This window comes from Watersipora subatra, chromosome 5 (assembly GCF_963576615.1).
Source record: "Watersipora subatra chromosome 5, tzWatSuba1.1, whole genome shotgun sequence".
Lineage (NCBI taxonomy): Eukaryota > Metazoa > Bryozoa > Gymnolaemata > Cheilostomatida > Watersiporidae > Watersipora > Watersipora subatra.
This window is the reverse complement of record NC_088712.1, coordinates 41,247,260-41,319,348: the sequence shown is the minus strand read 5'-3', so window position 1 is coordinate 41,319,348 and position 72,089 is coordinate 41,247,260. Positions and strand designations below refer to the sequence as shown.

General features: G+C 38.2%; 1 protein-coding gene across 1 annotated transcript; it reads right to left on the bottom strand.

The window, feature by feature from the left end:
- Positions 1 to 16,006: 16,006 nt before the first annotated feature.
- LOC137397368 (uncharacterized) lies at positions 16,007 to 43,604 on the bottom strand. Its single transcript, XM_068083659.1, has 5 exons — positions 43,495 to 43,604; positions 29,615 to 29,836; positions 19,186 to 19,277; positions 17,319 to 17,437; positions 16,007 to 16,552 (listed from the first exon to the last, which is right to left on the bottom strand). Exons 1-5 carry the CDS (start codon positions 43,602 to 43,604, stop codon positions 16,007 to 16,009), a joined length of 1,089 nt encoding a protein of 362 aa, XP_067939760.1.
- Between the last annotated feature and the right edge of the window lie 28,485 nt (positions 43,605 to 72,089).

Below are 72,089 nucleotides of genomic sequence, written 5' to 3'. Positions count from 1 at the left end.
AAAATCATTCATATAGTGTAATTAACCACTTGAAAGTGATTGCAGTTTAAAAAAAACAACGTTTCTAAATAAATATGGCCCAATAAAGGTTTCAATCAAGGTGGGCCATTATTAAGAGTATGACACCGGGGAAAGGTTTTAAAAGGGGTAAAAAGTTCAGCCTATTTTTGCCAATTTTACAAATTCCAAGATTAACATTCAGAAGGCAGTATAGCTTTATTCTCATCTTAAAAGGTTGTTGTGTATGACGATATCCAGCTCTAAGTAGTCAAAGTTTTATTCCCTGTTTCCTTCTTCCTGCACTAAAAGTTCTAAAATATGCAGTGGTTTTTACTTCAGCGTTGATTAACCTTAATCTAAAAACTTTGATAATACTTTGAATTAAACAAGAGTTGGGCAGCTTAGCACCTTCAGGAGAAAGGCTACTGTGCTTATTTCAATTAGGTAATATTGTAGTATATTATATTAAAAACTCATCCAATTTACACTCTACTGAGAAATTATTACAAACTACTATTGGATACTTACAAGAAATAGACTCGTATTGATGCAACAAGCAAGAATAAACCAAGATACAGATTTTCTAAAAATGTTTTAGCTAATCTCTATAAGAGGCTGCACTAGGTTAATAGTAATTAGTAATTGTTCAATCAAGTTGTAAAGCCATCAATCATCTAACTAATCCAAGCGATCATTGATCTAAAAATTCAACAGTCCAACTCAATCAGATTTTAGGTTTGAGTTTGTAAGTTAAGCTAGAGGCAAAATATTCCCACGACCAAACAAACGGGAGCGAAGTTTGAGAGTTTTTATGATAAATGCATGTGCACACAACTTACGAAAATTATTCATCAACAACGTCCCAAACCCTTGTCTTGAAATCTCATCAACAAATTTAACCATCGTTTTGTAGAGTCATTAAAGTATAATAACGATACCAAACCAAGTCTTTATAAACCAATACAATACCAATACAATACAATACCAAGTCTTTGTAAACCGTTGATAGTATCTTAAAACTGACCCATCTGATCGGATTATACACAAATAGACAGATTAATTTGGCCAAAAATTGTCACAAAATGCTTGAAAAGCTTGGTTTAATAAAAGTTAAGACCGGAAATGAAACGCCGAGCGACAGGGAATAGAACCATTAAGTCATGCGCATTTCACGAAAAAGTAACGTGCACATTTCACCAGTCTATAGCATTGTCGAATTGCCGAAGGTTTCTGTAATTGACGTAGAAGCACAGAAATCGTTTCCTTTTTGCCGATTTCAAAGTAACTGACATTTTGAAAACTTTTGTGTACTTTGGTATTTTAACTGATGTCCAACGCAGTGTAAGTAAAGGAAATGACGATGATATTTTTTTTAACGATTCTTATGAGATTATTACAATATTTAATTATAAGTTTGGATGACTACAGAACAATGACTATGTAGTACAGATTTTTTTAAATCTATATAAATATCGCAACTTCTTGATATTGTTAGCTATGACTTTTTGAAATGTAAACAAAACTGTGCATTGGTTTTATATTATTACTATGTTAATAATATTGGTTATTCTAATAATATCATTGCATTTTACTTCTAATATTGACCAATATTGCATTTCTCCTATTGCAGGGGGAGAGATATAAACATATAATCTTTTCTTTTCACTATTTCTATTTGTTGTATATTATAACACCTACACCCAGGACAATACGGCCACCATTGCAGTTATCCTATTGCACTGCAGTGCCATTTGACTGCTAATATTGCATTTCTCAACCATCAGTACCCTTTCTTTTTTCCAATATCTTTTTGGTTGTGGGCTGCATGGCAGTGGAATTTTAGTATACTGTATTGTACAAGGTACTGTACAAGGTACTGTACAAGGTATACTGTAATGTCTTTTGTTTTACAACGAAATTAGGCAACTCTCAATTTCATTTTATTAGACCAGAAAAGCTGTTTCAACACATTCATTCAATTGAAAGCAAATTATTTATGTACTTTAGCTTTTCTCAACATTCTCTTATTTACTAATATTTTTCACACAATATGATTTAAGATAATTGTGGTTATTGTCATAAGGTGAAGGGCTCGGCAAATAATGTCAAACACTGCAATAATTTACATAAATTTATTTCAGCTACAAGTCTTCATTATAAACTTGTTAAGTGTTTTTAGAAGGTGATTGAACTTTGAGTCTCAATTAATTTAATCTCATTAAACTCTAGAAACAACACTCAACTTTTTATTTCACATTTACATACCATTTTTGAACTACTACATAATAATTTAAAAAAGCTACTAAGTATCTTGTAACATGTTTATAAGACATGCGAGTTGTTTATTTCTTGCAACATGAACTTGATCTTAACAATACTTAACATTTTGTTTAATTGACAATTGGCTACGTTTTGCTCAAACACTTGAATCAACAAGAAATAATTTTAGTCTCGGAGCTTATTCATGAGCTGATTGAGAGATAAACCTGAGTAAATTTTTAATTTATAGTTACTTTATACTTTACTAGAATTAGTCTAATAGTTTGATAAGTAATAGTCATTATTGGTACCTGCTAGAGGTTCTCCGGAGTCATCAAAGATTTGTTTCTTGTCTCCTTCTTCTTGAATGGGGAACGCTAAAACATAAACATGCTAATAAGTTTCTTGTAACTTGTGTATAAGACATGCAAGCTGTTTATTTCTTAGAACATAAACTTCTTCTAAACAAAACCTAACTTTTTTTTCAATTGACAATTGGCTACTTTTTGCTCAACTACTTAAACTAACAAAGAGTTGTTTTATTTGAGTGCAAGTCAATTTAGTCTCAAAGTTTGTTAATTAATAGTCATTCTAGCTGAAAGGGTACCTGCTAGAGGTTCACCTGAGCCATTAAAGATTGGCTCCTGATTGCCTTCTTATTTTATAGAAAATGCTAAAATATAAATATGTGATAGTTTTTTGTTTTACATTGCTTTCTTCAGTTATAATTATTCTTGACATAAAATATTTATCTTTTTTTTTGAAGTCATACCATTTTAGGGTCTATAAAAAAGGAAAACAATGGTGAGACAACTGATCATAACTTTACTCAAGGCAAGTTTGATTAAGTTTATTTACTTGGCAAACTTTGTTGCTGAATTGCACAAAAAGAACAGATACACTTTCACCAGAAGTAATATTACAGGCATGATTGACAGAAAACCTTCAAAAGTATCTTAATTCCAGCTATTACCTATGCAGCATAAAACGAATATTCCAAATAAATGTACCATTGATAGAGTGTAAAGAGTTTTATTGGTAGAGGCAACCAAGTCCCAACTCAAAAAGTTGCATAATTGCTTTCCTGCCCAGAACTAATTGATATACTTTGCGCTGTCATAGTATTCTTCTAGGTGGCAGCATACCATAATTTTTTTGTCAAATGACCAAAAGGAAAAACCTGACACCATCCAACTATACTTTTTTATTTAAAAAAAACACGCATTCTTCAACTTTTTATTAAGCTGTTTCAAGTTTCTATTTTTTCTGTTAATAACTGTGTAGTAAAGCAAAACACATAAATATCATGTTTTTTATAGCTAATATTTCTTATATTAACTTTTACGCAAAAGACAATTGAAATATTACTTTAAGGTATGTTTCTAGATTGGTGCTTATGATGAGTAGTAAACTTAAATAAGCAATTGTCTTACCATGTTGTAATGGTAGACAACTTCTGAGAACTTAGAACATTCATTAAAGCACATAAATTACATAATTTTTTATTATATATTTCAATACATCAGAGTCTTGGCTTTTGAATGAGCTTATATTCAATACGCAAAGAATAATAAAACTATGAAAAACAGAGTGTCAAAAATATGTCCTACAAAAAAAAACACTTGGTTCAGGTTCTCAAAATGTGATGTCACAATTATTATTTAGCCTTAGGTATAGTCGATCCCTTTCGCTGCCATTGAGGCTGCACTTTTCTGTGACAATTGGTGTTGTTAAACCCAGAGAATCAGGTATAATGGCAGTGGCTCAAAACCTGGTCAGTTTCTGAGTCGTTTTGTAGGGGTGGAGCTCAATCCGAAAATGCAAATGCTTTAAAGTTAGTCGTAACGAGCCATGAGGTTTTGAGCCACTACAAACATTTGTTGAGAAATTGAGTTGTAATATTTTTGTTTAATGAAATATCACAAAAGCATATTTTTAGGCAAATCTTTAATTACAAATATGAGTTCTTTTAGCAAAATAACATAACGTATTTACATAGCTGTTTATCATAGTATTTTTGTGTTAAGAATAAATGGTAACATGCTCACGAAACGGAAAAAATCTTCTCAAAAATACATCATTAATTATTCTGCATTCGTTTGCATTTGAAAAATAGTTTTATATATTTTAATATGAATACACTTTTGTAAAGCGGTATTACATGAAGTATTGAAAAGTTACGATTATGTTCTGAACAAATAAAATGCACATAAAAACGGTTGGCTACTTTGTTACCATTCTGAGAGCTTGAAATGATTATATTTCATTTCACTGTAAATATTAATGCTAGCATCTCGTTAGACATCTATTGTAAAAATGAAGGCAACAGAAGATATGAATATATCTTATCTTTACTGCAATTGCTGCAAGCACACTTTTTTAACAACCAACTTTATACTACTACTAAGTCTCAACTGTAGCACCTTTTGAAACAACGACAGTATGTAGCTACCTAAAGAACAACCATTTAATTGTGTATCTCAAATTTTATTTGGACTTGTTACTACAATAGTGCGTTGTCAGTAACACTGCCAGGCCTAGGCTGTATCTCATCTGTTTGGTTTACAAGAAGTGTGGGAGAGGAGGCAAGGTAAAGCAAATTTTTGTAGTCTCTTGCAATGCAGGGCAGTAATATTTTCAAACGAGACAGCCTGCCTGTGGTCAGTACTCCTCAGTAGTCAGAGTCGCTTACTGCTTGCAATTTGTCTTAAAAAATTAATTGAAATCCACTACATATTCATATTGCTTCAACCCTAAAAGAAGACCTCAGTGGGTCATCATGTATTCATAACTGACTTTTTGTATTCGTCGTTTCATCCTCTATATAGGCCTACCTATTGTCAGGCCTCCCATGCCTGTGGTCAGCAATCGTGTTGGTAGGTTATCAAAGACTCGATAGCTGAATGACATGATTGCTGACAACAGTCAACTTCTACGAGGAGCCTGAGGGCTTACCAAATATATATTTTTAATTGCAGTACATTTAAGCGTTATGCCACTCGTTCTTGTCTCATCGTTAGACGAGGCTGAGCAAGCCATCAAAGCCCATGAAATTGAACATGACAACAAGTTTTACACATACCATGAGGACGGCATATTTAACAAGCATGAAATACTTTTTGAAGGTAATCTCATATCCTTAAGGCACTTGTTGTCCACTGCCTGATTTGTGATCTTCTGTTGAAAATGAACATTTTAGACCTCGAATATTTTAGTGTAACCTTGATTGTGAAGTGTAACCTTGATTGAAAAATGTAGGACTATGCTTGGCTGTTGTGCAATAGAAGTACATCTCAATACTAGCTTATATGTTTTATGCTACAGTTTTACAAGGCCCTTGTTAGTTTGTTTTTGTTCCATGGAATCTATGATGTCACAGGCCCTACTTGAGGCAGAGTTGACACATTTTTCATCAGTTCATTAGCAACTCACACTGGATACACATCTATCTCTCGGCAATAAAGAATTACTCTCTATGGACACTCAACTCTTAAGCTTGATTTAATGAAGTGGATATTCATGTATATTCAGACATGCAGTGGATTACTATCAAACTTACAGCGCAGCCTTGATTCGAAGATATACATGGGCTTCTTCAATGTACAAGCATTGGCATGCAATTGAAATGACATTAAGAACCATTGTATCTTAGTTACTACAATCAAGCAAGCAATAAATGTATCGATCAACATATACATGCAGCAGTTAGTTCTCAATTGAGTGTTAGCAATCGAGTAAGGCTAAAAACCTACAACGTCTTCAGCTAATGAAATCAAAAATTCTGTTTTATGTTTCTTAATTTTTAATTTTTATCTGCTCTAATTCATCAAGATGAAGATATTTTGAGAGGTAATAAGGTCATTCATGACAGTCAAGGCTATTTATATATGTATGGCAGAAAAAAGCATATGACTGAATGTACGGCCCTGAAAGACATCAAACCCAGAAGAAAAAGTACAAAGAACAGCGGAGAGTAAGTTACCAGTACACCAAGAATATTTCACTCAGCCTATTGTAAGGGATACTTTTGGACAGCAAAGCTCGGTCAGGGTATGTCTAATATATTTAGACAAGGCTATCCTTTCATGTCTTTGCAAATGCACAGCATGGTCGAAACTTGCCCGACACAAAGGTTTGTCTCTGTTCATCCGTCTCCTGCATACAGGTGGACAAACTATTTTTCAGAAAAAATGGCAAAGCTTTCAGTACATGTACCTAAATCTGAGTGTTTGGAGGCCTCCACTGTTGCAAAGCTCTGTATCACCCGGGGTTTTGTTTTATACACATGTATATGAATGGATGCAGATAAATTTCCACAAATGACACAGGCTCCAGAATGTTGACTGAGTGCTAGATGGAAACCAGCAGATGATGTTGATTTGTAGGCAAATTCACTCCAGCTTCTTTGTGTTACTTCTAACAATAAAATTTTGATTCATTTGATTTTGATACAAATTTGAATGTAGAAAATATGGCATGGTTATTACATCATTAGAATAAGACTGAGCTTTAAACATTATTAGCTTTCCACCCTGTACTTGTATGTCATGTTCCACACATTTAATTATTGTAGAACAAACAAACAGGTGATCATAATTTCACAATAGCAACAAAGACGAACTACCAGCCTACTATCAAAGCTGATTGTCCAGCTAAAGTTAAAATTAGAAAATTGTACAGATTTCCTGCTTTCCAGGTATTTTACATACACTTCTGGAATGACATAAACCTCTTGCAAGCACTAGTTGTTTGCATTGATTTTTTTCAGTCTCAGACATCCAATAACTTGATGAAAAATGTTAAAATTTTGGACTAATGTGCATGATATTGAGATATCATTGTAAGATTGGGACAATTGATCAATGAGATTATGTCATAGGTGATATTTAACAGATATGCATTATAGCAAAATCACAACTGTGACAAAATTTAATCTTCATATCTCAAAATCGCACTGTGATCGCCCAATCTCTGCACTTATTTCACATTTTTCAATCAGATTTAAACCTTTTTTTATACTAAAGCTCATGGCTCTAATTAGTCTTCATTTTTCCTTGATTTTGGGAAAAAAAACTTCTGCAGACCTCACTATAGGAGTTAGTAATGTAAACCTTCACAGCTGTGGATATGGTTACAAAGCTCAATAAGACCAACCCGAAGCTGGAATTTCCCACATCGAAATATATCGAAAAGATATGTGATATATCGTAGACCATTGCAGACATCACATCACAATATTTTCAATATCATGCATCCCTATTTTTGACCCCTCACCGCATAGTTTTTCAACCCACACTGCGCTAGAAAACCATCCTCATTAGCTCGGAACTCCTAAAAGCAGTAGATAAGACAATGAGATGGCATTTTGGGTATCATCCTATCACAGTTCTGATCAACATCAAATTCCTCATATGACACCGTGTATGAAGTGTCCTTACCCGATGTCTCGGTCCATGTAAAACACCTTCTGAGAGAGGTATGTTGTGATACGATAATCGATGTTCTCTCAATTCCTACCATATATTGGTATGGCGCCTGTTGCCTATGGAACCCAAAAGAACTCACATGTTGTATCTCTCCCACACCTATTTGGATGTAGAGCAGTCATCTGACAGTTCATTATCAGGTGGAGGATGTTTCCAGCCCTTCATGCTCAGTAGTCATAATGTATATGACATGTTTTGTTTTAGGCCGCTGAACTTGTAGCACCAGTGGATCAGTGCGTAAAAGAAAAAATTTATCAATTAGTAAACCAAGGCGTTTATACACTGCCAGAGATAGGAAGCATCTCTGTGACTATGCATCAACTAATTTCCCTTTAGCATCCAGCATGAACAAGCGCTTCTATCCTGATGACCGCACCATGAAGAAACACATTCAAATAGCCTTTTCAGAAACAATGTGAGTGCCTCAATCTTCTTTTGCATACATGATGTTGGCATGCACTGTTGAATCACCCAGCAAACTCATTCTAATATGTTGTGTATGTTTAATTTGTAACTTCAAACTTTAGGAAACACTAACAGAAGAATCACCAAGGTTATTAGCATTTCAATTAATGTTTTGTTTTGTCAAAACAAAATATAAGCCTTTTTCAACAAGGAGAGACCCAACAGCAAACATTTGGGGTTTGCTGTTGAGGTCAATGTTTACAAAATAAAACATTGTTTAACAAAATAAAACAAACGTTTTATTTATTTTAAATTTTTTTTAAACAAAATAAAACTACTAACGACTATCGGTGTCACAATTTTTTCACCGACTCAACATTTGCACTTCTGGATTAAGCCTCATCCCTGCAAAAATGACCCAGCAACAGGCGAGATTTTGAGCCGCTGCCATTGTACCCTGACCCTCCTTCTGTTCAGGAATGTTTTGTTACTCATCAATACAATTTTATTTTGGCCATCATCTAGTTAAAAGGCACAGACTGATGGGAGCGTTGTTTGAGAGGTGTACACAAAGATCAGTTTATACTCTAAAACTAGCCACCAGCACACTTCAAAATGTTTGCGCAGAGTCGTCATAATTTTTTGAACTGTTCTGTTTTCCCATCAAATATAGATATTCATCTTCTGACCAAGAAAATCTCCAGCTCACTATAGAAAATGATTGGCAGGACCAAAGTACAGCTGAATTTTACTTTCAAAAGTCCTAAAATTCCGATAGCTTTCTCTTCGTTACTGAGACCCATCATCAAAAGCGAATACTTTCCAAATATGACGGCGAACCATCAAACCACCAAGTGTGCTCTGCCTCTTTTCTTTGTGGTGGTGAAGACTAAATAATATTGATTATTGGGTAAGCCATGTATGTGTAAAAATTTTCAGCCTAGCACTAAATATGCAAAGGCAATTTCCTTAGAACAATTGTGCTCCTACCCTGTCTTTCCAGCATACTATTAATATGTAGGAAGCTTTTAACAGTCAGCCTTACCAACACACATCTTTGGTCTGTGATCAATCACTTTCCATTTTGCCAGTCTGCATTTCCTGGAAAGTATGGTAAAGGTAATGACCATTGCTGTATTGCCTTATGGCGAAGTGATGGAAGGAAGCAAGTTCTTTATTGGTACTTGTACTGATGACATGTGCACTATGTTTGTTATAACAGGTGGTGGCAACATTTATTCTGGAGTAGGAAATGAAGAAGCATATATGTATGGCTCTGAATAAAATAAAGGGATGGAATCCATTGTGGAAGCCAAAGTTTTTCATGATGGACTACTCACAGGTCGAAATAGCCGCACTAGAGAAATCTTTTCTCGGTAGAAACATTATTTTCTTCTATTCTAATTATACAATCAACAAAGCAACATCAACTGTGTAAGGTTAGCATTTTTGCTTTACTATTGGAAGAGTGCAAGTGATATGTAAGCTGGCGTAACCCTGCATTTTGAGACAATCGTTTTGTAGCAAATCATAAAGATATTTAATTTGTCTGACCCTGGGATACATTGCGTTCATAATTGTACATACGCTTTGCTTAGCTTATGAGTGTAAAACTATTTTTCAAGTGATTCATTCTTAGTAGTAGATGGTTGAATCTTAGTAGCATTCCCTAGCTTGAGATCGTACCTACATACCTACATGTACACGGGATTTCTGCTGCAAGTTCATCCACATTAACCTTTTCTTCAATTGCCTTTTGATATGCAGCGTGTTTCTCTTCATTTCAACATACAAGTAGCTTTAATTGATAAATACTTATTTGAAAAGAAAACTTTCATAACATTCCGTAACAGATTAACCGTACAACCTGAAAGGTCTGTCTCGGGTTTTCTTGTCCATGTGCAAATTCCAAATAATGCAAACTCCCACAACCTGACTTCACATTCAGCTCACCGTCAGTTTTCATATTTACTATCTCATCTTCAAATTTCTTTACACTTGCTTTCTTAGGGAGCGAGCATTAATCTTCTGATGTGAAGTCATGTCGTGCGGTTATCATTGCCATTATTCTCTTGCATTATGGACCATTGCAATCATTTATGACCAATCACTAGTCACCACTCCACCACTTCCCCCTTCCTCTTTGTTTTTTGGTTCTGCATAGCCAGGCCCCCAGATGGCTGCTCATGTAAGCATAGGCTGATACAACAAGGATCCGCATAAACTAAACTATTACCATCCTTCATCCATTCATTATTTTGTACGCACTGCCACACAGCATTCTCTTCAGCTGCTATTAAAGTCAAATGGTCCTGCTATGTAGAATCACCCAAGGGGTATATTCAAAGCGAGATGCGGATGTAACTTAACCAGTAGAACAAGGAATTGAATATTCATGATTTCTCAGAGTCTCTCAGCGTACTGGACTTTGTCATTTCTTTGTGAATTGATGCTTTTGAATTCCTCTCGTGACAATGAAACATGTATTATACTTATGTCAAGTCATTGCGCTTTACAGCACTTCTGAAGTTCAGATGAAAGTTATACAGGCACTGCAAGAGCACAAAGGTTGGGCTGGCGAAAAGCACAGGGAACTTAGGGAGTATATATGCAATGTTTGGCTTGATAAGAATATAATCAAGGTACTGGTTTCTATTCTATATGTACTCAAAGTGGTGCTGTTTTTTTGCAATTTTCTGAGCTTGGGCATGCTTTATAAGCCAAAAAATGTTCTTATTATCGAAATAAATATATTTGTACAACAAATATTGGAGAGTTCTATTGACACATTTTAGTGGACCAATTGTAGTTCTGCAAACGAATTGAAAGGCTTTCATTGGAAATACTTACATTTATATTCAGTTACAGGAGAACGTTTAGCTTACTGTGTGTAAAACATTAGTTTTGATTTTTCAGAAATGGACAGCTGTTATCGAAAAAATTGAGTGCTTAGAGAGAAGTCCACAAACAATGGTGTGGAGCGATTGAACGGAGTTTTCAAGAACAGCTTCCTGAAAAATCACACTACAAATACACTGTCTATGACAGTTCGGATTCTTGTGGAAAAGTTATTTCTGTTCTTACATAAATTGTAAGTGCTGCATGTGTTTGCTGTATTAAATAATGTCTTTGCAAATAAACTCTTAGTTGCGTCCAACAATGGAAAAAATTTTAAACAGGCAAAACAATGTTTTGCATTTGAAGGTACCATAGCCGATTGTGGCACTATGAGGACTCCTCTAACATTTTTATTTCCTGTCTGGTGCTGCATCTAAAAAATTAGGCAACTCTGCATTGTCTATGTTATTAAATATATGTTCTGTTTCTGATAATTTGCTGGAAGATTAATGCTACATTATGTTGATTTAGGTAATACATTGTTTAAATCAATGTTGAGAAAATAACAAAATGAATAGTACAAATGTTTATGTTGGCAAAACGTATCATTGCGATGTATCGTTTTTGTTTATATTGAAATATTTTCACCTGGTGTGTGAATTTACCAGAAGTGGATTAAATTTCCCATCGCATAACTTTACATTAAATTATCTTATATTTTAGCCAACAATGGGTAAGTGGCGATCATCTAATCCTTAGATGCAATGCACTATAATCAATGAATAACCAAGCTTGTCTCTTCTCTTCCATAAACCTTGTTTTGTCTCTTCGCTTGCACTAACTAGTAGCGGCAACCCCAGAGTAGACTGGAACAATGTAAATATGCGCCTCAATCTGAGAATTAGTTTCTCTCACAAATCAATTGGCACATTTATGCTGGCTAATATTTCCTCTTGAAATGGTGTATTTTTCCCTCGAGATATTTCTCCTATCGAATTTGGTATATAAGTGTGATGATGGGTTGACATTCCTGCATATGGCATATGGATAATTGGAATGCGTGTATCTTGGGACCCCACAACACCCATGAGTGCTGTCATACATTGCCCATGCAAGGCTCTATACAAGCTCCTGTTTTGCCAATACATCACTCGTACAAGGCTCTTATGTATGGATTGCGCTCCTATTGGATGAGCGTTTTTTGGCACCTTGTATAGGCCTCGCAGGGGACAGTATCACCATGACAAATTTTGTATTTCTAAGGCCTATGAAAGTGCCAGTAATTTCAGGCAACTGTGGTAAATGACTGAGTAGTTGAAAGGAATTATTGTAAGGATATGATGTATGCTCTGAAAACCCAGATATGCTACTCACCAGTAAAAAATCATACTCAAACTAGAGAGATGTGACTTTAAAATTAAATATCTCCCACCTATTATCACAGGAAGTGACTTATAGATGTAACGCAGACACCTGATATTACTTTCATACCCAACAGTCCAGTGAGTGGGGTAATATTCAGTAACTCATTTTGAAAATTAGAACCACGTTGCATGATGCTTTCGTGTGACTTTAGTATAAGTGCTCAGTGTCTGAATTGAAGAGAGTTGTGCAGAGATACTCCCAAATCTCTGATTTCAGATTTGTAAAGGATATCAAATCGCTGGTATGCCATTTGCTCCAAATCAAATCACTTGGAAGAGTAACTGCTCAGCTTTCAAATAAAATGAAATTAAAATCATCATCCACTATGTAATTGATGGTTTTAATTTGATGTAATTTACAAGCTGGGTAATCCATTTTCATGGTGCTTTGATGCCAATCTCATGATTGGTGATTTTATTTGATTTGAAAATCTCTAATCAGGACTTGAGAGCATCTCTGGAGTTGTTATCAACACTTTGAAAAGTTGATAACAAAGTGCCACAACACCATCCGATTTGTAGACTGAGTACTTGGACTAATGTCGCTGTCATCTTCTACAAATCAATTCTTTGGGCTAAGTCGGTTGAGCAATGTAGGATCAGAGAAGATATATGAAGCCAGGAAATAATTGTGAAATAAAACTACTATAAAAATGGTAATAAAGTCAAGAACTAACAAAAGCAGATTTGCCCGGTGCATTGAGATCGCCAAACTAACGTCTAGCTAATCACAATGTCTAGTGTAACTTTCCGATCTAATTCATTAAATTAACAAATAATATTCCAGTCAAAGTCAAAAAACGTCACAACTAATGCCACTTGGATACTGCATTCACAGTACTTTACAAGTTTATGGAGATGTAAATACACATGCTATTATTGTTTTTATTTTAGATCAAGGATCTTCAAGAGGAGTTTGAAGGGAGTAAGAAATGACAGAGCAGAAATTCTTCCTGAGGCTTTATAATACATGCAATATCTAGATAGGCATAGAACAAGTTGGTTCCTTATAGCTATGGGTGAACTGGCAATGAGAGGAGGGCACGCCAGAGGGCATCTGGCGTGCCCTTCACCTTATTGCCAGTTCATCTGCAGCCATAGAGAACAAACCTGTTCTAGATAGGTATACTTTTATATGCAAAAACTCGAACTGTTTCAGCTTGGTAGTGTGCTCAATTTTGAGTGAACATATTGATCAAATCAAAACATACCTGCATACCTCCATACCTACAACATTCAGGATTTTCAACTCTGATTTTTTTTTAAATAACCCAGGCGTATATTCACTTATTTTCACATATCTACATGTAGTATATGTGGCCCTTTCTACTGTGTTATTCTGTTCTCATTTGTGCTTGTTAAAGGCTTTTATGGCTTTGATGCTGATGTGGTAGTAATTAAGTTATGTGCAATGTTTTTTTTATATCAAATAAAATAAAATTATTAAACTTAACAGTTTATCATGATAGATTCGTCTGATGACTGAAACAACCTACTTCCTATCATTTTTCCAGTTGTCCATCACCACACATTTTGTCATTGCGCATCGACTTTTTAAACGATGTATGTTGTATAACGTCAGCAATGCCAATAGACATACACCATGCTAAAGGTTTTGTGTGTGCTGCCCTCTGATTTTCCAGAATTGGCTACATTGTGCTTGTGGAGGTAGAGGGAGAGCTGCTAGCAATGATGCACAACAATCGCCAAATGCATTATTTATATTGGAGCAAGAAAATACATCATCATGCCAACAGCAAGAAAATATGTTTTGCTCAACAAATCAAAAAAAATTTCTTGGTCACACATTGTTGTACATAAATAATAAATACATGTATATAAACAAAGAGACAAATGAATACCTACATAGTGCGGGCATGTTCAAAATCTAAATAAAGTTGATTGTTGGAAAAGTCTGTGTTTGCAGTAAAGGTAAGATAGACTAATGTCTTTGGTCGCCTTTTCACAATCTTTGGCTCACCATACGCTAACATAAATAGTTACACTAACATGAAATAGAATCTTCTTTAGCTCTCAGAATGGTAGCGAAGTAAACAATTGTTTCAATGTGCATTTCATTTGGTTAGAACATAATCGCAAATATTCAATAACTTATGTAATACTGTGTTACATACATGTAAGTGCAATCATATTACAATGTATGTAGGATATTTTTCATATACACTGTATAAACGAATACAGAATAATTAATGATGTATTTTTGAGAAGATTATTTTCCGTTTCGCGAGCATGTTACTGTTTCGTCTTAACACGACAAAACTACAATAAATAGTTATGTAAATACGATATGTTAGTTTGTTGAAAGATCTCAGATTTTTAATTAAATTTTGCTTAAAAAAATATTTATGCTTTTTTGTTAAACAAAACGAAAAAATTACAGATTCAGTTTCTAACCAACTAAACATTTGCATTGGCTTAAAACCTCGTCGCTTAGTGCCAATAAACCATTTGTATTTGCGGATTAAGCTCTATCCCTAAATAACGACCCAGAAACTTGCCAGGTTTTGAGCCACTGCCATTTTACCTGACCAACCCAGAGAGCGCTAATAATAAACTAGGATTCTAGATAACCAATAGTGCTCGGGATTGTGCTAACGCCTGACCATTACAAACACATGTTTTGGGTTAATAAATTATGCTTCAATAAATGTACTGTCGTTGGTAAAGGTAATGGAATCACATCGATTAAATAGACCTTTTTCCTCACATAAATTTCCCCCCTTGCTATATTGGAGTTGTTTTTTCAAAAGGGTATATTCTGTTAGCAATGAATTGAAGAATATGATATAACAGTTTGTAACAATCAGTCTAGTATTCAGATGCTCTCAATGCTGCAACTGACCGTATAACTTTTGGTTGTGGAAAATATGCACAAATATTATTGAGCACTAGATTTTGCATTGTTGGAATATTCAGCAAAATATTTGCAAAAATGCCCTGGCCTAGCTGCATATATCAACTGAAAGAAAAATCAACAACTCAGCCATCAAAGAAAACACATCAGGCTCACAAGCTCATCTAGTACAGATAGCACATCAAAGGGTGCGCTGCACTGGGTAACCAACTAAGAAATAACCACTGTGTGGTATTTGGTACTATCGTTCAGACATCCAACATTGTTAGCACTTGCTAATTCAGCCTGTTATGTGATTATTGTCTCTTGATGTACCACATACACTAATTGGAAGAAAAGTCGAAAAATTAACTTCTGGCCGAAATGCACCAGTTCACTCTTTCCTTCAGTACTAGTTTACCTTGTTTATATGTGGTTAATGAAGTAAACATTTATAACATAAGTGCACTAATAAACCTAAACAAATAGTTTGACATGGACATGTCAAACTGTCTTCAATAGTCCAATGGCTATTCACATAGCACAAAGTTTCTAATCGGAGTGTTTTCGTTTTTTTGCTGAGCTAATGATCATCTGAGGTGACATGTAATGTTAAAAAAACAGCTGAATATTCGAAAGCATATCCATACAAAACTTTTCATCAAAATCTATGGCTTCAAACATACTTGAGCCGTCTTCTTTAAAAAACAAAAAAGTATGATTTTTTATGTCTGTCACCATCATTTGTCCCTGAACCTGGCCATAATACACACTTTTACCGCACTTTTATGTTTTAGCCTTGCAGCTCCATTAACTATGTGCAGGTAAGGGAGGCAATTAACGTCTCTAGCTGGACATTTTATTTCCACAAGTCTAGTCTCACAGCAATCGCTAGAACAAATGCCATCTGTACTAGCTCTGATAAATTGCAGTTTGTTATGAATAAAAAGACCACAAGAATTAATTTTTACATTTTTGCGTCCTTCTTGCAGTAGCAGTAGTTTCAAGTTTTCTAAAGCTAATGGCTCTATTTTGGCTCCTTCTAATATTTGAGACAAATGTAGCCATTTAGAAGGATTGATGATGCTTTCTACTAATTTTGAGCAATCTGTTGATGGACCGCATTTTAGTGACTCCATTTTTGTGTGAATTTTGTAAAAATTCGATGCTGTCACTCGACCTCTCTTCAGTCTTCTCCAATTTTCATTTTCAGATTGTCCTCTGGTAAAAACTTCGATATCAGAAATTTGTTGATCGCTCAAAACACATTTAGTTAATGAGTTTATCTACAGTAGCTACAGTCTTGGCTGTATCAGCACTACTGCGAATGGAACTGATCCAAATGTCTGGAGAGTCATTGTCATTAGGCAGTATAGTGTCATCATCAATGGGCTGAGACGCACTGGTTTTGAGTTTCCCTGTAAACAAAGACAAAAATGTCATACACATAAGATTTTCATTGTCATGATTATTCCAGTCAAAAGCAGACTAATTAAACACCTGAATGTATTCTGTTGTGATTAGTAGTCAAATTATGTAATTTTGATAAGCTTGTGGTGGGAAGAGAAGAAAGATGCAAACAAGTGTACTAGATGATTTCACAATTGCGGGGAGGGAGGGTTGGATGCAGATTAAGCTCGAAAAGTGTTGATTGTATGTCTTTCATTACATAAGGTTCTAGTTGGGTGTATCACTGCGGGTACTTTGCAAAATTATTAACCAGTGAAATTTGTATATAAAGTATTGCAAGTATAGTTTTTGTTAAAAAATTCAAAACTTTAATTATAAGTATTTTTTCACGGATTTTGTGAATCATACATGGCCCAACTATAGGATGGCAGCAGCTAGTCCAGATAAATAAGTTCTGCAGCTGTAATGCCATTTTTTTCACTACAATTGGAAATTTCATATAACACTTAATTGTCGTTTGCAGTACCGGTTTGCAGTTATTGTATTTTGCTCCAGAGTCATATAATTTTCTGAACCAACTAGGCTAAAAATCATGACAATAAGTGGTGTACAACTGGCAAAAAACAGCAGTGCTGTCGGTACTGCTGACCGCAATGATTCTACAAAATCTTTGAAATGGCATGTGACACCTGGCTCATTGAGTGTCTCCCCAAACTTTACCCTGCTAGTTGTAGACTTTTTGATCGATTTTTCCTTGCCACCTGAAATGATATCAACAATTAGACATTTACAAAGATGAGTAGAGCAGTTTACTGCCTAATCCAAAAATCTGCAGTCTGTAGTTAGCAATCAATGCTTGCATAGTGAGAGAATGATACAGATTATCATGCCATTTCTCCACTTATAGCAGTCAGTAGCCTTGATGCTACAGTTTGCGACTACATAATTGAAAACTAAAATATTTAAACACAAAAAGATGTTGTGTAGAACATGCTGACCTGCTGTACATTTATTGTTTGTGATTATCTATGAATATAGTGATTTAGCAGCTGATTAAAATCTTTGTTAAGCATTCTTTCGAATGTTCTATGGCCATTATATAGCAAGTGCTGAGACAATATTTTAATACAACTTTCAATGATTACATAGCTTGAATTTTGTTAGTACTAACCTTTGCCAGATTTGTGGCTTGGTTTCTTAAAACTCATATCAGCTACTTTCATAAAGACAGTCTTTCTTGAAGATGGTCCTTTCCAGGCACAGGCAGTATTTGTGCAGGCTGAATTTGATATACCCTAGGACACTTATGTATTCGCGGCATCTAACTTTCGCGTTTTCGCGGTGTAATCCTCTCACGAAAATTTAATGAGCGAAACTAAACTATCATAACGAACGAGCGAAAACGCGAAGTTAAATAGCTTTGTTCGTTGATATCCACAATAAAATCGTAATATTAGAAATGCAGGCAACTTTCGTCTGTGGTTAGGATAAATGGGAAATTGCTGGTAAACTCATTATAGCTAATACACCAACTGAGCAGCATGGCAAAGCAATATCAGTTTGGTCACCGAATTTGTAACTGATGAGGATGAAAGTCTGGTAGGTGAATTCGTAAAATTGAAGAATAATTATTGCAGTGATGAATTTTATTACTATCCAAAAACAATATCAACCCTCATCAGGTCCAACCACATTATCTCTTTCACTGCCAATCATGTACAAATTCGTTACCGGCCTAGTGCCAGCCATTTTACCGAAATTGCCGATATTGCTTCATGATATGTATACAGTATTTTTCAAGTTCTACTTTAATTATCTGTATAATCACGAAAATACAAATTGTCTGTTATGTCATCAACAACTAATTACCTGTTTTATGACTCACGCGAGGTAGTTAATGAACTCACAGAAAAATGTTCGTTTTTAGATTAGAAATTCTCAAACAAAAGTTTAAAATTGCTTCGTTGTTTTAGGCTGATTTTATAGAGAAATCTTCGGACAACACAGTCAATTTCATAAAACACTTAAAGACCGTGGGTTATGTGGTCAACAAATAATAAAATCAGGTTACCAGACAATTGCTGAGAAAGTCAGAAAATGCGTTTATGTCAGTGGCCCCTAGAAAACGCATAAATGCGTTTATGGCAGCGTAAGGGTTATACAGTTTTGGTTGTGAAGTTGGTTGTTACCTATCTATTTTCTTCTTCTTGGGATTCTAGTGTGAAAGTCACGGCGGGAGGGACCTAGACGTCATTGATAGTCTAAGAAACAAATGGCAGCAAGTGATCAAATTGAATTGTCGTTCTCATCCACACATTTCAACCTGTGGTTTACAAATACGAACTATTCCCAAATTGAATTTTTTTCTTACTAGTGAACTGGACCTGAGGAATGTAATGTTTTTTCCACTGAATTTATTTTCACACCACTATATTTTCGCACTCATCAGAGCCGCGAAATTAAGTTGCAGTGAAATTTTACTCTGTGTGCTACTCACGAAACTAAATACTAGCGAAATATAAGTGTCCTAGGGTATCGAGCCTGAATGCACTCTCAATTTTAAACATGAGGGCTGCTATATGGTTGCATGTCTGGCTCAGACTAAAATTGTAAACATCATGATATTGCAGTTGCTAGTTATTATACTGCAATGCATTATTTGTTACACATTTTTGCTAACTATTTACAAATCTAATATTCTAACTATTTTTTTAACTTAACAGTTTCAATAAATTAATAGAGCCATATCTTTGAGTTATGTTTATTGTTTTGAATGTGCCATCGTTATTTTTAAAATATTTTACCGTTTAAATATCAGAAGGTTAGAATAAACAGTTACTTTATATAAGAACAACAGTAATCGACATAAACATCACACATGCTATAATTCAGTTGCACTAACTTTTGTGTTTATACTATATAAAAGATTTAGAACTACACTGATTGTACATAAAAATCAATGAGTTAAGTCCAAACTTGATACATTTTGCGAAAGATTTTGGCATTAAAAATCATCTAGACGCTAAAACCAAATAAACTTGACAGACATGGCAATACCAAACCCATGCACAATCTAGAAACTCAGTTTTCTAACATCTGCACAATACTGCGCCAAATTTTGCTTATTTGGCCAGGATATCTTTGTTTGGCTCCAAAGAGAGTAATAATAGTATAGCTTGGTTATAGATGGTCAGTGGAGTATCATTTTAATATAGACAATAAAATGTATTATAATAATAGATAACCAAAGCTCTTCAATTAACCTTCACACTATCAACATAATACTGTGGAGGACCGGGACATACATGTATATCATTTACTGCACTTATATATATATATATCCGCACTAGCACTTACCCGAACCTCCCGAACTTCCTTTATGTTATATAATCGCATACTTGAACTGCCTTTTTATTATATAACCATATTCCTGAACTGCCCTTTTTGTTATATAACCATACGTTTATCTTGTACTAATCCTGTTATATCTTGCATATCCTTTGTGCTATAAATAGATCGATAGGCGGAGCTAGACTATAGGTGCTGGCTATATAAGCCAGCGCAGTAAGTAGGCAAGGTGTGCTTGATTCCACTCATACTTGTGAACACTTGTGTTGAAGATATCATTAATAAACTACTATATACTCGTACGAACTGTTTCTATTGACGCCTGCCTGGTTGGCTCACCGATTGTACAAGCAGGCTCATTGCAACCATCAGACGGAACTGCCAGGGTGACTTTAAGAAGGCTAGGGGGCGATCCATGGCTTTGTCTAGACTCGATCGGGTGTGCCATAGCACAAGAGATCCAGTTCTAAAACCAGCCACTAGCGGATCCAGACTAGCCTGAGATAGAGATCCAGAAGGCAGGCCGGGGGTTTGGTTTCGGAGCAGGCCTGACTACTGGGTTCTTGTCTTGGACTGACTTGACCGCCACGGGCAAGTCAATCAGGCCTCGGACAAGGCCGGCCAGTAGCCCAGGTTGCGACTCCCTTGTTAGGAAGTAAAGCTGACTCAGCTACCGGAGTCAGATCCTTTACACTGGTGGCAGCAGTGGGATATGCTGAACCCACAACAGGACAACTAACAGGGACTAAAGACGACGCAGGTATGGCCAGACGGACTCGCAGCGCAAAAAGATCGGAAGCCCTCCGAATGGAGGGACTAGGAGGTCTAGAGCGACTGACAGGCGTCTTGAAAAGACTGCTCGTCAACCAGGGAACACAGGGACCCCCTGCACCCAGAGAAACATTCAGAGCCCCTGAATATGACAGAAATAGCGATGTAGAGGCCTTCATCAGACAGTTCGACGATGTAGCCGTTGCAAATGACTGGGGGCCAGGGTCCACGCTGCTACACATCGGAGAGAGACTGCGAGGGCAGGCTAAGGACTGTGGGCACGGGCAGACCATACACGCCGTATTTAACAACCTCCGGGCCAGGTTTGGACTGACGCCCAAAGAAGCCAGAGCCAAACTGCAGGGCCTGAAAAAGGACCAGCACGCCACACTATTCGAGCACGCCACCCAAATAAAGAAGCTGACCGACATCGCATTTAGGGAAATGTCGGATCGCCTGAAAGAAGAGATGGCCGTGGACACGTTCTGTGGTTCGCTGGGGAATGTTTATTTACAGAGACATCTGCTAGCGGTGCCTACCCCTACGTTAGAGGCAGCCGTGAGAGCAGGGAACAAGTACTTACAGGTTCGACCTAGTATAGCATCTCACCAAGCCCAACCCTTCAGGTCGGACGTCCGGGCAGTCCAGCCGGATGAGACAGGGCAGGGCGAAGGAGAACGGGCCTTCGAAGAGCCGGCTGTAGTGGCCAGGACCACCCCGAATACCCTCGAGCTGTTGTTGACCTCAGTGACAGACCTAGCCAAAGAAGTGGCCAAGTTAAAGCTGTACATCCATCGACCGCAGCCTATTCCAGAAAGCGGGGCCAAGAGAAAGGAGATGGCTAGATGCTGGGGGTGTAACCAGGAAGGCCACCAGAGGAGAAGTTGTCCGCAGAGACAAGAAAATCAGGGGACGCCCTATAAGCAGGAACTGGGAAACGCCTACGGCCCGCAGCAGTAGGTCTACCTGCTGGCTGCAATAGGGCACCCGGACACGAAAAACGCAGACAACTTAGCAAAACAAGTCGAAGGGAATCTGGGGTTGACCCGGAAGGTTGGCAACATCCGGCTAGAACGGCCGGCACCGGTCGAGAGACCCCCAGCAGAGATGATTCTCGTCTACAACCCATACCAAAGTCTATGGGATCTGGACGAGAGGGGGGGAATGTGAGGCGAGCCCCCGGGACTCGCCGCAGACGGCCAAACAGGCGCAGCGGCAGTACCTCCACCAGATCCAGAGACAGGGCAAGAGACGAAGAGTTTATGGACATACCGGAGAACCAGAGAGGCCAACCGGAGGTCGGGAAAGGCCAGGGCGGAAGGGAGGTCCGACTAGGGCCAAGCACCCCGAGAGATCTGGACAGCAAGGGTCAGGACAGAGAGCGGATTCAGTGATAACTGAAGCTCTCGAGAGACCAACGCTGTACGGATCAGGAAGGGGGGAGCTTGCGACCCAGATGGAACCCCGCCTTGAACCTAGAAAGGCTAGGTCGGAGAGAGATGACCCCACCGGCGCTGATCCGTTCAAGAGATCCGTATCAACCGGATCGGGATGGAACGAGGACCCAGCAATGGCGGAGCATCTCCAGAGACCGGAGTATCACAGACCCAGAGGTGAAGGGGGCTGGAACAAAGCCGACCCCACCAGGGGGCCTGTACCCAAAGAGGGACGGGAACCGACTCGAGGCGGCCATCTCCGAGAGTGGAATCTAGGTCAACACATGAATCCGGTGTCGGGTCCGACAGGCCGGTACGGGGAGAGCACAAGACCAGCTACTCCCGAGGAAAGCCTGAAGGACCAGCTCAAAAAGAGTCCACCACCGGACAAGCCTAGGGGATGTCCGAGGAGGAAAAAATCGGAAGAGTTGCGCGATACCGCCGCGGCGGAGGAAGGGTTGCCAAGGGTTGGGGCCTTGGAAAAACCCCATAAGTCAAGCTACTTCTTACCTAGAAAGGTAGAGAGGCAAGACTTACTGTTTCGCATAGACACCGACTGCAACACTAACCTGCTCTCCAAAAAGGTGTTCGACAGAATGCCGGAGCGGGTGAAGGTGCAGCTGGAAGAGAATGACCGGTACGGACTCATGGCCGATGGTAGCAAGCTCCAGTTTTATGGACTGATAAGGCTAGCCGGAAGGATCAGGGACGTGGCTATAGAAGAGAACTTCCTTGTAAGCCAGATCAGCGAAGATGCTATTCTGGGCATGCCTTTCCTGATCTCCCACAAGTGTCAGATTGAATTTGGCCGACCAGTCATTTCCTTAGGGGATAGGCAACTTACTTGCACCGACAAGTACGGGAGGATAATGGTGTCCAACGTTCACGCCTGGAAGAAGGTTACTATCCTTCCCTTGTCGGAAGTAAGAGTGGCAGGGAAGATTTCCGCCAAAAATTATGTTCCGGTGAACCTGATAGAGGGCTCTGATCCGCACATACCCGTAGCCTGTAGCCTGAACCGACCTGGAGAGAGGGGTGATGTCACCATATGATGCCTGAACCCCGGACGTCAACCTATAGAGTTGGGCGCCGGGCACGTCATTGGCTCATACACGGCTGTTGAAGAAGAGGACATACAGACGGATCTCTGGTCTGGGCCGGAACCAGAGAGCCTCGACGAATCAGGAGTGGGGTGTGCCGCTATACGGACGGGGGAAGCCGTCCCAGGTCACCTGGTTGAGTTGTATCGGCAGGCTCTTTCAGGATGCCGGCACGAAAGAGAGAGGCAGAGCTTGGCCTATCTTCTGACCAGGTACCAGGACGTGTTCAGCAAGTATGATGGCGACGTAGGAAGGACCGACTGGATAGCACACAGCATACCCCTGATGGAAGGTGCCAGGCCGGTCAGACAACAACCCCCCCCCCCCCGGTTAGGACCCCTCAAAGAGGCAGAAGCGGATAAGCAAGTACAGGAACTGCTGGAAAAGGGTTTGATCGAGCTTGCCAATGGAGCATGGAGTTCCTCGGTCGTCATGGTGAGAAAGAAGGATGGCGGGTGGAGATTTTGTATTGACTATCGACAACTGAATGCTGTCACCCAACAGGATGCGTACCCCATTCCAAGGATCGACGAGAGCCTGGATGCCCTGGTGGGAAGCCGATTTTTCAGTACGTTAGATCTGACCAGTGGTACTGGCAAGTACCGTTAGATCCGGACGCCCAAAAGAAATCCGCCTTTGCCACGAGAAGCGGGTTGTGGAAGTGGAAGGTACTGCCCTTCGGATTGACGTCGGCCCCTGCCACCTTCCAAAGACTGATGGAGTCTGTACTCCACGGGCTCCATTGGAAAACCCTCTTGTTATACTTAGACGACATCATCGTCATAGCTCCGGACTTCGAGACCCACTTGGCCCGTTTGGGAGAAGTCTTCCAGAGACTCGCTGCCACTCAGCTGAAACTGAAGCCCTCTAAATGCGAGCTCCTCCAGAAGAAAGTGAGGTATCTTGGCCATGTGGTGAGCCCGGAAGGAGTGTCCACGGACCCAGAAAAGGTAATAGAAGTGGCCGAATGGCAGACTCCGCGAAACATAAAGGAACTGCAGGCTTTCCTGGGGACCACAGGGTACTACCGGCAGTACCTGAGAGATTACGCCACTAATGCCAAACCACTCACGGTCTTGACCAGCAAAGGGAAGCCATGGAAGTGGGGAGAAGAAGAACAGCAGGCATTCGAGACCCTCCGACGAGGCCTGATCTCGGCACCCGTGTTGGGATATCCCAACCCAAAGAGTCAATATACTCTGGACACCGATGCCAGTAATGTGGGAGTGGGGGCCGTCCTGTCTCAGAACCAAGGAGGTAGGGAGATCGTGGTGGCATACTACAGCAAGACTCTCAGCCCAGCAGAACAAAACTACTGTGTGACGCGCCGGGAGCTCCTGGCAGTAGTAAAAGCCGTCAAACACTTCCGGCCCTACTTGTATGGACAACAGTTCGTGCTCCGCACGGACCATGCCTCCCTGAGTTGGTTGTGTAGGAGGAGGGAGCCGTCAGCTCAAGTGGCTTGGTGGCTGGAGATTCTGTCAGAATTCTCGTACCTACTAGAACACCGATCAGGGGCCAAGCACGGGAATGCCGACGGCCTGAGTCGACAGGTCTGCCCAAACGACTGTCGACAATGTATCCGAATAGAGGAACGAGACGGGGGCCCTAGCAAACAGGCATTGCTGGAAGGAGAGTCTGACACCATGGCCGCAATTAAGTTACCAGGGGACCGAAATTTCCGACAGCTGGTGCAGAGTCAAGTAGAAGGGACACAAGCCGTGGCTAGGATGTACTGGACAATAAAAAATGACCAAGAACTACCGGAGGAGGAGATAACTCTAGGGAGTAATGAGCTCCGGATCCTACATAAAAGACGGGAAGCCATGAGGTTGTCCGCTAACGGTGTCCTGGAGGTCAGACTAGCGACAGACGACCACCCCAGATGGTGTACCCTATGTCCCCGGGCGGATTGGAACTGGGTGATGTGGGACACGCACAGACTTGCCCACGCCGGGGTTCACAAGACCGTAAAGAGGTTACTGCTCAATTGGTACTAGCCGGGACTGAATGCCGACGTGAGACGACTCATCAAGACATGTGAGATCTGTCAGGTAGCAAAGACCGGTGGGAATCACGCGACCAAGAGCAGACACCGATTATACGCCGGGCGACCGTGGCAGAAGTTAGCGGTCGACCTGGTGGGACCAATGCCAGTGACTAACCGGGGGAATAAGTGGATCCTAGTGATTAGCGACCACTTCTCCAGATGGCAGGATGCAATAGCGATTCCGGACGCGACTGCCCCGGTGGTGGCCACGACCCTGGATGAAAGGGTGTTCTGTTATTTTGGCCTACCCGAGGAATTACACTCCGACCAAGGGGCCCAATTTGAGTCTAAACTCATGGGAGAATTATGTAGCCTATGGAACATAGACAAAACACGGACTACACCATACCACCCCCAGGGGAATGACGTTGTAGAAAGAAATAATCGGAGCCTAGGAGACTCCTTAAGAGCCTTGCTCCTGCGCCGTGGACCTACGGAGTGGGACTTGTTGCTACCGCAGATAATGAGGGCCTTCCGAGGCACTCCCACTCCGCCACGGGAGAAACCGCGAATTACATGATGATGGGCAGGGAACTGCGATTGCCGGACCAGCTCTCAGAACCCGTTGCAGTCACTGGTCAGGCGATACAACCCTACGTACTGAGACTAGCCAGCCGACTGGAGGAAACTTATGAAATCCTCCGGGAACGTCAGATGAAGATCCGAGTGGAGGATGAAGAGGAGCCCCCGTTGTTTGAGGCAGGCGACTTAGTACTGCTAGTCAACAAGAGACGTCAGCGAGGAGAAAACCCCAAATTACAGCCCAAATATGTGGGACCCTATACAGTCACTAGGTGTAATCCTAACCATACTTACCAAGTGGAAAGACAAGGGCAAATATCCGTACAAAACGAGGAGAGACTAAAACCATACTATGCATGCCCGGAAGCGGATGGGAGGGCCCCGGCCACCAAGGAACCCACCAGGAGGCCAAACATCAGAGGTGCCACTAGATGGAGAGAGAGGAGGCTGGAACAAGAGAGGATGGAACCGCCCCCGGATATGGACAGTGACACGTTCAGGAGACGACTTCTGGAGGTCCTGGCCAGAGAAAGAGGACCTGCCTCAGGCAGTCACGATCCTACCGGGGGGGTTAAAGAAGCAACAGAGCGACCCGGTGTATCCAACACAGAACCAGAGGAATCGAGTCTCGGGCCCTGTCCCGAAACCCTGGTGGAGCCTTCCGGGCAGGACCTGACAGAAGGGGAGGCAGACAACACCCCAGTCGATGAGACCTCCAACTCCGGGTCCACAGGGCAAAGGGATCTGCTCCAACCCGACGTTTCTATACCAGCACCAGCTGAAGAAGAGGTGCGAATAAACCCAGAACCAAGGGGAGCAGAAAATAGTATGGGAGGAAGACGAGACGGGGACCCCAGCGAATGGTGGGACCTCCCATCAGATACGGCCAGACCGTGTGCCACCAAATCAACCCTGAAGACGAAAGATCGGAAGCCGGAGAAAGACAGGCCGAACTCAGGGAACGGTACCAGTCTACCAAAGTTATGGTGGAAAAACTGGAAACCTTAATAGAGAGGGAAGGCCTGAGGACGAATCTAGAACTGATGTCTCAATACGAAATTTTAAAAGAGTCAATTGCCGAGCTAGAAGAGATGATGGCCTCGAGCCAACACGTGGAAGAGCAACCAGAATCAATCATGTCTGACCGAAACATCTTGGAAAAGGGGGCGGAGACGGAGGCAGACGAAGAAAATCAAGGAGGAGAGGAACCGTCCGGCAATGAAAGCTTTCGACAGCAGACTCCGGACGGCCGAAATTTTCAGGAACAAGAGCACGACGGGACCGGAAAGTGGCCATCTTCTGAAGTTGATACTGTCTCCAGTCACTTCAACCGCTGTACGCTGACAGATAACCAGCTCCCTCCACAAACTTATATCGCGAAATTAAATATGAGACCGACTTCAGATGAAACCGGAGCCATCGAGGATCAGGAACTGCAGGAATTATTGACAGAACTGGATGAGATCCTGGAAGAAACCGAGGTCGATCAAGCAAAATTACCTGGGAATAACGTAGCCAAGGGAAATATTGCACCCATTGCATATAAGGGAGAGAGGCCGGTAGAATCGGAGATAAACCAATACCAGAATGGTGCGATTGGTAGGAAACAGGACGCCCCAGGACAAAGCCAAGTCAAAGCAAGCCCGGCAAAATTCTGAGGGCCAGAGTTTTCGAGTCAGGAGCAGAGGTGAACCACTCCAGGATGGCCCTCCGCTAGAGACTAGCCAGAGGCGCCAGTTGCATACTCCACTACTACCAGACCACAGCAGACCAGGACCAATGCAAGCCTGCTCGGTAAATCTACCAACGATTCCTGTCAACCAGACAAAAGAGAACGAACTGTCCAAGAGAAGGAGAAACCGGGAAACCGTCGAAGGAGTAGCTGAGGATATCTGGTACTCCCCCACTTCCTACGAAAGGATGGAGGTCGCAGAAGACCGCCAGAAGGGGGAATGCAGACTCTGTGGCTTTCGAAACAAGGACAGTAGGGTAGTGAGGAGACACATACGGCAACACTTCTGGCGCTACTGGTGCAAATGTCAGAAAAACTCATCATCGTTCTTTAGTATATACAAGCACCAAAAGAAAGCCAAGGATCCCCGACTACACCCTAGCATTGTATACCAGGTAGATCAAGAGTGGTATACCGATTTTTGTACAAACATGAAATGGGCAGAGTGCCCCCCGTTTGGAACCTGCCTTCCCATAAAAGATGGGAACAGATGGGTACGAGGTAGAAGGACAGGACAAAAACGGCTAAGGACAGATTCACCAGAAGAAAAGGGGTGTACTGAGCGGGAGAACCGCCAAGAAGACGGGAGGAACGGACAAGCCGACCTCCGCGTCCACCTAAACCGATGCCGAACCGCCGAAGGAAGGGAGGAGCGGGTCCACAAGCCCTTCCCCCAAAAGTATGTAATTCCAAGGGTAAATCAGAGGAAATCGATACTCATCAGTCAGGAGATAAACACATCGCCTAAGGGAGCTGGGATGGAGGTAGCAGGAGAGGGCGAGACCGCCCTGGAGATACACGTCAGTGCGGACGATATCGCTGGAGTATATGCCGGAACCGGTGCCAAGACCCAGGAACCTGTCAGCAGCAAGGTAGCCAGGGCCAACGAGAACACACGGCCCCGGCAGGGAGAGTACAACCATAGAGCAGAAAGAGAAGAAGAACGATACCAACGTTACATCCGGATGGCCGAGGAATGCCGTATAGAAGCTCAGAGATTGAGAGCACGAGCTCGACGTTTCCGCTGAAAACACTCCCTTAATTGTTCACCCTTGGCCAAACAATTGGGGGGGAGAGTGTGGAGGACCGGGACATACATGTATATCATTTACTGCACTTATATATATATCCGCACTAGCACTTACCCGAACCTCCCGAACTTCCTTTATGTTATATAATCGCATACTTGAACTGCCTCTTTATTATATAACCATATTCCTGAACTGCTCTTTTTGTTATATAACCATACGTTTATCTTGTACTAATCCTGTTATATCTTGCATATCCTTTGTGCTATAAATAGATCGATAGGCGGAGCTAGACTATAGGCGCTGGCTATATAAGCCAGCGCAGTAAGTAGGCAAGGTGTGCTTGATTCCACTCATACTTGTGAACACTTGTGTTGAAGATATCATTAATAAACTACTATATACTCGTACGAACTGTTTCTATTGACGCCTGCCTGGTTGGCTCACCGATTGTACAAGCAGGCTCATTGCAACCATCAGACGGAACTGCCAGGGTGACTCTAAGAAGGCTAGGGGGCGATCCACGGCTTTGTCTAGACTCGATCGGGTGTGCCATGGCACAAGAGATCCAGTCCTAAGACCAGCCACTAGCGGATCCAGACTAGCCTGAGATAGAGATCCAGAAGGCAGGCCGGGGGTTTGGTTTCGGAGCAGGCCTGACTACTGGGTTCTTGTCTTGGACTGACTTGACCGCCATGGGCAAGTCAATCAGGCCTCTGACAAGGCCGGCCAGTAGCTCAGGTTGTGACTCCCTTGTTAGGAAGTAAAGCTGACTCAGCTACCGGAGTCAGATCTTTTACAATACTTGAATTTCTAAGCAATGTTGAAATGTAATTTCATATTTGATATACATGTAGATGGAGCAATATACTTTAAATAGCTTCTTTCATCATTAATGGCACACACATGCAATGTAAGGTAAAAAACTCAGTATATTTTTATATGGCTTACCCAGCAACACAGGAGCAAAATGCTGATTGCACCACTCCACTACTTTTCAGAACCTTAATCCACTGAGAATGAGGAATGTCATTCACTCGTTGACTTGGTGTACAAGTGCTTTTTAAATAACAGGCATCTGTATCTCTGATGTCATAGAAAAACACTTCCTGGATCCAGTCATTGAAGAAATAGCTGTATGCTTTTCCGGTTTTATAGCTCTTTAGAGCATTACTTAAAAGGGAATGCCGATTTTTTAGAACAAATCACACTATTTCATTGTAACAAAGAGGTGGCCATTTTTTCATACTCTCCTGTTCCCCAATCCAAGTTTTCAATTCATTCGGATCACCAGCTTTACTCCTACTTGCAGTAACGCCTTGTAATCTAATTTTTACATGTCTCTCGCTGTTTTAATGTTGGTTTTTCAGAGACATCAGTATTATACAAGAAATATACCCTTGAACAAAGCTCAAGACGAGTGCCCGAGATGCCGCATGCGCGTTTTTGACAGTACTCCTTTAGAGTATCAGTTGTCCATGTCTGTACTTCTTCAAGACTTATTAGTTGAGTTTCAAACAAAGTCGAATTGTAGTCGATGTCATATTTGGTGACGAAATGCCAAAGAATGGGAAAATACTAAATTGAATCAGGTATTATAGCAAAGTTTCAATGAGAAAATGAAATTAGTGTCCATTTCAAACTATTTGTTTAGGTTTATTAGTGCACTTATGTAATAAATGTTTACCTCATTAACCACATATAAACAAGGTAAACTAGTACTGAAAGAAATAGTGAACTGGTGCATTTCGGCCAGAAGTTAATTTTTCGACTTTTCTTTTAATTGGTATGGGTTACATTACGAGACAATAATCACATAACAGGCTGAATTAGCAGGTGCTAACAATGTTGGATGTCTGAACGATAGTACCAGATACCACATAGTGGTTATTTCTTAGTTGGTTACCCAGTGCAGGGCACCCATTGATGCACTATTTATACTAAAGGAAATTGTGAGCCTGATGTGCTTTCTTTGATGGCTAAGTTGCTGATTTTTCTTTCAGCTGGTACATGCAGCTAGGCCAGGGCATTTTTGCAAATATTTTGTTGAATATTCTAACAATGCAAAATCCAGCGTTCAATATTATTTGTACATATTTTCCACAACCAAAAGTTATACGGTCTGTTGCAGCATTAAGAACATCTGAATACTTGGTTACAAGCTGTTATATATCATATTCTTCAATTCATTGCTAACAGAATATACCCTTTTGAAGAAGACAACTCCAATATAGCAATGGAGGAAATTTATGTGAGGAAAAAGGTCTATTGTGACCTGTGGGTCGCGTGGCCCTAGGGCTATATGTCAATCGCACTTTCGCAAGTTCACGCAATGCTTGAAACTAATGAGTCTCGGTTACGACCCTCAGTATCACAATGAAATGAGAGAGCTAGTGCATAATATCATCGGGAAAACATAGTATGGTGCTTGGAATCTGAGTTATTTATCATAGAAATAATCTCTACATGGAGAACTAATGACACTGATTCCTTTGTCACCTTCATTATTTCTCATGAGTTGTCCTATCTTCGGCTGACGCTAGCGTCATTATCGTAGTTGATGAATATAAGCGGTAAGCAATAAAATAGGCGGTAAGAGCACATAACACTGCATATGAAAATTGTGAAGTCACAATTTCCGAGCCTATGCCAGTAAACATTTCTGTGGTAGGGCTCTCGGGAAATCCTATAAACCAACCAATGTCTGTCTCACCATGACAAACAATAGCTCATTCGAAAGCCAAGACTCTGATGTATTGAAATATACAATAAAAAATTATGTAATTTATTTGCTTTAACTATGAGTGGTGTTTTCACAGGTGATAATGTGCTGTAAATAGATAGGATATATGCAATCATATATAGTCGCCTTTTAAAAGCACAACCATGTTTTACAGTGCAATAGACCTTTTTCCTCACATAAATTTCCCCAATTGCTATATTGGAGTTGTCTTCTTCAAAAGGGTATATTCTGTTAGCAATGAATTGAAGAATATGATATAACAGCTTGTAACCATCAGTCTAGTATTCAGATGCTCTTAATGCTGCAACAGACCATATAGCTTTTGGTTGTGGAACATATGCACAAATATTATTGAACTCTAGATTTTGCATTGTTACAATATTCAGCAAAATATTTGCAAAAATGCCCTGGCTTAGCCGCATATATCGACTGAAAGAAAAATCAACAACTTAGCCATCAAAGAAAACACATCAGGCTCACAAGCTCATCTAGTACAGATAGCACATCAAAGGGTGCGCTGCACTGGGTAACCAACTAAGAAATAACCACTGTGTGGCATTTGGTACTATCGTTCAGACCAGTGTTTTTCAACCTTTTTTGAGTCAAGGCACATTTTTACATTGGAAAATTTTTGTGGCACACCACTAACCAAAAATTTTATAAAATGACACTCTGAACAGTATATTTAATCACAATAAAATTCATCAATTTATTGATACTCAGTCAGTGTGAAACCTGGGCCTGTTTAGATAAACATAATGCCAATATCCTGGCAGGAATAAAAGAAAGACACGAAGCTCTTCTTCAACAGCTCTCAGTCTCACTCTGCTTTTAGTTTTTATAGAAGTTAGGCTTGAAAAGCTCAGCTCACACAGATATGTGGTAAAAAATGGGAGCAATGTGAGAATAGCTTTGTTGGTCAGAATGGGGAACTCCTTGGCAGCAGTCAACCAAAAACTGTCCAAAGGAGGATCAGCAAATCTTAGTTTTAAACCCGATCCTGTTTCAGTTCAGTTAGGGGCTGTATATCATTGATTTGAGCGACACTTTGACATTCATCACACTAGTTAGTAATCAGAGGTGCCTAACTAGGCATATTGTACTAAACGACGCTTTCGATGGACTTATTGTACTACACAACGCTTTCGATGGACTTTGAGTTTTGTGGGCCGATATTAAATGCATTGACTATGCATCAAACACTAAAGTACAGATGCACCTAGATCATGGTGCCTGGATATTTAGCCTACTACATCAAGGCCTTGGCATTCAAATACAACACTCCTACCGCATAAGTTGCCTCAGAGCCTGAGGAACCTGTATTTAAAAAGGGACCTTGGATAATTTCTCACGGCACACCTGAGGATCTCTCACGGCACACTAGTGTGCCGCGGCACAGTGGTTGAAATTCACTGGTTCAGACATCCAACATTGTTAGCACTTGCTAATTCAGCCTGTTATGTGATTATTGTCTCTTGATGTACCACATACCAATTGAAAGAAGAGTCGAAAAATTAACTTCCGGCCGAAATGCACCAGTTCAATATTTCTTTCAGTACTAATTTACCTTGTTTATATGTGGTTAATGAGGTAAACATTTATTACATAAGTGCACTAATAAACCTAAACTATTTTCTCGTTGAAACTTTGCTATAATATCTATTCAATTTTGTACAGTGCACTCTATGTTTGGCAGCTGCTATAGTATTTTGTTATCTGCCAGTCATCCAAAATTATTAGCACCCGCTAGTTAGTTTGTTTGTGATCATTGTCACTCCATGTACCATTAGTGCAACAACAAAAAACATGCCAAAAGAATCTTGTGCTGTGTACAAATGTACAAACAACACGACAAAGCTATTGCAACACAAAAAAGAAATCTGTAGAGTTCATCAAACATTGCAAGGTGTGTATGTAGTATTTCCAGCTATTTTTTAATATTCTACTTGTAATCAAAATTTCAATATTGTCGAGAAATTGTTTACATAACATGGTATATATTTTTATATTATTAATTGTCAACTTTTAGCTTAATTTTAAATTTAATTTCGATAAATAGATAGTGCCAGAGTTATGAAATATCCCTTATCTTTTGTTGATTAGTTAGTGCATATGAGAGTGTGACAGTGCCCTGTAAAGGTGCCATTCAATCATGTTAAGCATTTTTGTCATTAAGCTGTTCAGCCTTTAGAGTTAATATATGTGTATTTTTTACATTCCATCAATGTAGCATTGTCATGACTAGCATGGGATATCAACACATACATGTAGCATATGGTTGACCTTTTTTATTTAGAGTATCAAACGAAACAACTATAATAAAAAAATAACTACTTCAAACCTTTTGGCAGCGTATGTCATCATTGTTTGACAAGTTGTTATGCCAAAAAGCTTTTTAAATGAACTAGAATAGGTAAATGTACTTAACCTTGTTAAATCTTATACCTAATGCTGCGGGACCTAGCCAAATGTTATGCATAACAGACAATTTGTACAGTTTCATCTTCAGTAAAAGTTTAAATCACGCTCGCTGTCAAGTCTTCGTAATAATTCATCTCTTTAGCAGTTATGATGTTAACTAACGATGTTATGAAAACGGTCTATATTTTTAATTAGTTAGATTTAGAGTTAGTTTACGTTTTTGGTCACTGAAACAACGAAATAAAATAGGTTATATAACTATTTGAAAAAACATTTAAAATTAGACTGATAAGTTTTAAGTGTTTTGGGATGCTTATTGTGCAGTAAGTAAAAATTCTTCTCTGATATTACATGTAGGTTCGCATATGCTGTATAAGTCAGTACTTATTGCATATTGTACATATTTTGCTTACTCTGTACTTTATGTTTATCATATTTTTTTTTCTTTTGTACAGGTTCATGTGGGTGTCCTTTACCGTTTACTCATTTTAAATTTCCTGTCGACTGTAAAAGACGAGCACAATGGAAATCCTTAGTCAATCGAAAGACATCTTCTAAAAAAGTCTGGTCTCCTTCAAAATATTCTGTTATCTGCAGTAAACATTTCATTGATGGTGCCCCAACAATAATGAATCCATTACCTACACTACACATGGGCTATTCTCTGTGCAGTATTCCACTGCAAGGCAGAGTCCCAAATGCATTAGTGGCTACAGATAAACATTTTCCTATAATTGATGATGGCAATAAGTCGGATGCTTCTGGTGAAAACTGGCTAGAAGTAACAGGAAGCGCTTTACATGGTGATAGACCAGTGGTTCCAACCTTTTTTTTGCTTTTACCCCTTTGCAAAATTTTCAAATACAAATTCCCTCCCCCCCCTTTGGAAAATGTGGAGTGTGAACCTATACTATATTGTATTCACTGGAAGGGCTACACAGGTACATATATGTAGGTCAGCAGCATATATACATGTATTTATTTGGTAAATAACTGAGAGTAGCATATATAGTAATAAATCATGTCAACCTTATTATTGTTTTGGTCACTCAACAGGTGTGGGGTAAGATTATGAATTTTAATGAGACCGCTCCAGCTGATGCCTCTGTACAAGTTTACACAAATCAGGCTTTGTTTTTTATAATGCACATCTCAAGTTGCTCTCAAGGTCAAGCCAATTTCTTTTCTCATTTTCAAGGTGCAGCATTGATGAAAATCCTACTTCATGTAGGTAGGTACAGCTAAATGGCATCAGAATCTTTATTGCCTTTTCAGCAATAAGTGGAGAAATGTTTCTTGCTGAGAGCTAAAACTAGTCAATAGACATTGATCTGAGATAATTTTTAGTGCAGAAATGTTAACCAACTCAACAAACTCCTATTGTAGCTCCTCTGGAATTTCTTCAACAGTGCGTTGAAATGGATTTCGTGTGATGTTGAGCATCTTTTTTTCTCAAGGTAGCTCAGGGGAGTAGCATCCAAATTCTGTTATGAGATCAGACAGGTGTTTAATAAGGGTTGCCACTGGACTACCAGGAACAGGTTTTGTCTTCCAATAATTCAGTGAGTGTGGGAAAGGATACCGCGTTCCCAGCGCAGGTTCATGTATGCCACAGTACCAGCTTTGCTTTGAAAGCACCAACGTTGTCATGAAAGGCAAGGAAATGATGATTGCTCCCTTGTACCTTCAAGTTCAACTTGTTTAGCGAGGCAAATGTATCAACCAGGTATGCAGTCTCAAATACATAGTTATCAGCTTTCATGGCTGCTAAAAGTTCATGCTGGCCTTTACCTTCAAGAATTTAATTTCATAACCTCGGACGTAACTCAAAGAGTCTGCCTTACATGTTTTCCTTGGACAACCACCTCACTTCAGTATGAAATAACAAAGTTGTAAACACCACATCACTTTCAGAACATAGTGCTGAGAACAATCTGGTATTTAGTGCTGATGCTTTGATGTAATTCACAACTTTTATGTTCACATCCAAGTTTGATTTCAACGCTTGTGGAAGAGTTTTTGATGCCAATGCTTCCCGGTGAATGGAGCAATGCACTCCTTTTCTATATCAGGGTTCTTCTGCTTGATTTTTTTACAATGCCTGATCTACATCCTAACATAGCAGGCGCTCCATCAGTGCATACACTTATTAACTTCCTTCAACCTGACTTGGCCTTTTCAAGGAAATTTTCAACACATCTCTTGCTGAAGTTGTTCTAAGCAAGGGCTGACAAAACAGAAACTCCTCTTCAATGGGTGTGTCATGCACATATCTATCATACACCAATAGCTGGGAAAGGCTGGCAACATCAGTTGACTCATCAAGTTGTACGGCCTAAAACGGGGATGCTTTAATCTTAGCAACTACTTTTTCTTCAATATTTGCAGCAATATCATCAATGCATCGTTTCACAGTGTTGTTGGATGGTGGGAGATCTTGAAAATTCTGCCCAGCTGGCTTTCCAAGTACTATTAATGCGCAGTCTAACATACATTGCTTGATCAGGGTCTCTCCTATTGTATGTGGCTTTTTACACTGAGCAATATGGTAGGAAACAGCGTATGAAGCTGTAATAAGTGCATTACTATGAGTATAGAGATCTCCACTTGCATCAAGTCTACTTCTCTTTACTTGCCACTCTTTGGACTAAAAGTAATTCTGGTTGTTCTCAGCTATTGTGGGGTGAATTTTTTGCGAGTGTTGTTTCAACTGAAAGGGTTTCATGGAGTCATTTGAGAAGGTTTTCAGGCATATAACACATTGCGGAAGCCAAGATTGTTTTTCATAAGATACAAAAAACCATAATCCAAGTAACTCTCAGTGTAGGTTCGTTTCTTTGCTTTTGACATCGTGCACTAGTTAATAGTTGTAAAAATAAAGCGGCAGCTGAAAAATATTATAAACGATTTAGTATCTGTTTGTACAATAATAATCATCTGTGACTGTATGAATATTTTTTATTTGATCTACTATTATAATAGATGCATGATTATGTGACTTATTTGCAGAAAAGCAAGTAAAACATAACATGAGTGGTAATAGGAAACAATAATGTGAGCATATATGTAATTATACTTGTACAAAGAATCTTACAGTTTGTTTTCTTTTACATGTGATGCAGTAGTTGATAAGTGAGTGTGTCCTTGTGTCAAATACATGTGCGCTGTGAGCAGCAAAATGCCAAACTAAGCCTTAGTTTGACCTTAGTTACTACAGTCATTAATTAAGGTCAAGCTGACTTATTGGAATTTTTCTAAATTGTTGGCAAAGATTATTACATTTACAGTACCTACATGCACACTGTATTACAATGAATTTATAGTAAAAGGTACTCGGTCTACAACCCCAGCCAGAATAAACATGTAATAGAACAGGAATGAGAAAATAAAACACATCTAGGATTTTGTTAAGGCTTAAAAGCGCGTTCGCAAAATGCGAAATTTTAAAAACTAAAATTCCCCCCTTTAAAATGCCAAATTCCCCCTGGGGGAATTCCCCCCTGGGGGGAATTCTCTCCAGGTTGAGAACCACTGTGATAGACAGACTCGCCGATTGAAAAGCACCAGCTGAACCTGAATTTACGACACCTTTCATCTCAAGCAGCGGCCAAACATAGATTGCACTGTACAAAATTGAATAGATATTATAGCAAAGTTTCAACGAGAAAATAGTTTAGGTTTATTAGTGCACTTATGTAATAAATGTTTACCTTATTAACCACATATAAACAAAGTAAATTAGTACTGAAAGAAATAGTGAACTGGTGCACTTCGGCCAGAAGTTAATTTTTCGACTTTTCTTTCAATTGGTATGTGGTACATCAAGACGCAATAATCACAAAACAGGCTGAATTAGCAAGTGCTAACAATGTTGGATGTCTGAACGATAGTACCAGATACCTCATAGTGGTTATTTCTTAGTTAGTTACCCAGTGTAACGCACCCTTTGATGTGCTATCTGTACTAGATGAGCTTGTGAGCCTGATGTGTTTTCTTTGATGGCTAAGTTGCTGATTTTTCTTTCAGTTGATATATGCAGCTAGGCCAGGGCATTTTTGCAAATATTTTGCTGAATATTCTAACAATGCAAAATCTAGCTTTCAATATTATTTGTGCATATGTTCCACAACCAAAAGCTATACGGTCTGTTGCAGCATTAAGAGCATCTGAATACTAGACTGATGGTTACAAGCTGTTATATCATATTCTTCCGTTCATTGCTAACAGAATATACCCTTTTGAAGAAGACAACTCCAATATAGCAATGGGGGAAATTTATGTGAGGAAAAAGGTCTATTCGGCCGAATGGCTAGACTGTTTGACCAATATTTTAGTGATTTTTAGCCTAACATTTCGAGTGAACGGTAATTCAGTGACAAGTGAATTACCAAAATGTACAGTTTTTGGGTGTTTTTATGTGCGTGTCTTACTTACTTAATCAAAGTAAACCTTACTACCTTATCATTGTTTCCCGTGCAACATGAAAAAGGGTTAGGTCTTATATTATGTATACTATAAGTGCATCATCAAGTATTAATATTCCCATGCAAAACATTTTTTCAATTCATGTTTGCTCCTTTTGCGAAACACCATAACTCAAATTGAACTTTATAGGTCATAGAAAACCTTTTCTACTGCAAACCCTACATACAATTATATATTAGTCACCTAAATTGCATTAGTTCTGCATTTAGTTCCCAAAAACTTTTATCATTTTTGCTTAATCTTTGTAATTGATTTTGCAATAAAATGTTTGGACATGTCAGAAAAAAAACCAGTAAATAAGCTGGAAGAGGCCTTTGATAAGTGACTTGTCATCGTGCACAGTTTTTTATGTTCATAACTTGCCATTGTTTGTTCAGAAGCTCATATTTCTACTAAAGAAACTAAAAAATGCGCACTGTTCCGTTGTTAATACACTTATCACCATTTTAGATTTAGAGATGTACACTACACATCCAATTGGCTATAAAATGGATTAATCGTCGTCACACGCATCACACCACCCAAATATTCATTGCTTCAGAACACACGCTTTATCGCCCTGAAGATTTTATGCACCACATTGATACAAATCTGCACCACGCCGATTTTGAACTCAGAACCTCCCCTTTTTGCAAACATGCGCCTGACCATTACTCTACACATATAACTGGCTATTATAGGCCTACAATAGATTAATTGTCATCAAACACATCACACCTGTCAATCATTCATGGCTTCAGGACTTCATTGCTTGGTAGATTATGGCCCATTATTGTTTGCCTAAGTTTATATTAACTGTGCTTATTATAGTAAATATTTAAAGTTATGTTACTCAAACTCGTTTGGGAAAAAAATTCAACCAATCGCAACTAAATTTTGCAACTAATGCTAAATCTTCTAAGCAAGAACTTTCTTTATTATTACCCCCCCCCCCAAAGCCAGGCATTCATCTAGTCTATCTACAATAAGATGATTCATCAATAATAATAATAATAATAATACATTATTATTATTATTATTAGACAAAGTGGCAAGAGTGCAGTGCACTGGAGCATATGTAAGAAACATGAGTTGCCCCACACAGCAAAATGGTACGACCACCGTGCAGAAGCTGTATTGGAGAACGAGAAAGTCAAGCTGCTATGGGACTTCAATGTGCAAACAGACAAGGTTATTAAAGCTAGAAGACCAGACCTTATACTAATAAATAAAGAAACCAAACTGTGCCAGGTCATAAACATAGCAATACCTGGAGACACAAGGGTAGTACAGAAGGAAGATGAGAAGATTGGTAAATACAAAGAGCTTGGGTTCGAGATAAACAGACTGTGGAAGGTGAAGACCAAAGTGATACCAATAGTAATTGGTGCACTTGGAATAATATCAATGAGGCATGTAGCATACTTGGCGGAGGTGGAAGTGAATATGTCTTTTGAGACTATACAGAAGACGGCCATCTTAGGAACAGCTCACATTTTGAGGAAGGTTCTCTCTTAGTGGAGTTGAGGAAGATGTTGGATCCTTTGGCTTTTTGTTAAGACCCGGACTCAACATGGACTACAACCAGTCACCTACCACTACACGACTGTGAAGAAAAACTTTTACAACAATAATAATAATCATAATAATAATAATAATAATCATAATAATAATAATAATCCATCCGCTTGTCTAAATTCATGGCTGGAGGCTAGAAAAAGATTATATGGTGCGAGATACCAACTCCTGACACAGGGCATTGGTAGTCTAACACACCAGCTTTTGCACCCAACGACAGCCTTTCAGCACTTCAAATAATTGTGAATATAATTAGTTATTACACCTTCTACTCTCACATAATGAACTAGTTTTTAAGTAGACTTTTGCTGCCTTTTCCTTCTTTCAATTATGCCTCATTTAATAAAAACTGTTTATCCGTTTGCTTCCTACTTACTATTAGTTGAACAAGTTTCAACTGTCATTCGCAAACTTCTGGTACGCTTCCTTTTGCGGAGTAGAAGATAAAAATTCACTTCCACAGTTAAAGCTATTGCTGCAATGATTAGTAAGGCTATGGCTGCCACCAAGAGTGGACTGACTATCAACAGACAGTAAAAGAGTGCCAGATCACCAGAATTTATTGCTTGAGTATGTGTGAAGGTTCTTTGGGTTGAACTGCTCAGACTTACAACAGCTATTAATTTCTTTAACCGCCATTTGCGGAGAGATTGTTTGACAGTAGGAGGCAAGGTAGCCGAAAAACACGACAAAGTGCAACATTTGTGTTTCTTCAATTTTTTTGTGTGATAAACCTGCATAAAACAATTGTTAAATACTGTAAAAGTTTTGTGCAAGTTTTCTTGCTTAAACTTTTTAGAATGAATTTTTGCAAATAGGTAAAAGTTATAAGTTGAGTTTTTTACAATTGGATAATTTCTGTGCCATACTAATTTTTTCATAGTTTTGTTTTAGTTTTAAGTTTAGTTTTGAGTTTTGTTTTTTAAGTTTTAAGATGTAGAAAAGCACACTTTCTTCAGTTTTTACATCTAATTTACAATCATTACAATGTATCAAATTATTTATACATATGTTTATATCCTATATTGTATTTTATAGGGAATTTGCCATGTATTTGAACTGTTTGCTTTCTTTAAAAATCTTACTTTATTTTATACTTCTAAGTACAACTGTTTTTTGTTAAGTGATAGAAAGAAGATTCCTTGTGAATGTTTGTTACAGATTAGTTTTGATGAATACTAGTACAACCTACAAATTTTTACTTTAACAAATTACATTTTACCTATACTTATGTAAGTTGATATTGTAAAGGTTTTGTGCCACCCTTACTTACTCCACCAGTATAAGATTCAATGTATAAGTTTATACATGTATTTTTGCTTTGTTCAAGAGAGTACAAGAATAGTCAAGTACATGAAATGAACAGGCCAAAAACAGCTCTGCTCTCTAACACAATTGTTCAGGTTTATATAGCGGGTAGCCTCGCTTCTTGTTCCATTTGATTAGACTCGACTTGGCTCAGCTCGGTTTTGCTCGGCTTTGCTCTACTCAGCTCAGCTGGGCTTGGCTCTGACCGGCTTAACTCTCGCCTCGTTACTCTGCCTTACTGAGCACAGCCCACCTCGGCGGATCACATTTCACAACAATACTCTGAGTGGTCAATTATGTGTACTTTTGACTCTGAAGTCACCTTGCCAGTAGTAAAATTAGTTTCTTTAATGTTGGTTTGAACTACACATAAACGCATTGCTAATACAACAGTTGCAAGCAGGTGTTATGGGTAAATTTGATATTTTTGCAAGTAATTGCAAGGGCAATAGAAAAGCGAACAAAGAGCTGTCAAGTTTTTGTTGGCTAATGTATGTATGAACTTCCAACTCAACTTTTGAACTTTTTAATTTTATAATTTTTGAAACATCGATAAACTTCAGTTACCCACAAGAAGTTTCTGAAGTCGATTTTTGTTAAAAGTATTAAATTTATTTTTCAGATTTCTTTTACTTTTACTAAATTACTAAAAGTAAGAGACTACCACAGCTCAATCAAATGAATTTATTTTAATGTTATAACAGTCTGCTTCTTCATTGTTTTTTATGGTTTGTTCCGTGATATACACTAAGCAGCCAGTATCAACTGATATCATCAATCGACCATGCTTTTAGCTTAAAATTGTTCAAAGTTTTCTGATTCAAACTCAACCAATTTATCAACAAAACTTAAAAAATGTTTCCTGTTGAATGTTTTTATTTTAAAGTTAATGATAAACAAAGTAAAAATGGTAAAAATGATGTTTGCTGCACTTGCAAGAAAACTATTGTTGGGCTTAGTGCATGCTTGCGGCTACTAATCATATTAACTAGTGTCATGACCTTCTAAAGCTATCATGTGATACACTAATGATTGTAAACTAGAAGTTAGACTTTTGAGTTCCACACTTTAGACATGACACTATGATCAGATGTCATTGACTCAACAGTCTGATAACACAATGAATGACACTTGGATAAACCCTTTACTGATATATTTCCTGAAACAACTATATGATAATAAGTTTCCATTTAACATGAAACTATGGCTTCTCCTCTTCGCTTATCCAATTCACTTGTCAAAAAGGAGTCAAAGCGAGTAAAGCAAGCTGACTTACGTCATTGCAGTAGTAAAAATATATAAAGTATGATGTTATCAAGCGGTATGAGATGGTTTGAATTCTGCAGCATGTGAGCTCTATAGAAAAAACTCCGTATGATTCTTCACACTAGGATAATAAAACTAACAATTTCGGTGATTTACAAAAACCACTAACTAAAGTGTAGAGAATCTTTAAAAATTTAAAAATACAGTAGACGCTCCTATAAAATATACATCACTTACATGTATAATATAAATTTCAGATAAGGTAAACAAATTATGCAAAGTTTTCGCTCTGTACTATGTAAAAATATTATCCAAAGTGTCAAATAAGGGTAATTTCTCAAATTCAGTTTGATGCATGTATTGCGTTATATCCATCATATATATATACATATATATATATATATATATATATATATATATATATATATATATATATATATATATATACATATGTATATATATACTGTATATAAGAGAGCTACTATAATAGATATAGCAGTACCCAATGACTACAATATAGCCAGCAAAGAAGAAGAAAAGGTAGAGAAATATATCCCTCTTGGAGATGAGATTGAAAAATGTTGGAATGGAAGAACAACTGTAATTCCAGTAGTCATTTGGGCACTGGGCGCAATAACACCATCGCATAAAATGTGGCTTGCCCAGATACCAACAGCAATCAACTCAGGTGAGTTGCAGAAAAGTTCGCTATTTGGAACAGCTAAGATCTTGAGGCGAGTGCTCAAACTCCCAGATCTCTGGTAGGAGACCCGAGTTAGAGCAGAAAGTACTACACATACGGGTTAACCGGGGTGAGGAAACAATTATATATATATAATATATATATATGTACAATCATATAATATATATATAATATATATATATGTGTGTGTGTGTGTGTGAATAGATGTTTTAAGAATAATAAAAGCTAACAGTTTGTGCTTATGCAAATAAAATTTGAAAACATGACATAATTGATGAATTACCACTATATCGACCAACGGTCTTTTTGTGTTATTAATTGACTTAGTCGACTGTCAGTGCAGACTACTCAAGATTATCCATCTTCTCCTTTTTCATATTCACATCATTGTCACTCACAGACTGTACTGGGTAGCCTTCAAAATAAGTAAGTTGATTATTCACCGTTGATGGAGTCATTGTAAATGAGTTGTAGCAGCCTATAAAAAAAAATTTACCCACTTACCCAAGGTAGAGTACCCGTCATTGGCTAATACCTCTGGATAGCCTAAAAGAAAGACAGGTTAACAATTTGCCAGTTTATAGAATATTCTGGGATATGACTTGACTTTTGAGAAAATAAAGTTTATGATGAAAAAATATGAAATTGTACATTTCATTCATACTTACTTTTAGTTGAACAAGTTTCAATTGACACTGGCAAGTCTCTGGTGCGCTTTCCTCTGCGGATTCGAATAAAGAGAATAACTCCCACAATTAAAGCTACTGCTGCCACAAAAAGTGAACTGATTATCAACAGGCAATAATAGAGTGACAGGCCATCAGAATTTGGTGCTTGAGTACTTGTGAAGGTTCTTTGAATTGAGCTGCTCAGACTCACAGCAGCTGGTAAAACCTTTGCAGTCGTCATCTGAGTAGTGATTACTTGACAGTAGGAGGCGAGGTAGCCTAAAATAAATGCGACAAATCCTAGCATTGTGGTTTTTTTTCAATTTTTCGTCATGATAAAACTGCATAAAATAATAGTTAAATACCCTGAGTGCTCAAGTATGTGTAGTTCTGACTATGAAGTCACATTTTCAGTTATAAAACTAGTTTAATGTTAGTTTTGAACTACGTGGGAATGTGTTGCCATAACAAAAGTTGCAAGCAGTTATATAGTATGGGTGAATTTGATTTTTTGCTTTTTAGTTTCAAAATCAATATAAAAACTCACAAATATGAATGAAAAGCATTCCAACTTGATTTTTTACAAGTTTTCAAACTTCAGTATTGTTTAGTTACTCACATAAAATTGCTTAAGCTGATTTTGATTGAAAAAATGAATTATATATTTCAGTTCCTTACTTAAAGTATGAGATTGCATCAGTGCATCACATAAGCAATGCTTACTCAAGTCAAATTATGTTACAAAAACCTAGCAATGAAAGTACAATGCTATAGATTTGAGGATAATCAAGCAGTAAAATCCAATTGGGACAAATCTAGGCAGGTTAGGTCTAAGCTTAAGTTTCAATGCAGTTTAAGCCACGATTGTCAGAGATGAAATGAATGCTCATGAGTAAGTAGTTTTGAAAGATTTAAAAAACATAGTAGAAATTTAAAAAAATCTAAATGTTAACATAGTAAGAAAAATTGGTAATTTTTTATAGTTTGTAAAATAACTTTTTTTATATAATAACTAAAATAGAACACTCAAACATTTATTATAATTAGCAAGTTAAATAAAGGTAGTGACTTCGCAAGATGATTATCCTAAGAAAACAAAATGAAGACTTTAATACAGCTAAAATAATTTTTTTCCAACTTGCTTATAAAATGATTAAGAAAGCTAGGTATCTAAGAATAAAGAAAATGAACACATTTAAGCTTGGTTCCCTCCGTGAACAGCCGGCGGAGTGCCTGCGGTCTGCGGTGGTATCTGACGAGGCTGTATATTCTCAGTGGCTCTGGTACCAGTGGTGATCTCACAATTAAGAAATTTTCTGCTCATAAACAACGGTATTTTGTATGCGTGGAGCTAAAATATAGCATGTATTTAGAGGTGAAAGTGGTAATAAATCCTTTACTTTAATTGTATCTTTACTTCAAACTTTAATTACTTGAGAATACGCAAATCATTTTCAAAATGCATTCTAAGTGCGTCGAATGCCTTTGCACCGTTCTCAATACTGGCGACATATTTCAACCTATGACAGGGATTGCAAAAAAGTTCAACTTTTTGAGCCTGGTCCGTGGCCAGCATTGGTAGAAAATTGCTGAGAACTCTCGCTGGGCTGCTGGTTGCCAGCTACCGGCAGTTGCACAGCCGCCTCTTTTTTATGCTTTATTTATATTTCTTTCTCAGATTCATATGAGATAAGTAATCATTCAGAAATAGAAGTTCAGAGATTTTTACTAGTTGCAAAATTTTGTTGACATAGTACAAAACTTTGTGTCTTTAAAGTTACCACTGACCTGGACAATAAGCGTGACATCTCTCTTCATCTCTTGACCACATTTTTACACGGTCACAGACTTCGCTGCATGGTCTGAACTGCGCAAAGTGGACAAGATAATAGCATCCATCAGTTAAACTTCGATTTGTTTGACAATCAAGGAAGGTATACTTTGATTGCCGACCGGTGCACTGCCATATTCTCTTTCCTTCTGTACTTAGTAAAACAGTGAGCAACACCTGAGAAATTATTATCAGGAAATCTGACCTACAAAGTAATGAGAAAACTCAACATTGGAAATTTTGGATAATTAGCTGACTCAAACTATCAAAACAGATTAGTCCGCACTCCACAAAAGTTTCATCAATTGAACTATAGTATAGTAGTATTCTCAGCTCTTTGTAAGTAGAAGACCACAGATACATTGTTGTAGTTCTCCCTTAATACTTATTGCTAACACATTTAATGTTTGATTATTTTTACCGCTCCTAATTTTATTATTAGACAAAGCAATTTTGGAAACTCCAGACATGCCCTTTTGTGACGTGCAAACCAATCTGTATTGATAGTTTGGTAAAATAGCAAGATGAAGGGGCAGAGGAGGTAAAGGAAATTGGCCTTTTTAAGCCAACGGTAGTTTTATTGGAAGTTAAACCCTACCATTATGTGCATTGATTGGACTGTCTAAACTAAAGTTGCTGGCCATAGACAGACACCAATAGCTATTGAAAACCTCTGCGACCTCAAAGGCTTTGCAAAAATAGCTATACTTACTAAAATAGCTATAGGGCCAGAGACCGTCATTGAAAATCAACTTAGTAGAAGCTCTTAAGCAAACCAGTAGACCGTAAGGAAGACTATATTGAGCTTCATTGAATACTGATTGCTTTGTTTGTAACAGGAACCAAAATCAAAAACTGTTGGACATTCTGCGTTAGGTGGTAGTGCTGAGAATAGCATGCACACTGACAGAATTAATCTAAAACTAGAGAAAAGGTAGTTACACAAAAGGACCTCAATGATTTTGTTAACTCTATAGTTATAAATACTGATTTGCCAGCCAAAAATCTGAACAACAAAAGTGAACTCGGCATTAAAGTATAATGAAGAAGGACAAGCGACTCTAAAAAGCATAAAAGCTATTACAATTTTTAAACTGTTATCTGCTGCTATTTATTTTACAAGTTCAATGATGTATTCACAAAACTTGACAAAGTAGGTAAGACAATACAGTCATTCTTTACAATAGATAATGTGTCACTAGCTGACCCGTCTAAAGTGCTATAGGAGAAGGGGCAGTATGAACTTCTGGGCAAAATTGATAACTTTTAGATGGTGAAAAATATCTATTGAGTCCATTGAGTCTTTCTTTTTTACATTGATGAGAATCTTGATAACCCAGTTGCACTTTTGTTACATAAAATTAGGGTATATGCCTGATAGAAAATAGATTTTCACAGAAATTTCTTCTAGAATGTAATGGTGGAGTAATAATATACAGAAGTATTTTGATTATGACCCCTTTCTTAGTGCATGTATGTTAGTAATAAACAGCAAATAAATTATGCCAAAGTACCAGTTGCTAACCCACAATGATGGTAAGTTAGATGTGGCTATGCATGACACTATTGAAATGGAACCCAGTGTAAACAAAACAGCGACTATTGAGCAGTTGCAATCAGCAAAAAGAGAACAATTATCCAGTTTTGAAAACGGTGTATTATATATGAGGATAAGCTACTCATACCTGCCAGTTTGCAAGTGAAATTGCCAATTCTTAAGTTCAGCTCACTAAACTGTTACATGAACACTCTAACTAGCTAGTGTTTTAGGCTTACAATAATCATTATATTGAGGACAAAGGTAAGCCATCCAAGTCTTGCCTAACCATTGACAAGGGACCAAAATAGTCTATGATACAGTATCTGAATTCAAAGACACCATTTTGAAAATGTTATATATATTTTTTTCACTTGATTAGAGCCCAGTGTGTGGCGCTCCGAAGTCACTTTACAAAGTAGTTGGCACTTGTTCAAGAACTAGCCAAGAAATTTATTTAAAGTTTATAAAATATTTTTTCTGTATTTTTTAAATGAGATTTTTTAGTACAGGACAATGAGCAAAATTGTCTAGTTTTTAGTTCTGACATTACTCTCAAGTGAATTGTACAAAACACAGCACTAACTTTCTGCTGTGTTCTTTGCAAATGATCAGTTGAAAAACCACTGGGGCAAACACTTAAATAAAGAATGTACATATTTGTTGGATTGGTTGTTGTCAATATATTGAACTATTATCGTATTACCTTAAAAAGATAAAACTCATTTGAAGAGTCAAAGTTCTTTTTTAGTGACAAAGTTTATGACGGAAGGAGGAAAAGGTTTTCGACTCCATATGTTGACAACAATAAAACTAGACCAACAAAGCTTTGTGTTAACAGTTTAGATCATTTTACTTATGACTAAGCTGTTAGTTGAAATTGCAAGAGCATTTTGTAAAATATTTAATGCAAAACAAAATATTCGCTAAGAAAACATTATCTAGGCAGCAAGTTATCAGACTTGACAAATGATCCTGTTTTAAGTTTTAGTTAGAACACAAGATACAAAAATACCACACTTTGAGCATAAAACAGCTGAAGTTTTATATACAGGGTACTGAAGAGTACAAAACTTTGACTTTCTCTACTGGCAAATAATCTCTTATTTTTTAGGCTCATTAGATTCGTGTTACTCATCATGTATCAATTATTTTAACTCCTTCATATCTGCATCATAAAAACAAGACTAACTAAGCTTGGTGCTAATTGCTTAGATCATTTATATTTTGACTGAGCTGTTAGTTGAACTTGCAAAGGCATTTGGTAAAGTATTTATTGAAAAACAAAAGCCTTGATAGAAAAATTATCTAGGCAGCGGAATTAGAAATTTTTACAAATGAACTGGTTTCAAGTAGCAGGTTGAGTACAAAATATTAAGTTACTATATTTCAAACAAAGATTGTTGAAGTTTTATATACAGGGTTTGATTGACAAATAGAGGACTCTGACTTGCTCTATCGATAAATAATTCCTTATCTTTGAGCTCATCACTCTCATCTTACTCATCATGTCTTTATTATTCTGACCTCTACAATCTCTATGCCATTGTGTGACTATCAATACAAAGTCTCCTCTATTATTAGCATAACAGGCCTTTCTCTCAGCCTATCCCCATCTCTGCTATCTATAAGCTTGACTCTTGTATCTCTTGTTGATATGACAAGTTACAACCACCCATAAACGGTTCTTCGAATATCAAGGCTTGACTGACACCTCGAGTTTTCCACCAGCATTAGTTCAATCCTTGTTAGCAAGAACAATGAATACTGGACCTTTCATGCAGATATAACAGTCAAGGCTCACTTATCTGGTATAAACCCTCCCAGTATTTGTTTGTTGTAAACAAGAATCTGCAACCATACTTGCCTATATATGCACCCCACCTTTATATCCTGCATATCCTGTTCAATATAAGATGCCTAATAGGATTGGGCAGTGATTGCTAAACTGAGTGTATTATTTTCATAGCCTTACAATGGATGCCATAAACTTGATACAGTTAAGTAACTGTATAAGCAAGTAGTTATAAGAAACAGTTACACAAAAACTCACCTTTGTAATGCCATGTTATTTCACAACTGGTACGGTTGACAGTAAATCTTGACATGCAGGCTCATCCCTAAAAGTTGTTATGCTGCGACTGATCAATAACTTGGCACATTGCCAACCTATAGGCTGCAAGTAGTGTCAAAGCTCAGTTTTCTGGGATTCCCCATGTTTAAAGGCCCCCCACTAGCTAAGCTTAATAACTTAACAGCAAAGATCATTGGACTTTTTGATTCAGTTATGTTGAAGTCTCCATGCATCAAACTTCCTTCTTAGTATGAGCTATATAAATTCTACAATTTTATCAATAGACCTATCATAATACTCACTCTACATAGCGTGCCAAAATATTATAATATCTGACTAGAACCAAATAAATTCAAAAGTACGACACAATTTCACAAAATCAGGATCAGAAATGATACTTATTTACTGTAAAATCATCTGAAGTTGTCAGGGATTACATTTTATATTAACACTGCTTTTACACATGTAATGATGTATGGCAACATAAAACTTCTTGATAGTTCCACTAATGAGAAGATACGACCAATAAATATCACTACAATGGAACTACCATGTGATGAGACACTCTGGAATAAAATCAGTTGTAGTTAGTGATAATCACTACCTATAACTGTAGATAGTACTAAACTACTTGTTTAGTTATAAGTCAAGTACAAATACTAGAGTAAATGTCTACAAAGTTGCAAAAACACATTTATATGAGTAAGGTATGATACCTAACACCTTTTTATATTATAACCACAATCAAATTATTATTTAGTTGAATGTAAAAATGAAATAAATTAAAGATTACCTACATAAAAAACTACTTGTGTTGTGTTTTGACATAAGTGACATTTATTACAACTTGCTTTTAACATGTAAATGTACAGAATCAAGCTTGTTGCTATGTATTACATTAAACAAGCATAATGTAAAGTAGTTTGTGTGTTCGCTTTGAATAGTTTTAGTTTAACTGGCTGTCCTGGTTTCTTGTTCTGTTGTAATACGAACTGTGTATCATCACCCAGTCAGATTTTGATTCATTCTACAAGCCAACATGGCATTAGCGGAGAATACAGTGAAACTCGGATAACTCGCTTTCGGATATTTCGAACACATGGTTAACTCGAACGGATTTGTTTGGTCCGTTCCCACGCAATGATAACTTGCTTTAGATAACTCGACCTTAACTTTGTTAACTCAAACAGTTTTTTTGCCCAACGGCTACCGAGACGGTTGTTATCGCTTTAGAATATCACTTTATTCCATGCCATAGAGATAAACAACAATTTTTAGTAGTTCTTAGGCGTCGTTATCACAACTACCGGCAAAATATTTTCGTTAAAGACTTTTCTAAAGGTTTGCAAAAAATCAATTTTTACCAAACATCCGCTTGGGGATAGCCCTCCGCAAGCATGGAGAAACCAGGTAACCTTCAGATAAACTTTAAGAAAAATCGGCAAAACTGGTTTTTGTTAAAACGCTCAAAAGAAAAATGTAATTTTTTTCTGAGAGTTTCAACCGCGATCAGGTTTTGCCTATTTTAATCTGAAAACGTCCTGGCAGTCACATCACCTAAAACAAACAAACGGATCTCAAGTAATAAAAGGAAAATATTTATACTTTCTGATAAAAATTGTTAAAACATTACATGAGAGGTCCCTTAACTTGTAACAAGCTGTTACATATTAGCTGTGCAGTCAGCTTTCTTTTAGCTGTGCTATAATCGCATAATTGTCTAATAACCCATAGCTATGGGCTTGCTAACTAAGTCAGTTCCTTTATGTGCTTCTTACCTGTTAGCTGTGTTTTCTGTGATACAAGACTTATTGTGATAATACAATACAACAACTACAATACAACAACTGGTGTCAGGAACGAACATTGTGGACTCACAGCCAGCATTTTTCTATTGTCTTGCTATGGATCCTAACATAAAAGCTTTGATCGATGCTATGCAGAAACAGCAACAACAGTTCCAGCAGCAAAACGCTGATCTACAGAAGCAGTTTATCTCCTTGTTTGAAGCTACCAAGAGTGATAGTGCTGCATCAATACCAGTAGCTGTCGCCATACTCAAGTTTGAAGCATACGACAGGGGTAAAGAAAAATGTCAGGTCAGTACAAGCAAAGATCACGCCGAGGTCAACAAACCATTGGAAAGCAACAAGCTAATGCACAGAACACAGGTATGTTGAAGTCTTGCCCTAGCTGTTACATTAAACATGACAGAAAAAATTGTCCCTGCAGAGCATTTGTCTGCAGGAAATGTGAGGTCAAAGGTCACATTGAGGCTGTCTGTATGGCTAAGACAGCAACACAAAGTCAGACAGAACAGTCTGCTAGGACAGTTGAAAACTCTGTGTTAAGTGTGCTCACTGATGCAAGTGAACCTTATCATTCAGTACATGCAGTTTCAGATAATCTTTTCCAACGAGTCAATAGAAAGGTTTGGATCAAAACTGTTGTCAATGGTCATGATGCAATGTTTCAATGGGACACAGGGGCTACTTGCTCTATAGTTGATTTGCAAGGCTACCAAAGTCTTGGATCACCCCCCCTCTTACCTGTCAGTACCCATCTTAAAGCATATGGGCAGAGTGAGTTACAGATTAAAGGACAATGTTCAGTTAGTGTGAAGGTAGGAGATGTGGAAAAACAAAATCTCAAACTTCTTGTTGTAAACACAACACAAGGCTCAAACCTTTTTGGTCTAGATTGGAGTGACAAATTCGGTCTCTCTCAGCAGGGGCTAGCTATATTGACACAGGGTAGTTGTGATGTTACCTGTACTGTCACAGGAAGTAACCCTATTGGATTTAGGGACAAAATCGCTGCACTCTCCTCTAAGTACTCTGATGTCTTCAAGACAGGTCTTGGCCGATGTAAAAAGGTAAAAGTACCAGTACGCTTGAAACCAGGAAGCACACCAAGCTTTTCTAAACCTCGTGTAGTGCCATTCTCTAGACGCCAAGCTGTAAAAGAAGAGCTAGATCGATTAGTTAAAGCTGGTGTTTTGGAACATGTGGACTTTAGTGATTATGCTGCTCCAATAGTAGCAGTTTCCAAACCAAATGGAAGAGTGCGTATATGTGGTGATTTCAAGATGTTGAACCAACAAATATCAATTGATCAACACCCATTACCAAGCCTTGAAGAGTTGCTAGAGAAGTTGAGAGGCGGGGTACACTTTTCCAAGATAGACCTGGCAGATGCCTACTTGCAACTAGAGTTAGATGATAATGCAAAGAAGTTGTGTGTCATCAACACTCAATGTGGTTTGTTTCGCTACAACAGGATGTGTTTTGGATTGGCATCAAGCCCTGCACAGTTTCAGCGATGCATGGACTCAATGATTGCTGACTTACCTGGAGTTGCAGCATACTTGGATGATCTGATTGTCACTGGTAGCAGTGAGAGTGAGCACTGGTCTAACCTCGACAAACTCTTAGCTAGACTACAGGAGTATGGGCTCCGCATACAAAGAGAGAAATGCGAGTTCTTTAAGAATGCTGTTGAATACCTAGGTCACATAATAGACAAGAACGGCAAGACTCCCTCGAATTCTGCAATAGAGGCTATTGAACAGCTTCCACGACCACAGAACTTACAACAGCTACAGGCGTTTTTGGGCAAGATCAACTATTATGGCTCATACATTGCTGACCTGTCTAGCAAAGCAGCCCCCCTCTACAAGTTTCTTCGTGAAAATGTCGAGTTTGACTGGACTGACGAGTGTGACAAGGCCTTCCATGTTCTTAAAGAAAGTGTCATCAAGGCTACCAAACTTACCCATTTTGACCAGAGTAAACCGCTGGTTCTAGCAACAGACGCATCTAACTATGGAATTGGGGCAGTACTCCTACAAGAGGAAAATGGAGCTGAAAGACCACTAGCACATGCATCAAAGACATTGAGCGTGCACCAAAAGAATTACTCACAGATAGAGAAAGAAGCGCTTTCTATCATCTATGGAGTGACTAAGTTTAGACAGTATCTATATGGGAGACGTTTCACGCTCATTACTGATCATAAACCCCTGGTTGCCATGTTTTCACCAGAAAAGAATATCCCCGTTTTAACAGCTCAGCGACTGCAGAGATGGGCCCTCACACTGATGGCTTATCAGTATGACATCAGGTACAAACCTACAGCACAGCACGGCAATGCAGATGGCTTGTCCAGGTTACCTATAGGGGCAGACCCGAAGTTTGACCATGATGAAGAGAAGGAGAGCATTGAGGTCTCACACACTATACAAGAGGAGCTCGATCATGGTCCCCTTGACGATGAGGCTGTTAAACAAGAAACCATGAAAGACACATCACTACAGATAGTGAAAGAGTGGATACTGAATGGCCTTTGGCCCAGTAAGCTTACAGCTAGCTATGAACATTTGCGGCCATATTGGAATATGAGGGAGTCTCTTTTTGTTCATGGGGAGGCTGTGCTTTTGCAACGTGATGGCACTACTAGAGTTGTCATTCCACAGGCTCTGAAGAGTAAAGTGTTAGACTTGCTGCATACATCACACTGGGGTGTAGAAAGAGTAAAACAGCTTGCTCGTCGATACGCATGGTGGCCTAGCATCAATGCAGACATAGAACAGCTAATCAAAGCTTGTGAACCTTGCCGAATCTGTGCTAATGACCCAGCCAAGACTTACCAAAGTTGGCCTTCCACCCAACTACCATGGGAACGAATTCATTTGGATTATGCAGGACCTTTTAAAGGTCAGATGTGGTTGGTTTGTGTAGATGCACATTCCCGATATCCGTACGTTGCTATGCTAGATGTAGGAAAAACTACTTCTAAGGACACAATTGGCGTGCTACGACAGATCTTTGTACATGAAGGTCTTCCTCGGACTATTGTTACAGACAACGGCCCACAATTCGTGTCAAATGAATTTGACCAGTTCTGCACCATGCATGGCATTAAACATATAACATCTCCCGCATTCCATCCTGCATCGAATGGAGAAGCGGAGAGATTTGTCCAGACTCTTAAGCAATCTGTAGAGAAGAATTGTGCAGGAGGGGAGAAAATCAAGACTGCCCTACAACTGTTTTTAACCACTTACAGATGTTTACCTCATCCCTCTTTGAACTGGAAATCACCTGCTGAAGTTCTACATGGACGACAGCCGAGAAATACTCTGACCTTGCTGAAACCAATTCAGAACAAGAAAACTCTTTCACCAGGTCAAGCATCTTCTACATCATCTCGGTATGAAGTAGACTCTTTGGTTTATGCAAGGAACTATTGCTCTGGACCTAAGTGGATACCTGGAACGATAATTAACAAGCTGGGTAACATACTGTATGCTGTGCGAACAGACCGTGGTGTATGGAGACGACATGCCAATCAGCTACAAGCTAGACTTCAAGTTAATGATACATCGACCAATGACAATATCATCACAGCTTCAAATGATCTTAACATCCAACCTGCCCAATCTGTACCTGATGAGAGGCCAGTACAAAGTCCCAGATATCCTACTCGTAATAGAAGACGACCTGATTACTATGACAGTTCTAAGTTCTAACAAGGTCATGACTAACCATAAACTCAGAATAGTGAGGGAGATGTGTTACATATTAGCTGTGCAGTCAGCTTTCTTTTAGCTGTGCTATAATCGCATAATTGTCTAATAACCCATAGCTATGGGCTTGCTAACTAAGTCAGTTCCTTTATGTGCTTCTTACCTGTTAGCTGTGTTTTCTGTGATACAAGACTTATTGTGATAATACAATACAACAACTACAATACAACACAAGCAACCAATGCTTTTGATTTATATATAGTTTGTGTATGCACTACTAAATACAATAATACATGCACTTGTGACAGTGTTCTCATAACTTGAGCGCTCTGATAACTTGAACACTTTCTCTCGGTCGTGTGAAGTTCGAGTTAGCCAAGTTTCACTGTATTTTGTTTTCTGAGATAATGAAGAGCTATAGGATTGAAAACCTAGTTGAGAGTCTTATACTTGGTTAGAAAAATTGGAGTTAGTTGCTGAACTTTTAAGAGTGACTTGTTTGTTGGAACTGTTTCTATTATTCCTTTTTGAGCTTAAAAGGAAAGTTCTGCAAAGCTTTTATCATTGATTCTCTTACATACTACCAACAACTCAAAAGTAGGGTATAGGTAAAAAAAAGAGTCATTTGATTTTTATTCATATATGTTTATTATTGTTGGTATTTCTTGGCATTTCAAGTTGTGTGGTGTGAGTACAGTGAATGAGGGGAAATACTAAAGAAATGAATGAGAAATATATATAAGAATATTCTTGACTGTTTCTTAAAAGAAACTTTATAAAAAGATACTTTCTAAACTTATTGTTCTCAAATATGTTACAGTCTCATCCCAAACAGTAAGTGTTGAGACATACTTTGATTTGTGGAAATAAAGAGAGGCTCACCTGTCATAAAAAAACTCACCAATCGTTTCTGGCGAAAGACTAGCTCTGCCGTTAACCAGTCACAGAATCGATAAAGAACTACCTTTGTGAGTGTTTTTCTTATATATCCTTACACTAAAATGTGTTTGTGAAATGGCATTAAAGTAAACATACTTTGGTTAAGCTGAGCATCATTTAATGTTATGCTGCATTGAATATGGAGTAAAAATAATAGTTCTACAGGTTTTGGCTATAAACATTTTTTGCATTAGTATCGCTGCTAAGAAGGTTAGACAGCTATTATATTTTTGTGTTAGATGTCAGGAAATGCACAGCGGTTTTATGTTATTTGCGTTAAAAAATGGTTTGCATTTGCTGAACACTTCTATTTGGCTTTTACAAATAAACTTGTGTTTTATATCTAAAGCTTAACATTAATATATATTTCTTTAACATTTCATTATGTGTATTATTTTTTGCTGTCTTTGGCATTTAAGCATTGTGCCAATCAGGCAATTGTTAGAATTGTTAGAGCTGTGCTGATTTTTCTTTAATATGGTGAATGAAGAACAAGGAAAAAGTCAGGTTTCTGCTCAACGCAACTCCTTATTCATTTTTTACGTTTTGCCACTGAAATCACCTCTAAAGAGCATCAAAAAAGCTGCTTAGAAGTTATACTGATAAGCACTGAGCCATTTCTTAAAACAGATAAACTAGAACTAATGTTCATAAGTGACATCTCCGAATTCATGATCGGATTTTAAAGAGCTAAGCGAACCCGAGGAAGATATATGCCATATCTTGTTATACATATATATATATATATATATATATATATATACATCTATATATATATAGATGCTTATATATATATATATATATATATATATATATATATATATATATATATATATACATCTATATACATGAGTAAAAGCATAAGATCCGAGCAGAGTGCTCAATGATAAAATCAGAGCAAGTTAAAATCAATAAAACAAACTATAACTTTAGATAAAACACTTGATTACTATTAGTTTCATGTTTGGTGAGAGCAATCTTCAAATAAAGAAGATTGCTCTTTATCTGAAGATTGATTTTACCAAGCATGAAAATAATAGTAATTAAGTCTTTTATCCAAAGTTATAGTCTGCTTTATAGATATATATATATATATATATATATATATATATATATATATATATATAATATAGGACAGATAGCGCAGTTGGTAAGGTATCGGGACAGTGATCATTAGGTCCTAGGTTCGAACCCCAACAACTGCACCCTTCTGGTGGTCCTTAGACAAGACCCTTGCTTGTATAATGTCTACAACCTCTATGATGAGTGCAATAGCCAAATCCATGCCGGCTCGGACGTGGCCCGTTCAAACAAGGTCCGCGCTGCATGTAGCTGAACCAGGCAGTGCGGACCTTGTCTAGTTGCCTGGACAAGGTCACATTTTTCACTGCCTTGTCCAGCTGAACCAGGAGTGGCAGTAAAAAATGGGCACAAGGCAGTAAAAATGGGCTACTGGTTCAAAACGGATGAAATGGACTCAGACTGATAACACGGACCTCATGCAGTACTACTTTATGAGTGAACCTCAAAAGTGGGGCTATATGAGAAGGATGCGTCAACTGTAGATAAACATGCACTCTGAATTGCCACTAACCGCTAAGCAACTTGTAGCACAGAGGAGTAACATAATCAAGCAGCACCTCATACCTCATAGATGAAATTAGGGAACAGTTCACCCAAGTATCAAGAGTGCATATCAACACACACTGTCACACATACATGATCTTGCGTTGACTAACAAGTTGAAGAAGACATGCACTTTGACCTTGACCCAAGGGAGAAGGAGCTTGCGGAAAATATCATCAACAAGATGCCAGCTGCTAATGATTATGGAAGCAGGGTACCCCTACGGAGAGTTAGCAAGACCTAACCTAGCAAGACATTAACTTGGCACTGGAGTCGCTCTCAACTGGATCGATCAGTAAGACTAACGCCCTAATCTACAGTACGGCAACCACCGTCTTGGAGGAGATGGGTATTAAGCCACGGTCAACAAGGCTTTAAGCCATTCCATATTGGCAGCTGACGCTACAAAATATGATCAAAGACTTGCGCAAGAAAGGTAGTAGGCTCAGTGAGAGATCTGACCACAGTTTGGAGCGTCCAAAAAGGAAACCACAATAGAAGCCCTAGAATCTGCCAAACAGTAGCTAGTAGCACTCTCGGCACGACTGAAGCGGTACACCAAAGAGCGGGATAACAAGAGAATGAACAAACTGTTCATCAATAATCCATCTAAAGTGTATTCTCAGTTCAAAGGTGAACTGCGGAGGCCAATGTCAGATCCTCCCCGATCCAGCACCTCAAAGTTCTGGAAGGACATCTGGGAGAAAGAGAGTACTCATAACACCACCACAAATTGGCTGAAGAGGCTTAAAGAGAGCAACCAACACACTGTGGCTCAGCAAGGACTCACCATCAGCGAAGTGACATCAAGTGCAAAGTGCAGCGTATGAAGAACTGGGCAGGCCCTGGCCATGACATGATTCAAGCCTTTTGGTTGAAGAAAATGACATCACTTCATATTGGATTGGCTAAGCAGATGGAATGCCTAATAGAAGAAGGCGACCATCTAGAATGGTTGATCAAAGGACGAACTGTACTTCTGATACAAGATCTAAAGCAGGGGTCGATTCCCAAGAACTATCCACCAATAATGTGCCTGTCCACCACCTGGAAACTGCTCTCAGGAATAGTTGCAGACAAACTGGAAGAGCACATGAGTCACTATATGACCAGTGCTCAGAAAGGAATTGGGCGCAACACCCGAGGAGCCACACATCAGTTACTGGTGGATTGGACGGTTTGTCAAGACAGCAGGAGAAGGCATATCAATCTTGCCATGGCTTGGATCGACTACAAAAAGGCCTATGACTCAATTGCCCATATTTGGATACTTGAGTGCCTCAGTATGTACAATGTTCACCCTGCTCTTGTGGCATTCATCAAGATGTCAATGACCAAATGGAAGACGGAACTGGAGGCTACTGGCAAAAATCTGGCGAGTGTAAAAATTAAGTGAGGCATTTATCAAGGGGACTCCTTATCACCGCTGCTCTTCTGCCTATGCTAGACCCTCTAAGCAAAATGCTGGAGAAGACTCAATACGGGTACCAGTTTAAGAGTGGCACCAAGATAAACCACCTCTTCTATATGGATGACATCAAGCTGTACGCTAACAAAGAAAGGGACATTGACTCGCTAATACACCTCACTCAGGTATACAGCAAGGACATCGGAATGACCTTCGGTATTGAGAAATGCTAAAGGCTAATTCTTAAGAAAGACCATTCTATGCTCACAGATGGCCTAAGAATGCCAAATGGTACCATCAAAGATATAGAAGAAGGGTACAAGTACTTGGGGATTTTGCAAAATAGCATCAACCACAAAGCCGAGGTACGTCACAAAGCCATTACTGAATACAAGAAATGCCTTCGGCAGGTCCTACAGAGCCAGCTCAATGCCAAGAAGCAAGTTATGGCAATAAATACCTACGCACTTCCAGTAATAAGATATCCAGCAGGCATAATAAAGTGGACTGAGGAAGCCATCAAGGAAACTGATATAGCAACTCGTAAACTGCTGACCACGCATGGAGCACTCCACCCAAAATTTGATACTACTAGATTGTATCTTGATAGGAAAGATGGCGGTAGGGGACTCAAAAGTGTACAGCAGACAGTGAAAGCAGAAGAGCAAAGCATCAAAGCCTATGCAGCCTCCATGGCCATCACAGATAAGTTGCTAGCTGAATTTCAATCGGCTGCTCTTACAATGGACCTTTGCCCTGATGATGCAGAAATTGACTGGCACACGAAACCTCTTCATGGTGCTTACCATCAACAAATATTTAAGGTTGGCGATCTTCACCAGACATATATGTGGCTGAACAAAGGAAACCTAACGGCCAATACAGAGTCGCTAATCATGGCAGCCCAGGAGCAAGTGCTCCCAACAAGGCAACTCCAAACAAAAATCTATCACACTAGAGACGATCCTAGATGCAGACTGTGCAAAGATGCACCTGAGACCATCCAACACATCATCAGTGGATGCAAGCAGCTAGCAGGGAACGCATACACTGAGCGGCATAATCGTGTCGCAGGTGTTGTGCATAGAAGTCTATGTGATGAGTATGGCCTTAATAAACCACAACACTGGTGGGAAGCTTCTGGTCAGGTCAATGAAAATGACCGGGCTAAGATCCTCTGGGACTTCTACATCCAAACTGACAAGCATGTCCTAGCAAACCAACCAGATATAGTGGTGGTAGACAAGGAGAACAAGAGGGCTACTATAATAGATATAACAGTACCCAATGACTACAATATAGCCAGCAAAGAAAAAGAAAAGGTAGAGAAATATCTCCCTTTTGGAGAAGGGATTGAAAAATGCTAGAATGTAAGAACAGCTGTAATCCCAGTAGTCATTGGGGCACTGGGCGCAATAACACTGGCGCATAAAATGTGGCTTGCTCAAATACCAACAACAATCAACTCAGGTGAGTTGCAGAAAAGTGCGCTATTGGGAACAGCTAAGATCTTAAGGTGAGTGCTCAAACTCCCAGGTCTCTGGTAGGAGACCCGAGTTTGAGCAGAAACTACCACCCATACGGGTTAACCGGGGTAAGGAAACAATTTTATATATACATATAAATTTAAATTTAAATATACATATACATATACATATATATATATATATATATATATATATATATGTTGTAGATATACTTTAGCGTGTAGCAGTCATCTAAATAGTAATTATTTAAATATGGCAAAATAGCCCACTAGAGAGCTTGCGGTAGCTACTGACTAAAAAGTACAAATAAAATGCATTTAAAATTTCACTGCAAAATAATATAGTCAGAAATACAAATAACCTGGAGAAAGAGGTTCAAATATAGACTATTGTCGGTAAGCAAAAGTATGTCAGAAATATCTTTCATTTTAGTCAAGTAGCCTGCCAGTTAATGTGTGAGAGGCTTTCTCTCACAAACTAAATAAAAGTTTGAGATCACTTGGTAGATGGTATGGAACATTAACAGAAAAATGTGTATGAACCAATGAGCAAATGTGGAAACGGGTAGGATACGTATATATTTACTCAAAGTATAACAATATTAGTGAAGCTCAGAGACATACGCTGTGGTGTTAACTCGGACCTGATAATTGTTTGTATGCTTTTCTTTTTTGCCAAATAATTGACAATTTATTTGCTTGTAAAATTATGACTTCAATCGAAATTGATTAGTAAGATGTTGTCAGACTGTGAGCAAGAGCTAGTGCGAGTGCAAATGTGGGTGTGATTGTGGGTGTAGGTGGGAGTGGGAGTGTGAGTGTGCGTGCACGTGTGTGCGTGCGCGCGTGCGAGTGCGCGTGTACGCATGTGTGTGCGTGAGTGTGTGATTTGTAAGCTCATTAACAAATCCAGCTTATTTCCATTTTGTATCCTATAAGAAGTCGGTGATACCTTAAGACTAATCTTATCAGCTATGTATTACCTTATCTTTTTAGTTTTTGTATGCATTTTACTTTACCCCTGCTAGTTACCAGTAATCATCCATCTAGAAGATCATCGACTTTTCTAACCATAGTATTTTGGATGGTTACCAATATTATGAAGGTTTTTAAATAATGCGTTTTATCCTTTACTAATCAGACATCTAAAAGAAATACTCGACTAGAAAGCTGCTTTTTTACACCTGCAGCTTATTAAATTTTTGAAATATTTAGTTATCTTTGAAAACACAGGGTTACGTTATACAGATAGATTCTCTTCAGATAATTACTTTCCGCCGTGTGAGTGTAGAAGGTATTTATTGGTTCTACAAGTTGTGCAGTGTGAATACAGTGTATGAGTAGAGGTGCTAAAGAAATGAATGAAAAACATAAGTAAGAATAAAGATATTCCTGATTGATTGTTAATTATTACTTCACAAAATTTTACTTCTAAACTTTTTGTTTTTAAACATGTTACAGTCTCATCGCAAACATTAAATGTTGATACACACTTTTGTGTAAATAAAGAGAAGCTGGTCGGTCACAAAACAAAACTAACAACCATTAAATGTGAAAGACTAGCTCTACATTAGCCAATTGCAGAATCAATAAAAGACCACCTTTGTGAGTGTTTTTTCATATATGTTCCTACATTAAAGATATGTTTGTAAAATGGTGTAATAATCAATAGACTAAGGTTAAACTTAGCATCCTTTAATCTTATACTATAGTGAATATGGAGTTACAACAATACGTCTACAGATTTTAGCTATAAAATATTTTTGCATGGGTAGTTTTGCTAATAAAGTCTCCAGCTTTAATAATCTTATAACATATGATAACCATAAATAATTATAGTTATAAACAAACAAAATGTCAGTTAAGCTCTGAAGCTGTTAAACAAGTGTCAAAGCTGGAACTCATCGTCAAAGGTAAACTCTGAGTACAGTCAAACTGTGGAAGTAGAGTAATAAATAGTCCTATTTTGATTCATAAAAGTGCTTGTTTAGTGATATCTAATGAAAGTTTTAAAAGCAGCAAAAAGAAAATATGTTGCAAGTTCAAATTACTCCTTATTTTAGCTAGTACAACAATCAACAGCATCATTTTGAGGAGACTCAAGTGGTAGCTATAACTCTAACTAGCTGGAAAAAACAGTTATAAAAGTTTAGATTCATAGCTACTCCAACGTATTTAATTATTGTTACCACAACAGCCCACATCATGTTAAAAACAGAAAGTAATGGAGACCTTTGGTACACAGCAGTTCTATCAAATTACTGATATAAGAGTGTGCACGTGTATATTACAAATTTTATTGTTTTATACAGCATTACGCAATAATGATTATTCTTTACTTAAGCAGAGTAGTGATAAGACAATGCTCCTCAACAATTGTTTTTAATTTTTATTCTATGTTATTTTATCAACAATGTTTTTTGAGTTTTGTATTTGATGGAATTGAAATTTTGAAACTACAAAATTTAAATACACTCTTGTTTTATGAAATATGTAGTTCATTATAGTTCCAAATTGTAGCATCAGAGTGAAATAGTTTGGCAGTGCAAAAGTAGAATCTAGGTCTAAAGACATCGTGAATGGTATTGAACAGCTAGAAGGTGTTTGTTCTATTGAAAGCAACAATCAGAACACAAATGGGCAAGCAAATGATGCTAATATATTTCTTCCAAAAAAATAAATTTAATCATTGTTTCTGCATGTATTATAAGTATAGTTTATTTATGTCACTTGTAGTTAATGTATAATTGTAGCATTCAATATATTATACTTATTATATAATATATTAATTTGCAGATTTATGGTGTATTTTTCGATAGCAACCTCTAGCTTATTTTAACCTAATTTATAGTGAATCAACACGCATAACTCTTATTCCAGTACACGTAAATGTCACTTTTGGCTGCAAATTGTAGTGAACATATTAATGAGTGCAGTGAGTTTTATGCAACATTATTAAATAAAGTTAAGAACTAAAAACACCTTCTAATATAGAGTGATATAAACAATCGAAAGTGCAAATAAATTACAAAGCAGGGCACAGGTTATATTATCATCAAAGGTTAATGACAAGCACGACATATCAACTGGTAGAGGTATTTTTTGAATTTCTAATGCATATTTATTTAGATATTTTTACAAAGACGAACATATGTTAGCAGTGTTGTATACATGTGTACGCTTATATGTATTGATGTGAAGATGAAGAAAAAGAGCGTCCGTCTTTCATTACACTTCCTTATATCCTCCCCATACTGCCTTATACTACCTAATCTACCAGTTTTACCCACTAGCTTTATCCAGCTTTATCCACTAACCGTAATTACCAAGACCACCTGTACTACCTTGAGCTCAAACACCAATATAGTCTGAGCCTAACAAATCCCATAATACAACATGCCCTTTCTTTTTTTCTTTTGGTTTTGGGTCACCCCATCACTACCAACAAGCAGACGTAGTAACTTACCTTACTTGTGTTGCTCGTTACCTGACTCCGTTAGGGTAGTCTCCATAGGCTATGCCTCTGGCTTGTCTGACCCTGTGCCACCATCTAAAATACTCTCCTCATGGCTGCCAGCTCCATTGCCAGTCTGCACTGGCTTTTCCATCACCCTGACCTCCGCTGCTACCAATACTTTTACCGTGACCACTGTCACTACCAACACTACTTCCACCAACATCTTCAACTAGCCCGGAATCTTTTGGTTGGGTCAGTAATGACTCCTCAACCTGATCTCCGTCTTTTCCGTCTTTACCTCGCTCTCCCCAATAAGAGGCGGGCTCGACAGGCCTCCTGTGGGAGGTCTCCACCTGGGCCATAACCGGCTGCACAGGGAATGGCACCACAGAGCTGGGAGTTGACATAGGCCCAGACCTATCTAGCTCAACCTGGCCATCCACCAGTGCTGATCTGTTACCAGCAATTTTCCTCTGAGTCTCGGCTAACACCTGCACAGCTACTCCGAATGCCTTGAAATTTTCTAACTCCATGACTGCTGCCTTGCACTTCGCTTTTAGCCTAGCCATTTTCTTGTCTGACTTCCTCTGTACCTCCTTCTCTTCCCTCTCTATCTCTGCTACCTTTCTCTCATGACCATCTCTGTCTAACATTCCATTGCTGGACACCTCAGTTAAAAAAGAGCAAACTTTCTCCATTACAGATACTGGTTCAGCTACTTTCTTAGCACTTTCACTCACCTCATCATGACTGTGTTCTTTATCACACCCCATAGACATTTGCACCTCTCTGGTGCCTTGGGCTGTCTCCCCTTGACTACCAATTGCTACATATTCGCTACTCTTTACTCCCTTGGTTTCACAAGTTTACCAATCTTGACCTGTGTGGCCTTTCTTAACATCGTGCTCTCTGTCAGACTTATTTGTCAGGTTTTGCAACTTGACATCATCTGAAACATAACTTGACCCAGCAATAATGGTTCTCGGTAAAAACAGCTTAACTGGCTTAATACTTTTACATTCCTTAACAGACTCAAACTTGCTTTTGCATAATGCATTTACAACAGCAAATAATTTTAGCTGCTTCAACTCAGTTATGACCAAAACGTTTGTTGTCAATCATTTCACCACATGAACTTCAGCATCCATATGCCTGTCTTTACATTCCAAATGAACTATTACACTTCCAACCACTTTTAACTCACTACCATCAGCAGTTTCTAAAACTGTAGACGGTTTCTTTAACCGTAGGTTCAACTTATTGGCTGTTGCCTCGGTTACTATTGACACCTCAACCGCAGTATCAAACGTAAACTCTACATTCTCCCCATTAACTTTTTAAACCTGCACAATTCTCCGTTCTAGCCAACTGTCATCATGATATTTATCCCTAGAACCAGAGAATCTAACACTTCTGCCCTTACTATTATCCTGGTGCCCTTCATCCTACTGGCTCGTCTCCCGCCTCTTCGTATACCTCTCCCCCTCAAAACCTATCCATACTTTTGTGCCTGTACCTACTCAACTTGTCTCTCGTCTCGCGGAGGCTTTTTCAGCCCCTGTACCTTTCCCTACTACTATCTCTGCTACCATATCGCTCAAAGCTATTCTCACGACTACCCCCTGACCTCTTGCTGCTACCTCGTCTGTCGTAACCTACATCGCCTCCCTTATCCCTACAATAATGGGAGACATGTCCTCGCCGTCCACCAAAAAAACATTTAATGGAAGGACAACTCTGCATCTCACGGACACTGCGCTTGCAATAGTAGCATACTCTATCCTCACTGCCTTCTATACTATTTGCTCTATATTTAGAGACATACCTCTCTCTGCTATTGTCTCTATACTTCCTACTGCCCCTGTCCTTGTTACGCTCTCAACTTTTTGCCCCATACCTACTAACATCACTCTCATTACTACTATTTCCATAATACTTTTTACCACTCTTAGGATTATTTCTCGAAGAATATCTACTTCCTGAGTCGTACCCTCTATCATCACCACTCTGGTACTGCGCACGACTGTCGCACTCTGATACCCTTGCTACTTATTTTTAATCTCACTTTTCAAGTTGCTACCTCTACTATCTGCTCTCAAGAACCTGTCTGAATAATTTGCCATCTCATGAGCCCTCAAAGCCTCCTTCAACATCATCCATGTCAAATTGACATTTTTGATCAAGTCTCTACTTACTTCTCTATCTCTCAACCTGTTAACTGCCATTATAAAAGCAAAACTTACTCTATTAGCGTTGTTCGCTAACTCAGCATATCTGCTTAAACTCTCAACTCGTAGCAAGAACTCTCTATCACTTTCATCAAGTGCTTGTCAAGCCATCAAAACTTATGCCCTTTTGCAAACAAGCTCTCTTGTCTACCATAGTAACCCTGCAAGACCTCCACTGCCTCTTCATTAGTAGAATTTGCACCATCCAAGTTAAATCGTGCATCCCTCAATACTTCTTTACCGCTGTGCCCGTTAGCTCTCAATAGTGGCACTAACCTTGCTCTGCCTCTCGTAATAGACACTCTGTCTCCTTCATTATCAACTACATAACCTCTCCTCTCGACAGCACTCTCAATACACAAATTCATCTCGTCTGTAAATCTTTCCCACGAGCCATCACCATGCTCACCGAACACCAGCTTTGGAAAACCACTCTCCATCTCAACACAATACGTTTATTTCCTGCCATAATTTACTCTACCCCACGCGTATATATTTTTGTAATTCTCACCTTCTCCAAACACCTAATAAATATCTACACATCTCTGACACCGATGCTTCACCGCTACAACACCTCACAGCCTCACAACACTACCCTAACACATGTCACCCCACCTGCACGCCCGTGAAAGGGCTTATCCATCGTTAAACTTACACCGTAACCAGAAAATTATCGCTAATGATAACACACAAGAAAAAAAAATTAGAGCTTCATCAACTGCGCCATGTTGTATAAATGTGTACACTTACATGTATTAATGAGAAGATGAAGAAGAAGAGCGTCCGTCTTTTATTACACTTCCTTATATCCTCCCCATACTGCCTTAAACTACCTAATCTATTAGCTTTACCCACTAGCTTCATCCAGCTTTATCCACTCACCATAATTACCAAGACCACCTGTACTGCCTTGAGCTCAGACACCAATATAGCCTGAGCCTAACAAATCCTATAATACAACAAGCAGATTTATTGCGTCCAAAATGTTTAAATATAGACGCTCGCTTCTTTGGGTGAGCGCCTGTAGTTTGCAGTTGCCTGAAGGAAAGTGCAAAATATAGGCAACATTTGCTTTTCCCGCAAAAACATTTAATTTACATGTATCTTCCTAAAATTCTGGCAGGCTATTTGAAAAATAAAACCCTTCGCTCTATTTAAACGGCACCTTTAGTAAATCGAGACTAAAGAGGACAATGATAGACAATGATAGACTAAAAAATAGAGTACAATGGCATTCAAGTAGGGGTTTTATGGTATTTATCTGAAACAAAGAATTATAGTTGATTTCTTGAACTGCAGCCAGTAATGATAATTGCCCATGATAATCACAATGATAATCACAGCATTTTTTTGCTCCAACTTTGTACAAAAAGGAAGCTCCAAATGCCGGTAGTTATAAAGGTGGTCGGGCAGACTTGTGACAAATCCTAAAAGATGTTACTCGCAAATTGAAAAGTACTCGCTGATGTCTAGATATAAAATAAACCGCAGCCGCAGGGAATTTTCTTTTAGGTATTTATGTAGTTGAGCGCCGAAACCAGTATTCTTGTCAGTCTGTGTCTTGGTCAAGTTATCAATGTAGACATTCTACTTTTTGCTTCTAAGTTTTGTAGGTTTGTAATAAAAAGTGGTTGTAGCTTTATGTGGCATACTGTAAAAGGTTTTTTTGAACATCGTGGGGCTCTATTTTTGCCACTCTTTCGCTATAGTGATGCATCACTGAAGGTGACATTTAAATAAAGGATGGGGCTATATTTTTGAAATAGCCCGTCAAAATTTGGCAAAAACAAATCTAGCCTATTAATGGGCAAAGCCAAATTAAACCATTTACTGCAAAGTACAACCATTTTCTAATGTGCAGTAAACAGTATTGGTGCAGCATCAGCATTGGTTACTGCACGTTGTTCAGTGGTAGATGCAGTAAGAACCTTTGTTTTACGCTCTATATGCATGTACATTAAAGATTGAGTTAATTTTGACATAACCAATGCAAGTGCAATATGGGTCTCAATCTCAGAAACCATGGTTAAGTCGTAAATCATGAAGTTGAATTATCCGACTTTGAAGCTGCACTAACTGAATTTATTATATTGGTAATGATTTTTGCAACATGTGCATCCAGACCAATCAAAGAGTGATCTTTCAGAATCTAAAGTCAGTTTAGCCATTAGAAGTCCTCAACCCTCGGAAAAAGCCTCCTTAAAACCATTGTTATGCTAAACGGGAAGTACTGAGAAATGGCGTCCAATAATAGTAATCGATTCGTTTTTGCCGATTTTACAGATAACTGTGACATTTTTGACACTTTTAATGAGTACTCAAGTATTCCAACCGGTGTTGAAAGTAAAGGAAATGACAATGATATTTTCTTAACGATTCTTATAAGGTTATTATAAGATTTAATTATGTGAATAGTTATTTGGAGTATATAGTGTCTGATGGCGTGTTAGTGTTTTTTTTAGATTTTGTTGGTGATACTACGGCTGTGCTCATTGGGGACAATACTGCCAAGTTGTTTTTAATATCTGCAAAATTAGGAGAAAGTAATACATTTTCTAATAGATATACAGCTATTTCGATAACAGCCAGCTAAAATCTGTTTGGATTTTTAAATTCAGCATAAAATCTTTGTATGCAAATACAGAAATCTAGATATCACAACTTTTTGATATTGCTTGCTATGATGTTTTGAAATGCAAACAAAATTGTGCATTGTTTTTTGTTTCTCAAACTTTAACACCAGTTTTGTCAGAACTATGTTTTCTCACTAATGATGAACGTGCACTCAGTTTATTGACCTTAAAAACTGTTGTAATTAAGCTAGAATCAAAATCTTTCTTGCAAAATAACTGCAAGAATTTCCTCTTTCTGTTATTTTAAACACTCTAATTTTCACATATCCGACAGAACCATGGTTTCTGAGATCATGACCCACATGTAAATGAAGCTGAAACTTAAGTTTGGGCAAGGTATGGTGTTGTTCAAACTTGTATGGGGTAATTACTATTAGATATTACTAATGTTTAAATATATAATGCTAATGAGAATACAATACAAAAACCCAATTTCATCAAAATGGTGACAATGCCTGACTCTCTATTCTAACATGAACTGTTGTTAGTGCCGTATAGGGCATTAGTCGTGATCACCAGAAACATTCAAAACTGAATCTGCGTACATAAACCAGTTATACATGTATTTAAAACTTTGAAACACCGCCAATTATGATAAAACTTTGATTAGTGTGCAGTAACAGTGAAATTGCAATACAGACGCTTAAAAAACAAACACTGTCAGTTGATTTACAATATGAACTTCATGCTAATGCCTAGTTGCAGTGAAACATGCAATTTCAAGTTTTGAAAGTCCACATTTGCAATACGCATGAATTGTTGTGTTCGAGGTAAGGCGTCATGCCAGTAAAGCGTGGTACACTACATTCGAAAATGTGTGGTAGAAACACACGTTGTACTAGTGATGAGTGTCTAATGCACATTAAAAAGTTGTATTGCAATACAAAATTACTTAAGAATGCAATGTAATGAAAGTTTAGTTCCGATGTGTCAGAACACTATGGTCAAGCATAGCTGTGGTCAAAACTTGCAAGGTGATAATAAATGTTCAACATGGAAATACTAAAGAAAACAAATAATTTCTCAGTTTGGAAAAGTAATGTCATTATTTAGAATAACTGAAAACTTTCCTTTTAGCAGTTTTTATCAGGATGACTTCTGAATGATCAAACTACATCCGTTTCTGACAGTTGATGAGGCACTATTTACACCTGTTGCAGGTTACTAGGTAATCTAAAATTTATGAGTAAACATGAGATTAACTGTCTACTTTTTACATACACAATTTGATGATGGATTACTGCTCAAAGTTTTTAATACTTTCCCTAAAAAAATGTGAAAAAAATTGGTGTACAACTGTTGTTTTAAAACCTGAACATTATTGACCAACCTGAATAAATAAGAGTTATTGGGTACCTGCCTATACTATAGGTAATGAGTTACTTAGTGGGCTACATAAACTGTTCAGCATGACAGAGTGATAACATGGTCTACTCGCAAGTATTGTGTAGTGCAGAGTAACATAGCATATATCCACATAGCAAAGAATAATATAGCTTATTCAATAATCTATTGCATGGAAATGCTTTGAATTTTAAAAAGTGAAGGCTATACACTAAAGGCAGCAAAGTAGATGTCTGCATTGCTAAACAATTCAAACAAGGGTCACAGGTTTGCAATACTTTCAGCATCATACATGACGCAGCATAGCATTACATAGTATGATACAGCATAAGACAGCATAACATGGTATTGTATGGCATGGTATTGTATGGCACAGCACAGCATAGCCTAGCATAGCAGATCATACGAAAGCATAGCAAGGAGTATAGCATAGTGATGCTTTGTATTTTTTCATTCTTATCAAGTTATCACTTGTGTGTAGTAATAATTTTGGTACCAGTAAACATTGAGAATTATCAGCTCCTGAACTCTGCTTTTTATTAACCTCCAACCTCCCCCCCCCACCAAATGAATAGGAAACCAGTACTCACTATGGATATTTTATAGCTATTGAGGCATTGGATTTGTTGGTGTCAAATTATGTTTATCGACATTCCGTCAAGTTTTGACTGTTCTTAATTACAGACATAATATGCTTGTCTTGCCAAGTACATGCAATAGGTTGCAAAACTGCATAAATTTGCAGTTATCAGTATTATTTGCCACTTTTCAATAAAGTCAGCAAACTGGGCAAAGATGGTCCAAGGAACTTGGATTATAAGGAACTTGGACTATACATGTAATCTCTGATGAATGAGCACTGAATACTACTATATGTTTCAACTGTAAGTCTCGAAATAAGTTATTGAATTTTTTAATGACTGACAGGTGTATAGTGTTAGCATTCACAAAAAGCTACTGTTCAGAAACTCTTCGCTTTTATGTCTACCAGCATTTCAGTTTTATTAGGAAGAGCTTGATGTTTCTAATAAAAAATTTTTTTTGCTAAAATTTATTTTTTGAGGTTTTAAAAACACATTGTGTTCAACTGACATTTTGATTCAGTTTGCAAGAACAACAACAACTCCTTTAGAGCTTTGATAGCTTAATAAACGGATTTTTATGCTGTAAATCTACATTTTATCAGGTACACATTCAGCACTTCAAAGAAGTTAAAAATCTCTGTGATTGATAACACACACTCTATATCTTGTTAACGTTTATTACAATGAAAGCAATATCAAAAATTAATTTTACATAATTTTAATGACCTAAACTTAATATTTAACTCAAACAATTATTGTCCCATTTCTTCCATAATCATATATATGATTTATCTTCTTTTTGGACATTAATAAAATGAATAAATTTTAAAGTCAGAAAAGAAGATAAATCCTTAAGATTGGCCCAGAAACCCAATTATTTTAGGTAACATGTAGAATAAACAGAAAAAACAAAAATCAATTGTAGTAAAATATAAAATAATCATATACAGAAAATAAAACAACACATTTGGTATACGTTAGGCTACCCAATGTTTCTATAATAACAAAAGCCAGCTCGCATAAAGTACAAAAGAGCGTACAATTTTTATATCGCGGTATAACTTATCAGTTACTACTATGTTGCGGAAAACATCTTCAACAGTTTTTGTGATTGTGTAATGGAGTTATACTTTTCCTTTTTCAGATTCAAAACATTGTCACCCACTGATTGTATTGGGTAGTCTACAAGAAAAGTGTGAACTCATTTTCTACCAACTGGTTCTTTGTTACCTAATCATAGCAGCATTTGGTCTATTATTGTTAAATGAAGTTATTCATTCCTGACAAGTAAATGGCTATTTATGCAGGCAAAAAAGAAAATATATTTTAATTTGACAACTGTCAGTTTTTGTTTTATGTCATAGGAACTGATGGAATTCAGAAGGACTGCAGACAATGAAATTGCTAGCATAGTGACAAATGCAATTTTTTTTAGCAACCTCACTTGTAACTCACTCATATAACAATTATATTTTCGCAGCTTGATTTTTGCCAAAAGAATCTTAGTATAAAGCATATGTCAGCTTAGTAAATGGCATAGTCTATTTTTAGTCATGCTTTTAAGTGTTTTAATAATCATTTGTTGTATCTACCTTGTTTAC

Coding starts and splice junctions, on each gene's coding strand:
- LOC137397368 (XM_068083659.1), bottom strand. CDS start 43,604: ATGACTCCATCAACGGTGAATAATCAACTTACTTATTTTGAAGGCTAC. Junction 29,837..43,494: donor GAGAAGATGGATAATCTTGA/GTAGTCTGCACT, acceptor TTCCCTTTTAAG/TAATGCTCTAAAGAGCTATA. Junction 16,553..17,318: donor TAGAATCATTGCGGTCAGCA/GTACCGACAGCA, acceptor TAGCTACTGTAG/ATAAACTCATTAACTAAATG.